General features: G+C 38.3%; 4 protein-coding genes across 13 annotated transcripts; 2 read left to right on the forward strand and 2 right to left on the reverse strand.

The window, feature by feature from the left end:
* Window positions 1–524: 524 nt before the first annotated feature.
* vwc2 (von Willebrand factor C domain containing 2) lies at window positions 525–26923 on the reverse strand. Of its 3 annotated transcripts, XM_043254547.1 has the most exons (5): window positions 26790–26923; window positions 26543–26721; window positions 21653–22403; window positions 18386–18515; window positions 525–1491 (listed from the first exon to the last, which is right to left on the reverse strand). In XM_043254547.1, the coding sequence occupies exons 3-5, from the start codon at window positions 22319–22321 to the stop codon at window positions 1340–1342; spliced, it is 951 nt and encodes a 316-aa protein (XP_043110482.1). In that variant the 5' UTR covers window positions 22322–22403; window positions 26543–26721; window positions 26790–26923; the 3' UTR covers window positions 525–1339. The 3 variants fall into 3 exon arrangements, with proteins under 3 accessions (XP_043110482.1, XP_043110483.1, XP_043110485.1); XM_043254548.1 differs by lacking the exon at window positions 26790–26923 and having other exon boundaries at window positions 26543–26763; XM_043254550.1 differs by lacking the exons at window positions 525–1491; window positions 18386–18515 and adding an exon at window positions 20334–21310.
* Window positions 26924–29256: 2333 nt separating this feature from the next.
* On the reverse strand, window positions 29257–46963 carry zgc:110045 (uncharacterized protein LOC664755 homolog). 5 transcript variants are annotated; one of them, XM_043254544.1, is made up of 14 exons: window positions 46789–46963; window positions 45585–45672; window positions 44759–44879; window positions 43891–43914; window positions 43705–43737; window positions 43176–43292; window positions 41387–41518; window positions 39231–39359; window positions 38799–38888; window positions 37476–37517; window positions 35517–35592; window positions 33863–33915; window positions 32481–32650; window positions 29257–29692 (listed from the first exon to the last, which is right to left on the reverse strand). In XM_043254544.1, exons 3-14 carry the CDS (start codon window positions 44840–44842, stop codon window positions 29656–29658), a joined length of 987 nt encoding a protein of 328 aa, XP_043110479.1. In that variant the 5' UTR covers window positions 44843–44879; window positions 45585–45672; window positions 46789–46963; the 3' UTR covers window positions 29257–29655. The 5 variants fall into 5 exon arrangements, with proteins under 5 accessions (XP_043110479.1, XP_043110477.1, XP_043110478.1 ...); XM_043254542.1 differs by lacking the exon at window positions 29257–29692 and adding an exon at window positions 31034–31714; XM_043254543.1 differs by lacking the exon at window positions 29257–29692 and adding an exon at window positions 31034–31714 and having other exon boundaries at window positions 46745–46963.
* Window positions 46964–49040: 2077 nt separating this feature from the next.
* mocos (molybdenum cofactor sulfurase) lies at window positions 49041–55347 on the forward strand. The gene is made up of 15 exons (XM_043256394.1): window positions 49041–49213; window positions 49449–49538; window positions 49619–49685; window positions 50451–51098; window positions 51179–51255; window positions 51333–51532; window positions 51672–51788; window positions 52580–52960; window positions 53067–53229; window positions 53574–53658; window positions 53820–53944; window positions 54238–54340; window positions 54544–54685; window positions 54773–54877; window positions 55001–55347. The coding sequence occupies exons 1-15, from the start codon at window positions 49084–49086 to the stop codon at window positions 55115–55117; spliced, it is 2550 nt and encodes an 849-aa protein (XP_043112329.1). The 5' UTR covers window positions 49041–49083; the 3' UTR covers window positions 55118–55347.
* A 1383-nt stretch (window positions 55348–56730) lies between these two features.
* On the forward strand, window positions 56731–70051 carry anxa11a (annexin A11a). 4 transcript variants are annotated; one of them, XM_043255418.1, is made up of 15 exons: window positions 56731–56865; window positions 59488–59715; window positions 61994–62076; window positions 63518–63856; window positions 64312–64399; window positions 64670–64764; window positions 65140–65253; window positions 65594–65684; window positions 65818–65897; window positions 65997–66053; window positions 66137–66230; window positions 67514–67609; window positions 68072–68130; window positions 69216–69338; window positions 69449–70051. In XM_043255418.1, the coding sequence occupies exons 2-15, from the start codon at window positions 59496–59498 to the stop codon at window positions 69506–69508; spliced, it is 1599 nt and encodes a 532-aa protein (XP_043111353.1). In that variant the 5' UTR covers window positions 56731–56865; window positions 59488–59495; the 3' UTR covers window positions 69509–70051. The 4 variants fall into 4 exon arrangements, with proteins under 4 accessions (XP_043111353.1, XP_043111352.1, XP_043111355.1 ...); XM_043255417.1 differs by lacking the exon at window positions 56731–56865 and adding an exon at window positions 57911–57929; XM_043255420.1 differs by lacking the exon at window positions 56731–56865 and adding an exon at window positions 57911–57929 and having other exon boundaries at window positions 63656–63856.
* The last annotated feature ends 1564 nt before the right edge of the window (window positions 70052–71615 follow it).

Below are 71615 nucleotides of genomic sequence, written 5' to 3' on the forward strand. Positions count from 1 at the left end.
TAAAAAAAACCTAAAGTGAAAATGTACAAAAATTCTCATTTTCGTTAGTGTACTAAAACAAGAAGAAGAAAAGAAATTCAAAATAGACACTTTGACACTTAAGATTAGAGAATGCGTATAATACAATAATAATTAATTTATAATAATTAATTAATAATACATTATTAACAGTTTTTAACTAAATTGAAAACGGAAAATACAAAAACAGCAACTATTTCAAAATATCAACAGTGTAAAATGACACTGCTTTTCACTAAGTGCTGGTTAAACTTGTTTAGCATACTAGTTTAGTATAAGATCAGAAGACCTGGGGTTAAGTGGCTTAAAAGCAAAATGCTAATAAGGAGCACTTTATTGACACGGCTAAATGTAACCATCGAGTTATCGGGTTGGCCACTCCTCCCGGTTCAATCGGTGCCTTTTTTCATGATTTTACTTGACATTTCAAATAAAAGGCCCGTGTTTAAAAACGCTAACTAACCTCAGTCGACCTCGAGTCAGCGTCTAACTCACAAACAAGCGTGCACAGTGTAACGATTTATTTGAAACATGAAAACACGTACACATAGAAACACGTCTTAGCAAAACGGACCTCAGATAAGAGCACAATAGAGACTTAACATAAATGCAAACATCTGCAAGCAGCTTCCCCCCCCCGTTTTTACTCCCTTGAATGGAGACCGAATCCATTCTGCTCTGTTGACTATCCCGACGTTGTGTTAGATGTTACGTGTCACTCCTGACAGTCCTTGACGAAACGTTTCCTCCAGACACATTGACAGCTGTAGGTGCGTTATACATTCTAATAAGACGGATTGAAGTCGATCCGGTATTAAAACGTTACAGCATATCAAAATACAGTGGCTATAAAAAATATCATTTCACTGTAAATCAGATATCTGAATCCAATCGCTGAACCGGCACATACATAAATAAATATCCTTTATATGGGTTATAAATCTCAATACAAACTCGAAGTATTAATATAGTTGAATTCGACCCCATGCCTCCTAAGACTATACATGTAACTCTAACGTATGAATCTCATCAGTCGTCATGACTCCATGCCAACTCAGAGGCTCCGTGGTAGCGAGAGGAAAGTAGCGTTTCGAGCTCTGGCCCTTGGCCTTGTTCCCAGGTTAATTGGGCCGACCGCTGCATGCTACAGGACACTCTGAGTTCACAGTCATGAACGGTCACAAATGAGCGGCGGATGTACCGGCACGCGATGCCGCTGCGCGTGAGGCTCGGGGCGGCAGTGCTGAGCCCATACGGATCACGGCTGGGACGGGCGATCCAGATCTCCGCAGCTGTCCGGGTGAAGGCTGAGGCTCTGGCCTTAGCTCGGCTGGCACTCGTTCTTGCTGCAGGTGGCCTGCCGCTCGATACGCCAGGTGCCCTCCTCGTAGGTGCAGTAGCAGATGGTACATTCGTCGATCTTAACCTCTCGGCCGGCCGGGATCACCGCTGTGTCGGCGTAGCAGTTTGGCCCTGTGCACAGACGGGGAGAGGTTGCATCAAATTGAGAGAAAGCCCGTTGAGATCTGCCAGCACAACCGCAAGCCCTGGTTTTGAGCGGCAGTAACTGTCACGGATCAAGCTGAAATGATGTCAACTGACCTCATGTAAGTTTCATGATGTTTTCACGTTTTGCAGTCAATCTAAGCGCAATACTATGACCCGAGTCAGTTTTTTTCAACAAAGAAATGATGAATTAAATATTTAAGAGGCAAATGATTTTTCAGTTGATATATTACAGAATCGCTTGACAGAGACGCTTCAGTACATTCTGCTCTAGCTGTGACAAAGGAGCAATTTCTAGGTGGTCTCATAAACCTACCTGGGCGCACTTTTTAGTACATATCACTGTGGTTTCCGAAAAAAATGAAGACTAGAGGCCGTAAAACAATAGCTTTTATTTCTTTTCACAGAGTTTTGATTAATAAAGTGTAATTTTTGCACTATTGCTAGAAGTTCATGTTATGAATTCAAAACAATATGAATGTGCTTGGAAATGTGATGCTTTTGAACGTTAGCATCACACATATCCAGCTTCATATCTATTTCTATTCAGGCTATTCAAAGACTACCACTATCTGGTAGGTTTGTGGTTGGATTTGGTGTAGAGCATATTTACAACATCATAGAGCATTAAGTTTTAGTAACAGTCCAGAGATATTTGATTTCTGAACCACAGCAATGTGTGACTAAAGCAACGTAATAAAAAAACAGCAATACTTACCTATGTCAACGTAATAAAAACGCGCCAGGATTAATGTATTGAACCTGTGTTTTTGAGACCAGGTTGCACAATTTTGCATAAAGATATCAAATCTAGGGTATTCTAGTTCTAGTTGTACTTAGATTAAATCTGCCAAATCTGATCAGAATATTTCTGGCACATAAACATCTCCCCCGCCCCACTAAAAATCAATAATCAATCGTTTAATTAATTAAGAAACTATTTAATCTAGGACACAACCAATTAAGTATTATTGGTATAATGTGCTCATTAACTTTAAGTTTATTCTCAATTGCCTGTGATATTTTTTAGCTATAGATGGACAGAATGTGCAAGCTAATTAAAAAATAGATTACAACTAGTCTTATTAAATTTTTTTTTTAATTACAATTGAAATGATTGATGTGATGAAGAGAAAACAATAATCTACAATCTATCTTTAAATCGCAACACTGTTGCAGAGATGATTGTAGTAAAAAAAAAAATAGTAGTAATTTTTTTTTGTTAGAACACCATTGTTAATCTATGCAACAAAACGCTGTTGTGAAACAATGATCAGTCAGTAAAGATACACATTTATGCCTGAAAAACCATATGCAGTACAGGTGTGATTCAATCTGTTTCATGACTCTTTATAAATTACTCATATCAAACAATCACTTCATGAGAGTCATTTTCATTGGTATTCAACACTGGTTGCACTAGATGGTATCTAATTAATTAAAAAAAGCCAATAAAGAGATATGCTACCTAGGTGCAGCTTCCAACTAATGATTCTTTCTTTTCATTTTGAATTGGACATGAAAAATGTCTGGCAGTTCAGTGAGGGAGCCACGTGTAAACCCAAGAACAGCTCTAAATGATTCACTGAATCTGATTCAAACTACAGATGAATCTTTCCTGGGCTCATGGCATAAACGTACTTGGTGCACTTTTTAGCGAGACACAAAATGCGTACCAACAAGAACATATCACTGCAGTTTGAGAGAAATGAAGACTAGAGGCAATCAAACTCTGACACCTTTTATTCCTTTTCACACAAATGTACAGAGTTTTGATTAATAAAGTGTAATTTTCACACAATCACTTGAAGAATATCATGTTATGACTTCAAAACAAAATATTAATATGCTGGGAGGTATTTTGTTAATATCTCTCTATATTTTGTTTTGCATTTGTTAATACTATAGGGCAGATTTAGGGTTTGATTTGGTGTAGGGCATATTTCCAACATAATAGAGCATTAGAGTAAGCAACACAGTTATTTCAATTCTGAACACTGCAATACATACATAAATCAACATAATAAAAATGGGCCAAGGTTCATATATTAAACCTGTGTTTCAGTTTTATATTTGAAACTGCAGCAAAATGTGCAGTAAATCACGTAAAAAAGGTGCTGCACAATAAAAGATTTATTACAAACTACAAACTAGTTCCTAACAGTATTTTTTTCATTCAGCACTAGCATGTACAAGATGATATCTGATTAATTTAAAAAAAAGCCAACAGAGAGATATGATGCCTAGACGTGGCTAATGATTGTTGGCTAATTTTGAATCTGACTTGAAAAAAGCTTGGCTGTTCGGTGAGGGAGCCACTGAACTCAGTACTACCTTTAAATGATTCGCTGAATCTGATTCATACTGTTGAATATGTTATTTCAAATCATTCATAACGAACAACCACTTTATAAGAGTCATTTTTCATTGGCATTCAACACAGGTATGCACAAGATGGTATCTGACAAAACGTAATATGGATGCACAAAAAGCTTTTCCACTTGTCACCAATTGTGGATAGATTATAAATTATTCCTGCACATTTTTTGCCACATTTGCGACAATTGTAGTTGCGGCATGGATCCCTGATGCATCTCATTTCATTGAGGAAGGGACATTTCGTCTTGGCGTCTTGACAGCATTCCTTACTAAACCCACAGATGGCAATCAGTCTTTATCACAATGGTGTTAAATGTTTCATAGGACAATAGTACCTCTAAAGATGTTCACACTGTAGAGCACAGTTCAATATCAGGCCTTCCATAAAACATGACTGTGCCATAACTTCATAGAGGAGTAATTGCTGAGCTCTCTGTGCACCATAAACATTTATCAAGCAGCAACTGCAGACTCAAACCTTTAGCGTGATAATCTATAAAGCGCTTCCATTGCATACATTTTTAACTACTCTTATGCAAGTGCTCTTTCAAAATGTAAAAATTTATATGAACGTATGTGTTTAAACCTGAATCCAGCTATAATGCTTTTGAGGACTTGCTAGAGCTGGTTTCTGCAAATAGATATTGATGAAACCAACACACTAGCAAATAGAATTTAAAAAGACATGGTATAAGGTGCTATAAGCAACAATATTGAAAGCCATGGTATAGGGTGTTGTGCACATGCATGTGCATGTGACACACAGAAAGCAGTTCATGCGGGATGCATCCCATGTCAGTAAACAGCCATCCATAGTCCTGTCTGGTCTTAACTGTGCTGTTATTACTGTAAAAGCAAAAAGACCCTGAACAAAAGCAAAAAAAGAAAATATAGCTACAGCCAGTGGATGATAGATTGGCACTGCTGTGCCCCATCATGCACTGGACCATGCAGGTCTAAAATGACTCATCAAGACAAACACTAAATGGCTTGTCGCATTCGGAGGCATACTTTATCTAGAAAAGGAGAATTTGTCAGAACAAACTCGGATACTGGCTAGACAAAACCTTGCTTGAAATGTTGGAATAGGATAAAGCTTGAATGAATGTATGGATGGAAGGCTTTTCACTACAGGACAATCAAATCTGATCAATTGGAAAAAATAAAGCCTACTAAGTCTGAACAGCCTGAAGTACTATGCTGAGTTTGGTGAACACAGCTTGAAAGCTCTAGCAGGAATTAATGGCGTTTTACACAGCACACGATGGGTAGCAAGCTTTGCATTCATTTGCCTTATAAATGATTGGGGGTGTGAAAGAGGGTATGATACTGCTTCAGCCCCAATATTTAAGTATTGCATTCTGTGCTGCATGTAAATGATAGCTAATAAAGCTAACGTTGAAGTTTATGTCAAAGTATATTCTCTTAACCTAGTTTATTGTTCATTGGCTTCTATAAGTAGGACATTCATGGGTTTATCTCCCCCAAAAGTGTAAACAAGCCTCCCCGGAACCATCAAAACATTTAGAGAGATCTGCTCATAGCTTTTTCCAGCACAACCAATAGCGAGAGTTTGGGGCATGGTAACAAGCTGAACAGAAGTAATTCATATTCTGATAAAGGTCTGCAAGCCGAGTTTTGAAGACTGGCCAAAATACGCCGAGACAAAGGAGTAAAACAAGAGTAAACATTAGCACTTTTGAGATTTGGCTTTCAATGGAGATGCCAAAATCGCAGATGTCCTTCTTAAGCAAAACTTTTGTCAGGTTATCTCTTCATTGACAAGCCCCACATAAAATAGTAAGAGACTTTAAGGATACGAATAATTGTAATGGCATGGTGAACGTAAGGGGAGTTTGCAAAGATTGTTTGAAAATATGTTTTATTTTTGTAATTGCGTGGTGGCACCGCTAGCTGTCACGCTAGTATCCATACCAATTGTAACACTGGACCACAAATACCGTAATATGCATCCAAACTTATATATATATTTGCTCCCTCATATTATCGAATAGCTGTATCTCAACCATATATTGTCCTACCCTACTATACCATCAGTGGGAAGCATATTTATTTAACTATCAAATGATGTATAAATCTCAATTTCAGAACAATAACCCTTGGTTTTGTGGTCTGGGGTCTCAATTTTCTCTAATGTCTCTATAAAATGTTTTCTCCATAAAACAAAATGCAATCTAAAAATATAGAATTTAGTTGTTATCTTGAATTTAGTTATAAAAGTCTTTATAGTTTCAAGATCTTACGTTTTGGGATGAAAAGACAAGAAGATATGTCATAATGTGAGGGCTAAAGTTCATTGTGATTTTATTGAGTAAATATAAGCTACATGTTTCGAAGACAAAAGATAGTCCAACTGTATTTAAATGAATGCACCTCTGAAGTGAACAGACTATCTTCAGAACATTTTCAATGGCACTTTCAGTTCATCTTATCTCTCCAGGACAGCGATGTTTCCATGTCTACTTAATCAAACACACCTGATTCAGAAATGGGTGTGTCAAACATCCTCATGGACGGGCCTTGGCCAATGAACACTACTTCAGCCGTCTGGAATACATGACCCATATTTTTAAGCAGCAAAAAAGTTGTAAATGTGAACCGGTGGATTGACCTGAAGCTATCCCTTCTAAAAATCGAAACAATAGCTTTTTTTATATAAAAAGTTAATGCCCAGTCCTGATTAGGTGTGACCTTTTGCTGTCCAAAATCACTCACTCATTCACTACTGCCTGTTATAGATTGCCACTATATAGAAAATCAAGGAATCAATTTTGCACATATATGGCTATTCTGCAGGGAGCTACTGTACATATAAGAGCTAAATGCATTATTAGTACGCAGCAGCCCTGAAAAGATGAAAAATATGATCATGTGCAGTGTGCACAACCAGCAGGATACGTGCGAATATGCTCGGAAAGCCCTGGCTGCCTCCATTCCATTGATAATAAACCGAGAACATGCTGTGTAAAATGGCTTTTATAGTCCGAATCTTTCAATGGAAGTTACAGTACTCTTCAGCTATGAGAAACTGCTGGAGGAGGCTAAAGGACTATACTGAATTTGCTTAGGACTAGGCTTAGAACATAAGTCTCAGGTTGGAAATGTCAAAAAAAAGATAATAACAGCTTTGTCAACCTAACAAAATTAATACAAAAACTATGCCATTAAAGAGAAACGCTGCCTAGGCGCAGCTTACATACACCCGTTTTACATCCCCCAAACAAGGAGGAATTGGTATTCAGCCTCCAAAAGACATTATCATAGAAGATGGAAGACTACATAAAAAGAATGCGGGCACATCAATCATCTTGAATATTTGGCCAATGCTGTCAAGACGTCATCCAATCCATATTTATAATCATTTCTGAGCAAACACTTCAGATTCCTGCCCCCAAATATCAAGACTGTGGAAGTAAAAGCAGCTGGCACAGCTGATTCATCGTGAAGGGTTATATCTCAGATCACCCTATGGCTCTGTACTGTATGTGCGTTAATACCGCTGCCATGTATGTTTAGCTGTTGCATAACAGAACGTGATTATGTATTGTCACATTAAATGTGATCATTGGTACACAGAGAGAGAGGGCGTAGAGAAAGTCGAAAAAAGAGCATGAAGAGGATCGGGAGAAAGATAAACGAGTTGGGTACACAGCAACAAACAAAACAGCAGTGGAGCAGTACGCATGCTGCATTTTTGGCAGCGGAGAAGAGTGTTTAATCACGCTGAGCAGACCCTTATCCTCGCCGCCTATCAAAGCGCTGCTGTAAAGGGCTAAATTCAAGAGAGAGCACCATTAAAGACTTTGGTCCATTCAGAGATGAATTGCATTCCCCATGGTACAGTGGTAATTGAGATAAAAAGCAAAGGAGGAGGAAAGGAAAGCTTGGATCCTGAAAATGACATGATCTTTTAAAGCTCATTAGAGCTGATGCTCTCTGAAAGAGCCGTGATCATAGCTCACACTGCTCTGAGAATAAGTAAAAGAAAAGCCCTCTAATGCAGTTCTTTAGTACGCATGCATTATAAATGCCACTAAATTTACTTACTTTTGTGGAAATGATGGCTGGGCTGGGGTGGATGGAAAAGGTGTAGGCAGATTTGCAGGGGTATATTTTATTCTGGAAGTGCCAGTGGATGGACTTCACTAAAACATTAATAAACGATTTCAACATGCTCATAAGAAGTATGGACCAGGATAGTGTTGCACCAGCCATTTGTTGGTTCTTACTTAAAATAGAACATAAAGTAAACACCAGGGGCTTAGCAACTACTTGATATGGTTGCACCGTTTGTTCTTAAGAAAGAATAGATCGCAGGAGTAACACTTTCTAAGAAGCCTGTATTTATAATACATCATAATATTTATGTATTTGTGATTATAACTATCAAGGGAATGATTGTTTATAACACACAATGAACACCATATTAAATCTACTATGTCTTTCAGAGTTACTTAACATCTGTCTAAAAGGTACCAAGAAAATAATCATACTGATATTATAAAAAAAACAAATGTTCTAAGCAAATGTAATCTGATTCAACACATTCTCACTCCCTATTGCCGCTTGGTCAGGACACTTTAGCATCACTTTTTGATGCCCGGTGCAATTTTTCGAAGTGCTTCCATTGCTTTAAATAAGAAATCACTGGCGTCAATATGCCAACACGAGATACTGGGAATTTTATCATCATGATTCAATTATATATTGGTTAATTATATTGCCATTATTGCATATATGTTGGAGTGTGATTTTTCAGTCACAAAGTTTTATATACATTACGTTATTTACACATTTACGAGCATGTAACCCAGCCCCTTCCCCTAAACCTACCATTTGTCAAAAAAAAAATTAAATTAGGATAAACTGCTTAAAACAATGGATGACCTTCCCGTTGAAAAATTATGCTAAATGGGAAGTGAGAATGTGTTGTCTGATTGTATTTTGAGAAAAAAAAAAAAAAAAGATTGATATTATTATAACTTATAAGTGGTATTTTTCTGCTTTAAGTAAAGTAACATGAGTAAAAAGGCAAAATATAAGACATGCATTATAACTATGAGTAATATAATCCATTGTAACTTAAGTGGATGAATTGTGTTTATTTTGTGTTATTGTGTGTAAATTATCATACTCTTAAAAGCTCTACCCACAAATAAGTAAATATCATAACACATTAAAACTGTTCATTCATGAGATGATGCAACAAATTATGAAGTTATTTATAAGGCTTTAATTATAATGCCTTAATGCCTTATAATAATACCCTTATAATGTATTACAAATACAAGTCACATGATCTGATCCTTTTGTTTGAGTTACAAAAATGGTAAAAATATTTTACCATTGAAATATGATGCTACTTTTAATGAATAGCTTATACGGCCTATATAGTATGGGTAATATAAAACCAATATTGATAAAATGCAACAAAAATGCTTTCTGAAAATGAAAATTTTCTCATTCTTGGCCTCAGGTCATCCAAGATGTAAATGAGTTTGTTGACACATTATTATGAATTATGGACTGGTATTTTGGCCAGAAGCAATGATTAAAGTTAAAACGCCTTAATGATGTTTGTGTTTCTTACAGACTCGTAGCTGTTCGCTTCACAAAATGATAATTGATTGACTGGAGTCGAGCTTAAACATCTTATACAACAATAACCACAACTAAACACTGTTCAAATTAAAGAGTAGAAATAGTATTGCTTTAACAACTGGAGTTGTTAAATATATTCATATTTTTCATGCCAGAGCTATTAAAAAATAACAGATTTTACAATCATTTAATAGCATTATACTGTTGATAAAATTGAAAATGAATCATAGTAGGCCTAAACATTGTGCAATAATAAAAACAATAACATTAAAAATAAAATGAGTGTTTATATTCTGAGTACTTCTCTAGTAGTAATGTGAGCACTCGCAGGCAGATTACTCATTAATTATCTCATGACTGTCGCAACACCAACAACGTTTACAACCGTTTTTTTCACATGTTTTACAGTAAAAGGCACATATGATACGGTATCATCTAATGTTAAATAAATGATTTTAACTCACAATGGCTGCCCGTGGCTGCTTATGTTACTGCTGAAGAAATAATCCGAATACAATGTTTTAATTTTATTTTTCATACAATGCTATTTTTATTGTTTTTAATATTGACTATTATCATAATAAACACTGATTTTATTGCTCTATAATATCATCCTTGCATTTGGATCGTGGATAGCGTATAAACGCAGCATGCCTTGTGCGTTTATGAAATGTATGTACGAAGTGTATCATGACAACATTTTTCCTCATTTCATCATACTCGATTAATGATGAGAAACTGTGGTTAACATGTTGTGATGAAACATCTGTGATAAATTGTTAATCACGAGAATCCAATCCGTGCTACGGGTATTCCCATTCATACAGGCAATAGCAGAAGTTTTTTGAAGTTTCCGTTTTTCAACGTGGAGCATGAAAAAGACCCATTAATGTATTATTCAAAAGCGCAGCGCTACTTTGTTTACTGTAGTAAGCAAAGAAATACTGTCGCTGCTGTCAGAGAGTGAATTAGCATTTTCATTCAGCCCATCTGCTGCTTGTTTCGTGCAGATGTTTTATGTAGTATACAGTAACTTGACAAAGCTAAGGTCAGAGTATTCTGTTTTTGCTTCAGATTTTGAAATTATACAATCTAGTTTACATCAAAACTTGCTCATACTATAATGCAGATTGTTTGTTTGGACTGGGATTAAAATTCCCTGTCCACTGTTCCCTAAATTAAAAAAAAAGCATGATAAAACACAAAACCATCAAAATCCCCAAAAAGATGTGATACAGATTTTTTGGTCAAACCACCTAGCACTACCTGTGGATTATTGTGATGTTTTTATCTCGCCTTTTCGACTCTCATTCTGACGGCACCCATTCACTTATTAATCCGTTATTTTCTCCAAATCTGTTCCATTGACAAAACAAAGTACAAACCCATTAAACCTTCATTTTTAGGGTAACCACTCCTTTAAAAATACCAGATATTTGATGGGAATACTTGTAAAAATGTACTTACTTTAAATGCTTTATTTTTCACGATGGATTTCAATCAGACATGCAAAACACAAACCAAGGTACACAGAGGAGTGCTTTTAAGGTCAGGTTTGTGTTGAAGAGCCACTAGCCAAGTAATTTATTCACATAATGTTGTTTGTCTTAATATGTTAATGAGCGTCAATGTCAACACTGTCATAAATAAGTACGCAATTAACTTATTAAGCTTATTTCATTCCAACCACTACTCCTTCTGTAAATATTTAGTTTATATAGCATTCACCATTTCAAGTTTAACGATGCAACGCAACAATATTTTATCAGTGTGCATGCTGCTACTTTGCATCAAACCTAGGCTTAGCTGTGACTTACACACAGCTGGTGCAACCTGCCCCAGGATTCTTTCTAATTTGTTGAGCTTTCATGTATGAGAAAGATGCCTTTAACATAAATGTGTGGAATTTTGATTTCAGACATCTGCTAAATACATACTTCTGTCTGTACGGTTTGCTTTTCAAATCCTGTTCTCCTACTTTACTCCATCTCCTGGGCATAAAAGACTGGAAAAATAGTGTTTCAGGAGAATGTACAGAGAGCTGGAGGTGCTGTGCATATAAAATCACTGTCCTCTACTTCTCCCCTTCAGTATCGCAGAGAATCAAGCCCCATTACAAACGGATAAAACCATCAGCGCAACAAATCCGGCCGAATATATTTCTCCAGAGGAAGAAAGAAAAAGAAGAAGTATTTGAGATGAGCTGAGGCCTGAAAGTGATTTCTAGGGCCTCTCTTAAGCCCCCATGAATATTTCTCCTTCCAATTTTTTTGGAAAATGCAAGTGATCCCTTTCTCCCCCCAGTAACGTGGATTTTCAGGGCTTTCGGCTCATGCTTGAAATGTTTATTGCAACCTCCTCAGATTAGCAGTGACCCCAGTGTCTGAGCCCTTCTAGAAGAGGGCTTGTTTCCCTGTGCGTTGCCAAGGCAATGGCCCACATGAGAGCAGGTCGACAAAAAGGAAAGGGCTGCAGGGAAATAAAAAGCATCTCTTCCTGTTTGTAACACATGCGAGGTATTAGTAGATACTTTGATTCACCTCAGTGACTCTCTTTTGAGTTCCCTAAAAATATTTGTTCAAATTCATTCAATGATTTTGTTCACAACTTTTTTCAGCTTTGTAAATCCATATACCAGAAGGTGTTAGTAAAATGCATGGTCATTGATCATTTATTTATTACAAATGTTTCCCTCCTTTCTGTCTTTGCTGTGAACTGATTCATATTCGCGGCTAAACGAACATGACCACCCTGTAACATGTTGCAGTTTGAACTTTTAATCAGAATTACTGCCTTGGGTGAGCTCTTAGAAAATACTAACTCACACAAAAAAAAAATCACCCTCGTGTCGCTCCAAATCCACAAAACCTTGGTTCATCTTCACAGATTCTGATCGTTTTGATGAAATATGAGAGATTTCTGATCCTGCATAGGCAGCGATGTAACTGAAACATTCAAGGCCCAGAAAGACAGTAAGGCCTTGTTAAAATAGTCCATCTGACGTCAACCATAATTTTATGAAGCAACAAGACAATTTTTTACAAGAACGCCACAAAGCATACCATGGCTTACACAGAAGAGAAATAGTTATTGAATAAAGTCATTATTTTTGCCTTCTTTGAAAATGAATTGCAAAACTATTCCCACAGCTTCATCTAAAATGGCTTTGTGTTTCAAAGATGAACGATGGTCTTACGGGTTTGGAGCGACACGAGGGTGAGTAATTAACGACGGAAATGTCATTTTTGGTGAACAATCCATTTAAAGTCAAACACAACTCTCCAGCCGTGACTCGTTCAGTACAGATTTTACAAAGAGATACAGCGAATGAGCCTGTATATAAAACGTGTGCCTTTATAGGGACTAATTACATATGGTTAAAGATTATATAACTAGTTGATGCTGTTTTAATTATCACAGACAAAAACCCCGATTAACCCCAAAAAAAAAAAAAAAACACACACACATTTATCCTTACATAAAAGAGGGTCTTGCATCTTTGGGAGTTTGTGATATTGGTGCAGCTTTCTCTATGCATCTTAAAGCAGCAAAAAGCACTCAAAAGAATCACTCAACGCCAAGTTTCTTATTTACTGACAGTCCCTCAGTGAGAGAAAAGAACGCGGGAGTGCTATGACTGAATCGGGATGGTTTTTTTCACCCCGTTCTTTTTGAGTCCCAACATTGCAGCTCCTCACAGATGTTCTTTGATATTCATGAACAACTGCCTGGGGTGGATATTAGCAATAGCGTTCACTTTCATCTCCCCCCATGGCACTTCCTCAAGTGTCTCCCAGCATACTCCTCCAACAACAGACCCAGGCAGCGCTCTGCACGCGAACATAATACTTCATTCAGCAGCTAAGAAAGAGGTGCTTACCTCTGCTCTTCATGAGCAACAAATAAAGATATCAGCCCTTGCGACTGCTTTATGCACCCTTTGTGCTTTTCACGTGTTAACAACCACTTAAAATTAATGAAACTGTGGCTAATAGGATGAAACGTGCACCACGGCCTTGAAGACGTAGGTGGCCTTGCGCTGTTTACCGCATTTTCTGCAAGCTGGCCACAGATGAATCAGCTCAATGATGAGGCGTTCTAATGACCGAACAAATTACAAGCATTTACGTCTTTTGAATTGTGTGCTTTCTGTGACCTGAGCTAAAACAGTGAGAGGGGGAGGCTTTTGTAGCCCCTGCTGGGTATGCCGTGGCGAGCGTGAACCGAGCACAAGATTATGATTATGAGAGAAATGCTTGCAACCCATTTAGAAATCGATTCTCTTCACTGCTTCCCCATTCAGTGTCAAGTCTGCCAACCGAAATGAAGACGACAGCCCCCATTTCTACCGCAGCTATTATCATTTCATCCCTTAGACACCACATTTTTCTCAAAGGGCCGGTCTTTCATACAAAGGCGCAGTCAATCAGATGGTAATTGACTCTTAATGGTACCAATTAAATAATCATTCTGCTTCTGATTTATTGGACGAGTCACTTACACGGAAAGTTGAAAAAGTTTAGTTTTGAGCAAGGGGTTAAGTTTTAGCTGGTTAGCGCCTGAATTTGTTTCATAATGACTGCCATCTGAAATCTGTTGTGCATTTTTATGAAAGAAACTTATATAACACTAATATTTCTGTATTTTATTGTGCCCTACTTATTTTTTGAAGGGCTCCTAAAAGTGTAAATTGGATTTATATCCATCTGTTACCTTTGACGTCACAGTTTCTATTGAACAGCCTATCCATCAAAAATGTGTGTTCAAGATGTTTACCAAGACTGCATTTATTTTAACAAAAATACAGTAAAAAAACTGTAATATTCTGAATTACTATTACAATTTAAAAGAATCGTTTACTATTTAAAGGTGCAGTGTGTAAATTTCAGCAGCATCTAGTGGTGAGATTGTGAATTGCAACCAACAGCTTGTTCCCCGCTCATCCCTCCCTTTAGAAAGGCTATGGGAGCCAGCAGTGAGGTTTCTTTACAAAAGTAAATTAAGGAATAATATTTACTTATTCAATAAATCGATATGTTATTGCAAATATTATTGTTACTTGTTCATCACTGTGTCATTGTTGCATTCGCATGAACAACATAGTTATAAAACGCACTCTTTTTATTCTTTTGACAATTACTGTACAAATGTAAGGAGACCCGTGATGTATGTAGATGTAAATAACTCATTCTAAGGTAATGTTACACACCGCACCTTTAATATACTTTAAAATGTCATTTATTTCTGACACGAGCCACGATTCTTCAGAAATCATTCTAAAACGCTCATTTTAGATTTCTTATTATGATGGAAATTGAAAACAGCTGAGCTGATGATTCTTTGATAAATAGAACGTTCAAATGAAAAACATTTATTTAAAATATAATTTTGCTTGAATCTTTCTGAACACAAACTTTTGTCTGCCTGTAAATCCTTAGTTTACAAAAAAAAATCTAACAAATTAATTCAAAACTGGACTTGATAATTATCACTGTTCTAGTCAAAACATACAATTATTTGAATTAGTTCATTATTAATTAGTTGTTTACCTAGTAGATCGATAAATGGAATGATTTGAAATGATTTAAATTCTGCTTCCTTGTATTCAAATTTAAAATAACATTCCGTTCGCTGTAACAACTGATTTGGAATTGTTCAGGAATTGATAACAGAGCACGGTGCCTTTTCCGGGTGCCATTAGCCCATCAACATTGGCATAATGTCATTTTGGCTCCAGACTGATCAATCATGACATTTCTGGCTCGAATGACAGGCCCTTCAGAAGTGACTCTATGTCCGATTTGAAATCATGTACTTCCGAGGGGTCCAGGCCTCCTTGGCGTTCTCCTGTCAAACGCTAAGTTTGTGCATGCGATTATTATCCTCATCAGATGCCATGTTAGAACTAGCTGTCACAGCCGGCACCCATCCTACGGTGTCACCGCGAGAAGCTTTGAAGTCTTACTTTTTGAAGAGTGCGGATCTCATGGGGTCAGAGCATCTGGCTGCTTCTTGCACTGCATCTGTGCAGGAGTCTTTGTACCTCAGACATTCGCAGCAAAAGCCTCAGAGGTGCCACCCATCGCACTCGTGTCTCTCTGTGATCCACCCCCGCAAGACACGCGGAGGAACCACAGGATGCACAAACAGAGCATTAGAGTGATTTTATCTATCGAAACAATTCCGAGATGAAATCAAATTGCAGACTACCTGGCAAGCGCGACGAAGCCGAGCGGAGCCGCGGTATTACGGCACGCCGTGAAATCACTAGGCGGCTCTAATCTCGTGCGTCGAGCAAAAATGTTTCCAATCCATCATAAAACCATACAGCTTGACTGCTTGAGTGTGCACATACATTTGTAAAACTGTTTGAATTCACCGCGGCACGGCTTGATGAAATTGGCCCGCTTTTGTTCCCTCTCGCAGCCAAACACCAACAGAGATATTGGATCAGGGAGGCTTGGCAGCATCTCGGCAAATGGCAAGATGATTCATTTAAACATGTGTGCTCTTTAAAATAATTGCCCCACATCACCCTTCCCCCCATTGTCCACACTACGCTGAGAGTTTAGCTGCCGAGTCAGAGATCCATTTACCAAGTCATCATTTCTTTTCTGCTGAAGGAGGCAGCGTGGCTGCCGGTGCCATATTAGATCAGGATCCAGGCGCACACAAGAAGCAACAGTCTTGGACATGCTGTCTAAAAGCATCTCAAACAGCTCTATATAACCCACACTGATTCAGAAAACTTCTCCCAAGACATTGTAATGTGTTCCAATCACAGAACACTCACACACTAACCCGAGGTCACCGCTTTTCCTTTCTCCCCCCCGCCTGAAAACCGTCCTCCGGCCAAAAAGAGAACAACAGCACGCACAAGGCAGACAAAAGGTCTGTTCAGAGACCTAGTGAGCTGCCTCGCTGTCTGCTGTCTACATCTAAACTGTCATCACAAAAATAGCTCTCCTCATTCGACTTTTAATTGATTTCATTAACACGTGCCACTGCAGAATGCTAACAGCACAACACTACAATGAAATAATTCTTTTTGAATTACACAGAACTATATTTTATCTATAAGACTTTACAATGGGGATCAATTCTTCCGTTTCAATCAAAGCGCTCAGGAGCTGAGAAAATTCCCTCGACGCTTTAACGTGTGAGCAATCACTGGGCTAGAAAAACATTCTGTAAGTTTCAGAACTTGTAACTTTCTTGTTAGCCTAATAAAGCTTATGTTGAAGGCAATCTGACGAAACGACAGCGTGTGTAATTCGCCGCTTTGTGACGTAACAGTGATGCTAAACATCGGCGTCAGTAAGAACTTGGTCCTTTGTTTACATACTTTTACTGCAGATTGATTGCAAACAAGGCACAGTTTGACACTAGATTTTCAGAAAGACTGAAACTGTTTTTATCACGTGATCACTAATGCTTATCATGTGATATGTACTGAGTGTTTATGCATTTTTAACCTACTATAAATCACTGCGGCTACCACCTGTCGAGGGTGTAGGCCAGGGGCCACCGAGTTCAGTCCTGGACGGCCGGTGTCCTGCAGAATTTATATTCAACCACTGTACTGATCAATACGATGATCAATACTATACAAAACTACCGTTTAAAAGTTTTGGGCAAGTGATATATTTATGTTTGTAAAAAGTTAATACTTTATTCAACAGGTAAAAGCAAAAGTGGCAGCAAAGACAAATTATAAATATGTTCTTTTCGAACTTTCTATTCATCAAATAATTTTAATCGGTTTCCTCAAATACATTAAGCAGCCCAAACAACAAGTAATATTTCACAATATTACTTATTTGACAGTATTTTTTGTATAGCATGTCAAATAAATACAGCTCATATAAAGCTATAACACTGTACCAACCAACCAGTTGTTCATTGTTAGTTGTTTGTGATAGTTGATATTAAAAAATCACATTTAGTGCAAAAAAGCGTTACCATTTCATAAATACCCTTTCCATACCGAATAAACATTTTGGTAAATATTATTCCATAATCAACACCTCGTCCACCATTTTGGATTTGTATTGTTGAGTTCAACACGTTGCCTTATAGGATAGCATTCACTGCAAAAAAAATACACGTAACGCACCGCCTAAAAATTCATCCAAAAGAAGGCATCTCAGATTCCTTGTGGAACAGCCTTCTTGTCGGGAATGCGCCGAACATCTCTTAAAATGCTGCTTCTGTAAGCAGCTCTCTAGATTTTGTAACAGCAAAAAAAAGCTACAGTGCAAGGGTGCTTTTCATGTAGAGTGGCTTTGAAAATACTTCCGTCTCGGCGCCGGGCGCTTTGACGAGGGAGTACATTTATGCACCTTATACTTCAGTATTTGCAGCCAAATGGAGGAAAAAAAACATGTGTAAAAGTTTAATCATCTGTGCCCTAGGGCTGGAGAAAGCAGACTGCAACTGAAACACCTGCCTGCGCTAATCACCTCACCTCCTGGAAACAAGCAGAGCAACTTTGCAGGTTCATTAGTGCTATTGCTGTCTGAATAATGCATGCCGGCAACTTAAACAAAGGCCCGAAGACAGATATGATCTCCTTGGGTTTGCATCACCTCACTGAAGTAAACTGTCTATTATAGAACAATAAGATGGATGCACACGTAGGCCGTACGAGAGGCGGCGGGTTCTGCGGCTCTGTGCATGCTTTCTGTGAATTTCCTTCATGGTATGGTAATTGAGTGAAGTGCACAGAAGTCTCTGTGGTCATTTTACAGAAGCGCTTCTAACCTACCTCTCCCTCGCTCCTGGGGGACACAGCGGGGTTCTGCGGTTTGAGAGGTATAACAGAGAAAGAGAGAAAGGCTGGAAGAACACGAACACTTACCGCTCTTACACACCGGGCAGCACTGGTCAGGCTCATATTCCGGATCAACACACTCGGTCTGTGGGCAAGCTGACACCGAACACAGGACCTCTCCACTGGGCTCACAACGGCACTTCTCGCACGGAGACACCTGGAAACACAGGCAGACGAGAAACAAATCCTTCTGTAGCGACCTTCCTTGTGCTATTACAATCAGAGGAGGAACGCGGAGCTCTGATTTGTGGCGTGCCTCTGTGAGGGAACTGATGAGTTTTTAGTTTAATTGATGAGCACGCTCATACAATCCTGCCAATCACAGCACTTGGAGTATATTAACAATGCTTACCTAATTCCCTCTGGCAATTCCTCTGGCATTGCTCATCTCCCTTCGTTTCTTTCCATATTCATGTCCGTGGGGAACTCTGAGTCGTGCTTTGTGCTCCAGTCCATTCATTATGGATGAATATCAATACCTGTCTACTTTTTTGAGTGATTCTTCAACTACAGGCACTTTTGGGTCCCAAGGGTGGATTTTCATTAAATCACGCGCTCCCAAAACTATCTTAGAAACTGTGCCTTAATTTATACTTGTTACTTATATATTATCTTAATATTAATATTTATATCTACATTATTAAAATCAAAAGCTATATCTGTTAATTGTATTTAAAGGATCTTAGTTAATATTAACAGTGTATTTCTGTCAGCTATTGTTAACAGGAAATATTAAATACTGCGACAAATATATTTTTATGTATATGGTTTATGTATATGTAAAATGATGATTTTTTCCTCACCAACAACAAATTTGCCACTAATAATTTACCCAGCTTTTGGAGAAAACCTTCAAAATCCAGGTAAATATCACTTGTCAACTGAGTATTTGACAACGCTTTACTTAAGGCCTTTATGTATAATGCATTATAAAAAGGGTACAACGCATTATAATTATTCATTATGTGTTTTGCAATTGTCTTCAATAATTAAAACTGAATTTGAAATGCATAGTGTAACAATGAATTGATAAGTGTTATTGGGACTGCATCCGAAAGCTGAAAAGTGCTGTCTTCAGAGGATACATTCCAAGGTAGGAAGGCATCAATGTGCGTCCAAATCCAAAGTTAGCTTCCTGTCTCGTGAGATACATTCATCTGATCGATTTTTGAAGGAAGGCTAGATGCACCTTTCGCTGCCTTTGATATCCCACAATCCTGACTTTTCCATTTAGTATCATAGTAATTCAATATCTGTTTTGTTATCACCAACACTTGCTTTATTTTGTTGTACATCATTAAACTGGGTTGCACTTTATTTTGATGGTCCACTTTAGACATTCTACCAAATTCTACCATTCTACCCAATTCTCATTCATTTGCAACTACATGTCTACTAACTAGTTAACCTAGTTAGTAGACATTTAGTTGCAGGTTTAGTAAAATAAGTTGACATGTATTGACAAAGTTTCTGATAGCCAGTATGTTGCGGACCCAACAAAATAAAGTGCTAGAAGATATTAAGCAGACTGTAATGACTTTAAGTTATTAAGTTACTTAAATTTAGTAGAATCTCCAAAGTGTTGCCTAGGTTTACAGATGCAGCCAAATTATTACAACGCACTACAAAGCATAATTAATGCATTACAACTCCTTTTATAATGCATTATACATCAAGGCTTTATGTAAAGTGTTACCCAATATTTTTAAACAACAGCAAAGTATGCAAAAAAATCTGGAAGTATTTTTAGATGTCTGCACCTACGATGTATAAAATGCTAGCTTTAAAATTACTCTTAGTAGGGAAAATAGTCTTCCATTTTATATCATAAATGTTTAAAGTGTCATTTCCACCACCACCACCGTTTTCTTAAATGGTGATTTTAGATGAACTTATGGTTTAGGGAATTTTGCCGTAATTCAGTGTTTAATTTTAAAAAGTCCACTACACCCAAAGTGCCCACAGCTGAGGAAACAGAAACATGCATTTTATGAACCTGAGCCGAACTGTATTCATGTGATAAATTCACAGTCTTTCTGTCACACAGTGGATTTCTGAAGCATTCATGTGACTCTACAGATGTCTCCGAAATCACACACTGTATATATGAACAAATGATCAGTTTTGCTCACTGCTTCTTCTCTGCTTTCAAGCATAAAACACAAAAGACTTTTCTGGCATTAGCATTTCAGAAAAAAAAGAACCTTCTGCACACAGTATCTCCAGAGACAATCTTCAACGAATCAAACAGAGGACAATGTGTCACCTCCAATTGTGATGGAAAATAAAATAAAAATTCACAGGGGGTTTCTAAAATTGAAAAGTTCAACAGAGGCGAGCACGGATTCATTCGGCAGCTCCCTCTGAGAGGCAAGCATTGTGGGACTAAACAGATATGATACCGGGACTCATTTCGTTCTGCCGAGGGTTTAATTGTTACCTTTGCAGTCTGCATATGCATTAGATGCGGCTGAGCAGAACCAATAAATTCAGCGCTTGGTCATTACCACTCTTTGTGAAAAACGCTTATGCTGACTTCTGCATTAATAAATCTCACCGCTCGCCATAAAGCTCAGGTGTTTTGGATAAGGACTCCAATGACACAGGAGGAGGAACCAATGAAAAGTGAATCAAGAGCATAAGCTGTAGAAGCAGCTAATGGCTTTGGCTACACTGTGGGGTGAGACACGCAGTTCAAAAAGAGTCTTTTGTGCACCTGCTGCTAACTCTGAAACTGATGACACGCGTTTTTCACCAAAGGCGAAATTAGAGAGCATCATAATAGGGCCTTATAGTGAAAAAAAAGGCCTGTCGTCTACGCTTACATAACAGCATAAGCAAGATAAGTCACCATTAGTTTCGCATAATAATTGAACTCTTCACACTTTCAGAGCAGAAAATGCAGGAAAAACAATATTTTATCTTGTTGCGAGGCTCCTCCCTGGGGAAAGACTGGGGTTGGGGAAGAGTGATGGATTAAAAATGAAAAAATGTGCAATTTTGAAATCTCATTTTTGGCCTGCTGGAATCAATATATAATCAAGACATGATGTGCACACATTATATTTCTTCAACTGGACAGAAAACTCCACTGGACCACAAAAATTCAATTCCACTCAATAATAAACAGAGATTCATAGGAGTAAAGATCTAAATGCAAGGACTTCACATAATCTGCTGTAAAATAAAGGTCACTCTGGCGCTTCTGACATAGTTAAAAACAGATAAAAGAGAGGAATACACCTAGTTAAAGCTGGCATATGGATAATGAAGCACTTAATGTGTTGGGCTAACCTTAAACTCCTCCAGAGACGAGTAGGTCTTTCCTCGAAACTCACAGTAGTTCTTCTTCTCTTTGCACTGCGGGCAGCACTGGCTGGTGTCGACGCGCAGGCAACGAGGGTGAAGTTTTGGACACTCTGGTTGGGCACACAGAGGACCCTCGTCTGTGCACAAGCATGGGCAGGTGGAGGGTCCCGGGGTGAATTTCTCCCCAATGGCGAACACAAACCCCGTTTCGTCCATGCATCCTTTCCCCCTATAATCGGGGTACGCGTACTCATCGATCGCATCCAGAGAGATGTTGGCCTCTTCCGTTGGCGCCTCTTCGGTTTGCTTGAGCAATTCTTGCTCGCCCCAGGCTTCCAGGGTCTTGCCTTGCAGTTTGGACCCTCGTCTTAAAGAACTCATGTTGGGTCTGGTCCTGCTAGAACTGGATTTGTTCCCACCCTTGATCCCCTCCAGTTCAAGGTTACTCAGCTCCTCCAGACGCTGCTTTGCGCCGGGGCTCAGCGCGCCCTCCTTGGCCTGGGTCAGAACGCGCTCCAAGCGCTCTTTCTCCCCACCCTCTGGCACCGACACAATGGGATTGCCCCGTGCGCTCGTATACAAGAGCCAGCTAACAAAGATAAGTCCTGTTGTCATGGCAGCCGAGTGAAGCATCTCGCTCCTCTCCACCAGCATAAAATTACGGGACTGCACCTGGACTCACATTACAATCCTCACATCGCAGGTAGGGTCTAGTACAGCAGAAGCATCGTCACATCTGTAAAAGAAACAAACTGCAGAGTTCAGCACCATGGACAGGGGCATTCAGGTTTGTATTTATTATTTGGGAATTATGACATGTTCAAGTCACTTTAGTTGGATCACTCCAGTTTTACGAAGCTGCAGAGTTGCAATTGAATTGATATATATATATATATATATATATATATATATATATATATATATATATATACATACATACACAAGCTGGTCTCAGAAATATAGAATATATTTACGTGCCTCACTGCACATTTTGCCACAGTTTCAATGAGAAGTGTGGCACTAAAACACAGGTGCACGTGTTTATTACATTGATTTGGATATGTATTACAGTGGTTCAGAATTAAAATATCCATATACTATTGCTAAAAGTTAAAGTGAAATACTGAACAAACCTATTATCTTTGAAAACCCATAGATATGAAGCTGGATACGTATGATGCAAAATAACGTTCAAAAGCATCAGTTTTTAAATATCCCAGCATATTAATATTGTTTAACATTGTAAACAAACATAAAACAAGTAATTGTCTGAAAATTCTGCTTTATTAATCTAAACGCTGTAAACTTGTGTGACAAAGAACAAAAGGTATCAATGTTTTACTGCCTCTGGTGTCCATTTCTTTTGGAAACTGCAGCGATATGTACTTGATATGTATGATATGCCATGAGACCAGGTATTATATATCCTAATGTAATCATACAATAATTATATATATTGTACGAACAAATTTCCAACAGTTTCCATCAATACAGATGCTGCACCCTTTGCATCTAACATATATTCTCAGTGACATGTCCCCAACATCAAAATTGAGGGCTTCAAGAAAGATCAGAGTCTTCCACACGTAATGGTCGTTCATCTCATAAATACCATCTTTCAGACACGACTTGAATGCATCGTAAGTCAGAAAAGTTGGCTTACAGCAGCTATCAAACAACTGACCCAAAATCAATTCTCTTAAGGAGTTCTACACTAGAAACAGTGATCTACAGCGCTCCTTTAAAAACCACTTCGATGATTCAAGCTGCAATCGTGCAGGCTGTAACTGATCCTAGGCTTATGCCTAGATTTTAAGAAAATATAATGAGTAAATTGACAGAATTATAAGAAAGTCCTGTTTGGATTAACTGAAGTTGAACAGAATAAAAAAAACTGAAATAATAGCTACTAATTTTTACTGAAGGCTAATGAGAATAATAATTCACTCATTGTTATAAATTAAGCAAATTTGAATAAGCCATCTTGAATTTGCAAGCATTGCCTGTCTAAATGTTCGTTCTGCTCACAATCCAGTTTTAAACAATATTTTTGTGGTTCAGACCCATTTGCCGTCCTTCCAGCGTGCAGTAGAGTATGAATAATTATGATTGCATTGTCTGACTGTTTAAATTTCTGATTAGTTTTTTCTTTTTTTGTTTAGCAATCCCTTGCCAGGACAGATTTTTTTTTTCCGCTAATGAACAAATCTTTGACTGTAACCCTTGTCATGTTTCATGTAGCAAGTATCGTCGACTTTTAATGAGTATCTGTGTTTTTTGATGTCGTCAACAGACAGCAAAGAGCCACTCAAACATTTCTCGTGAACAAACGGGATGGATAATTTATTAAAAGTATAAAGAAATGTAAATGTAAATAAATTATGGTTAAAATTACAAATTGCTATTTAGTACTAATAACACTGATATTTGTTTTAATTCCAATGAACCGTATTTGTTACCGTATTAATATTATGTAGACTGTACAGAATCTCGCTTAAAATAGAAATGAACCAAAAATATATATAATTAATTAAAGTAATTTTTTAAATCTTTTTTTGGAGAGATAGCCAACTTTCCCGTGCTGGAAACGTGTGAAGGCTGACTGCCTCGGGTGTAATCACACATAGCGACAGCAATCTTCCAATCACACCTCCACGCATCAATTTTCACGGGGGTGATGGACACGAAAGTAAATTGCCTCAAGGGAACTTGAGTCACAAGCACTTCAATAACTCCTCTATTCTCCGTCCAGCTAAGCGCAATCAATTCACTTCAATTGAATCTGTTAAATGACATGAAGAGGTTAATCGTGAAATAGATTTAGATGCGGGGGGGAAGAGAGCGACAGAAAAATTATTTAAGCAACGTCGCACAAGTGTGATGGATATCGACGCGGCTTTAGTTACGCCATAGGCACGAGGCTTCGGGTTATCACAGCTATGCTAATACTAAAGTGACAATGAAGCGGAAGTGCACTGCGTGTAGAGGACTGTCAAAAAACACGCAAAAAAAGTAGGGCGGAGTCTAGAGTCTATACGCCAGTTCTTGATTGGATGCTCAAAAGTGGAGCTGAATTATTATATACTCTATAAGGAAATAACTAGAAGTAAAAGTGCAGTAAACTGTAAAGCTACACGTTTGTTCATATTCATGATCGTAAATAATACGATTAAGACACCAGTCTGCAGTATCAAGCCGCAAAACAAGCTATTTAGTATAACTAAAAAAAAAAAAAGCTGGAAGCCAAACCCATTAAAATTAACATGCTTTTAGAATTTTAATCACATTTACTTTAACAACAACAGCCTGTCTGAACCACAGAAATTATATAATGCTACATTTACATTGTGCTTATACTCTTCTACAGTTCAGTTAGCCTATACACTTCATACTATCCTAGGTTTCAGTCAAAAAATTGGTCAGTTGTTTCTTATATTACTTCTCTGTCAACTAGAATAAAAGCTTCCACGATTTACGCCACAGAGCACCTTACAAACTGACAACCTGGCAAGAACCAGACTGTGAAGTGGATCAGAGAGGTCAAGGCTTTAGTTGGCCCCGGCTCTAACCCGGGTTTCTCGTCGCAAGGGAAAGCCGTTCCAGAGCGAAAAACACCAAAACCTAACTTTGGAAAAAACCTGATCCCTGCTACAGGTAAAACGACACAACCGTGCCTCGACGGGAGAAATACAGAGGCTTGGATTTATTTATGCAAAACCGCCAGCCGCTCACTCCTTGTTTCACTTCGGCCACCAAACATGTGAGGCCAAATATTAAGTTGCACAGGTATATCTGTAGTAACAGGCAAAAATACACTGTATGGCTCAAAAATGGTTATTTTTCTTCACTAGGATATGAATTAAAGATCATGTTCCATTACGATATCTTGTATATTTCCTACCTTGGATATATCACAACCTGCGCAACTTAATTTCTGATTAGTAATGTGCATTGCTAAGTAGTGCTTCGTTTTGGACAACATCAAAGGTGATGACTGTCAAATAGATGTGTCTCAGCCAAAGATTGTCTTAACCTAACAAGCAATACATCAAATATTTATTTAGTTGAAATTCAAAACTGCCCCTCCTCGTGCCTGGTGGTCCAGGGTCACGTAAGGCCGTGAGCACAGACAGGTTTAGAGATCCCACTTCTTTAATACGACGCTCGGCCACGCATTTTAAAAGCTGAGTGCTACTGTTAAACAACGAACAGCTTAATAGAGGGGGAAATAGAGGAGGGGGAAAAGACTGAGGGGGAGGGGGAAACATGACATCAATAAGGTGTACAATAACTCATTAAATGCGAAACACACAATACGTGACTTCATTAACTGTTAATCTAAAGTCGCGCCTGAGCGTAAAGAGCCACGCATGCAGCAATCTCAACTCCGGTGACTGTGGGCTGTGGAGCCTGTTGATGCAATGCACAGGTGCTCTTCACGGCATCGTTCACGAAACAAAATCACATCTCCAGCCTCAGAGAGCCACGGAAAGTCTGACATCTCAGGTGCACAATCACTTCAGCGACTGAGGCGGTCATTAGGAGTTGAAGCCGATAATGAGAACAAGGCGTAGATAACGATGCGACACAAAGCGGGACGCAAAACCTCCCGTCCGCGCTGTGACAGAAGCTATTATCCTTAACGTTCGCATCACCCACGTTAAGTTAACCGACGCGACGCGACCCGAAGAAAAGCCTTTACGCAAACCAAACGCAAGCCCGTCCGTTTCGCAGCCTACTTAATATCAGTTGTGTCCGCGCCGGGCACGTTTAAGCGCATCGCTCGCGCACAACAGTAGACGGACTCTTCTTAAACGTTTGACTTTAACTTTGCAGCGCCGTTCAGAGGCGTCAAAGCGGACCGGGCGTCCATACCTGCATCTCTCCGTCGGCCGCGGACGATGTTTTGCGCGGATAGTTGTCACACAGTTGCTCGCGAGGCTCGGTCCTCGGTCTCCGCGCGCTCCACATCACCCCGCGCTCGGGAAAGGAGGAATTGAGTTTTAACGAGGGCGTCGGGGGCTGTCGGTGCCTCCTCAGCTCTTGCCGGGAAACTGAAAGAAAGGAGTGGACTCTTCAGCATCACTGAAGAAAAAAAAAAAACATAAACCGGCAGACTTACGTCACATGGTGAGGAGTTTAATGAGAAGAGCGCGCGGCACCTTTCTGACCACCAGGTGGCACGTTCCCTCACCGGACTCTCGCGAGTCGCCGTGTGATTAATCCGTCGCTCGCGTTGTTTTGACAGAGCCTATCCGTTCTCAGATTCGTCTTGAGATGTGCGGCGAGCGTGGCTGTTTTCCTGATGGCCGTGCTGGCCTTGCTCACGAGATTGTGAGGATCAGACGCGTCTGAACGCGCAGGTGTTACACCGGTGGAAATGCACACGACGATTGAACTTTTCTGCCACGGTTTGTACTGAATGCAGCACTTGATTTGGTCAGTTATGAATAGTGAAACACACACACACACACACACGCACACAGTATTTATGTGTATGTCATGATGTCTGTTAAGCCTTTATCTTAGTTTAAACTAATACTTAGGCTACAAAATCCTGGGAGTTGATTAAAGCTTTTTTTTATTTATCTCAAGCTCATAGTAAGTTCCGGGTATAGTAATATATGTTGTTACAAATTATGTTATTAATCCTGATTATTATATCATATTTAATTAATTACACAAGTTCTTTTATTTCTGAAATATCCATTCAAAATGTTCAGGTCAGTAAGTTTTTATTAGGATTATTATTAGTAGTAATAGTAGTAGTATTTATTCATTTATTATTCAGCTAAGATGCCATAAATTGAGCAGAAAATTTGAATGATTTCAGAAGGATTGCGTGGCACTGAAGACTGGAAAATCAGTCTTGAACCACAGCAATAAACTACATTTTAAAAGATATTAAAATAGTAAGTGTTACTTTAAAGCTGTAATATTTTTAGCTGTATTTTCGATCAAATAAATGCAGCACTGGTGACTTTAAGAGACGTCTTTCTAAAATAAAATACTGACCCCAAACTTTTGAACCACATCTAATTTAATCATTGCATCGTTTTTTCCCCCCAAACTATAGCTAAACAGACACTCGCAGATCTATTATGTTTTCGTACAACGTTAATAATAAGGATCACAAACGAACCCTGACCCTCACAAGGACTCTTTTCTGCACGTTTAGTATTCTTTATGAATTTTATCTATGAATTGCTTTTTTTTTTTCTTTCTTTGTTTTTTCTCAAATGAGAATGTCCCCAGATGTCCCCAAAAGGACGCTGTCACATTTAGCCGACTTCTGGGGACAGTTTTGTAAACACATGCGCACAGAACGACAGCGGCGCTCGAGGCCAGATGATTACGTCCTTTTAAAGAAACACTCTTCATATCCAGCACAGGGCCGCATTAATACAATTGATTATTCAGGGTCGGTCGAAGCCATTTCCATCATCATCTTTTGATGGGGCGAGAGGGGAAAATCATTAATTCAACATTAACAAAGAGGCAGGGATAAATGTCCGCAACGCTACATTTCACAACAGAGAGCACGACCCACCCGTACAGAAGACAGGAGGTCCTCTCCTAACACTACATTTCCATGCACATTAACAATTGATCCAGTCCAGCCTCACTATTTGGCATACAAACGCGACTCGGATCCTCCGGCAGACAGGTTTAAGGTCAAATTCTCACAGCTTGGCCAAGCGTCTCGGCGCGAGAGTGTTTTTCTAAAAGCAGAAGTTATTTTATTAAAGTTGAATGGTGCCTCCGCTGCTGGAGAACAGGACGAGGGCTCTCTGAGTGACAGTGTGGTAATGGTTCGCTCAGACCACATGCATGATTGAGCAACCCGTCCCGGCAGTACCTGCGAAAAGGTAGTTTCTAAAACAAGGGTGACGAAAAGTTCATTCCCATTTTTTTTTTTTTTTTTTTGCCAGGCGAAGTTTGCTGTTGTCCGATGTCTCGGTGGACGTTTCTGCTAAAGGGTAAGAAGTTCAGACTTGCGTTGTTAATATTCATGGAGGCCTTTCTTGGATGGACCCCCCCCCCGAAAAGATGGCTGTCGAAACATCCACGACAAAGGTGAGGCATTCACGTGTCTGAGGAAACAATTAGAGAAAACGCGTGAAAGCGGATGCTGAGTGCATGACAACGAGAGGCTTTGATGCGCTGCTTGTTCAGGCAGTATCCCCAGATCCGATGGGAATGCTATGTTCTGCGTCTGACTGAGATGAATAGCGTTCGGCCTGTCATTGTGTCTGTTCTCCAGTAAACCAGTGACGTAATGATGACATTTACAAAACGGCAAACATCCATCACAAACAAACGGTTGATAAGGAGGACGAAATCAGCTCTCTGCAAGACAAATGTGAATCACGTGCGGCGCGGGAAAACTGTTTTGCCCCGGCGCTTTCTGGTTCTCGGAGACCAGCTTGCTTTAACCAAAATAACCCTGTTTTAAGCGCTGCATGTATTATTGAAAGACTGGAGGCAGCGGATATACGCATCTGGAGCACCATGAAATCTCTTAGCTTTTACCTTTTAACTTCAATTACAACAGGTCAGGCAGTGAAATGCAATGAAGTAGGAAATGTTTAATTTTTATTAAAGGTTCGTAAATGCATTGCCAAGGCTGAGCGTGTCTGTTTCCGGACATCGCGGAACTACAAAACCGCGTGTGCTAATAAAAAAAAAAAGCCGTCGTTTAATTAAAGAACGACTTTTAAATTCCCGCTCTTAACGCCGAATGGACATTGATTTGTCGTACGCAGAATTTCGAAATGCAGCCTAGAAACAAACACGAATGCATGTCTTACAAAAAAACAAAACAAACAAAAAAAAAACTACAGTTACAGCGCTTCTGTTTAATACATGTTTTTCAAATTAGAAAACAGTTTTCATCATGTAGCCAGGATTTCTTGAGTCCGTAAGAGTCCGCTATGGCTTTAGGGTAATCCAATCACAGATTAATGATAAGAGCTGTAAATGTTGCACTACAGTGGCCTCAGACTTGCTATCACTGAGGACAGCCTAGGAGGAAAACACACAATCAGATACAGAAGAACAGATCAAATTATTGTTAAAAACAGTTACTTCTGATAATTAGCCCTGCTGGGCATGAGGAGCACGGGTCGGTGTCACAGTTTCATAGCGTCGTCGGTTATCTTAGCCGAGCGAACAAAAGCATTACATTTTATTGGATATTGTTTAACATCAACACAAAGTGTAGGCTTTATTTTCAAGCTGGTGTCCTGGGACCCCCACAGGCTGGAAGCAAGTGCTTGTGGCCCACAGAAATTAGAGAGAGGAAAAAAAAAAAAGGTTTAAAACACATACACCACTATTCAGAAGTATACTTTTTTCATGCTTGCCATCGTTGCAGTTATTTGATCAAAAGTAGAGTATGAACTGTAATATTGTGAAATGTGTTTACAATGTAAAAACTATTTATTTCCGTGATTTGCAATTTTTAGCATCACTCCAGCTTCAAATAATGGTTCAGAAATAATTCTATTAAACTGATTTGGTCAAAAAATATTTTTCATTATTATTATATGTTGAAAATGCCATTAAACCATTTTTTTTCCCAGAAATCTTTGATGAAAAGAAAGTTCAAAAGAACAGCATTTGTTTACTTTTGATCAATTTAATGCATCTGTGTTAAATAAAATTATTTATTTATGTATTTATTTATTTTACTGAAACTTTTGAAAAGGAAAAGTGTTAACGTAAAATGTTAAATAAATATTTTTAATTGCTCTCGTAATAATATTCATAGCGAAAATCATTTTACACATCTAACAGTAATAGAGTAGTTGGTAGGAGACGATTCAGTGTGATCTTAATTCAAAATAAATATTTTCCAGAATTTGCTGTTAATACGATGACAATATAAAAGTCAATTATTTAATTTTGGAAACAATGCAATGTCATACATTTTCAAATTCGTGATTTTTTAATAAATATAGAGCTACTAAATATAATTAAATATGAGGGTCCCTCATCATATTATTAAGGACCTGACCGGCCCCCTTATTACAGGGCAAGGACCCCTAGGCTGTGGCTTGTGTCTCTGCTGTATTCATTAAAATGTGTATTTGCAGGGGAAAAAAAAGTTCTGATATAATGTCATATTACTAAAGTAGGTCAAAGTCTGAATAACAACATCAGCATGAGAGGCAGAGCATGACACTCTCTTTTAAATGACTTTGTATATTGTGTTTTGATACAATAACAACGATGACAGCCGTTCTAATCAGCACATTAAAGATCACTCCAAGATATATATATATATATATATATATATATATATATATATATATATATATATATATATATATATATATATATATATATATACATACAAAAAACACTGTGAGATGCATAGTACCAATAAATCAAGTTCTTGCTGGCTTTGGCTTTTCTTTAAAAAAAACAGGTGCCGTGTCAGATAAATTATATGGTGCGAGATGGATATCTCAAACACTTCCGAATGAAACGCCACACAAAAATGGAAGACAATAGAAGGAGCAATTAATCTTGTCATGCACTCACTATTTCTCGCTTGTGTGATATTGCACAGAAACATACAAAAAAAAATGGGGTGGGGTGAAACACGTTCAATCTACTTAATATTCATGACTGAATAATATACAAGCACAACGTTACTGATGTTTAAAGACCACGGCCGCTCAGTATGGAGCAAACTTCTGCCGCTCAGATTTTTTGATGCCGGACGAGGTGGGGATCTTTGTGGTGTAGGGGGTGAGGCCGGCCGGGAGGCCTGCGGAGGTGGCTGTGTGCACTGCCAGCAGGGGGACGGTTTTCATGCCAAGCAGGCTGGAAACAGGCAATGCGTAGTGGGCGCTGGGGATGGAGGGGACGGACGGGGGGGAGTGGACGTTAATAGCAGAGGGGGGAGCAGCCAGGACGGCCATGGAAGAGGCGGCGGAGACGGAGGGGGTGGACTGGGAGAAGCCCAGGCTGAGGTCGATAGGTGTGCTGGAAGAGGAAGACGACGCAGCCTGGATGCTCAGTTTAGCCATCTCTAAACTGCAAACACACATTCAGATGCACGAGGACAAGTGTGGGGTTAATAGAGAGGTTACGGGGTGCACACAAGAGGAGAGAGGGGGTGAGAGAAATAGAGAAAAGAATAATCAATTTGGGGAATGTTATGTGTTACAAGAAGGAATAATAACATGCCTGGATGAGAATTAATAAAGGAGTGCTGAATGGGTGAGATGACTGCTGTCTAATTCCTTAGTATTACACCATTACGTAAAACAGATTGAGGGAAAGGAATAGTTCATCCAAAAATGAAGGTTTTGTCATCATGGTTAGTTTCTTTCCTCTGTTAAAACAAAACACTGTCGTAGAATGTTCCGGCTGCTCTTTTCCAGCTTGCACTGTATTGCAAGAAAGATATTTAATATTTAGGAAGTTTCATGTTAAGGTGCAACTCACTCAATTTAATTTTAACTCTTAAATCAAATACAGGTTTGATGTATATTTAAACGTTAATTACATGATTTATTGGGTTTTTTTTTGGTATATCTCTTTACTGCCACTATAAATGGTTTCTTTTACTGTGCATGTGGGATAGTTTTATGCCGCTTTTATCCTTTTCTGAAGTTTGACAGAAGGGATCACAAACTGCATGGAAAAGAGCTGCATGAACATTCTTCCAAAATTCACCCTTCAATTTCCACCGAAGAAACAGCATATGGTTTTGGAATGACATGAGGGAGGGTAAATGATGACAGAATTTCATTTTTGGCTGAACCACGCTTTGACATGTGAGAGGGAAAAGTCTTACCTCGCGCTGATGAGGTACTGAGCCACGCTGATATTGGCTGGGGACCCTGTGATGGTGACGTGGCGCACTGCCGAACCGTCTGTGGCCCCGGCAATTTTGATCTGGGCACCAGACATCTGGCGAATCTCATTGATCTTACTGCCCTGTCTGCCAATGATGCAGCCTATGAGCTGAGAGAAAGAGAGACAGACGGGTGAGGGGCAAACAACATCTGGACATTAAAAGTCTGAGGAGGCTGAGAGTAAACCTCTGGGACATGGAAGTTGTTCTTCTCTACTGTATGGCATGCCTTAAATGTTACTAAATAGACTCTACAAGTGGGTGCGGAATAACAGGATTACTTTAGTACATGATCAGAGTAACAGTGTCAGTGTAATGATAACAAAAAAAAAAAAAAAAAAAAAAAAGATTATACTTAAGATACACCTAAAGCTATATGAATGTCATAGCAATACATCAAAAATATCAATCCAATTGGCATGCGTTTTAATGTAAGATGAGGGGAGCAAAAATATGGTTTAAAATGATTTATTCCAATTATTTAAAAAAATAAAATAAATGCAAATTAAAGTCTAAACTGACTGGAAAAACTAAGTGAAATATAAACAAATGCGTACATAATTGTTTAGAATTGTTTGAATGATGTGGTTTTTGGAACGATTCACATCTCAGACTATTTTTATGTTACTGTTAGCAAAAGCAAGTAAACATTGTAAACGTTTTTCTGCTGCACCTTTGGTTCTTTATAAATAAAATGTCGTCTCGGTGCCTCAAACTAAGAATCAGTATGCATCTTGTGAGCTCTGCATGAGAATCAACAAGCGGCAGATATAATAAGCAGATATGTTTCTCTATTATTCTTGTATAGATATAGATGCAGCATTGTTATTTTAGATGGAAATCCAAACTCTGGTTATTACTTGCATTCAGCAAGGATGCATTAAAATGACAAAGGTGACGGTATAGATTTCATTTTTAGAAAAATAAATAGTTTCAAATAAATGCACTTTTGAACTTTCAATTCATCTGGGGAAAAAATCACATTTTCCGCACTGATAATAAAAAATGTTTCTTGAGCAGCGAATCAGCATATCGGAAAGATTTCTAAAGGATCATGTAACTGTACAGACTGCAGTAAGGAATAAATTACATTTTAAAATATATATATTATAGTCATTTTAAATTGTAGTAATATTTCACAGTATTGCTATTTTTTGTATCTCTGTATCAGATAAATGGAGACTTGGTGAAAATCACAAGATGGATGACATCCATATAGTTCACGTGTGTCAGTGTACACACCAATAACATAATTTACTTTAACTAAAAGTTAATTGTAATTTTAAATGAAATAAATGATTATGACATATAATATAACTTACATCATTAGGAATGCTCAGCTCATGAGAACTGGTTGCAATAGAGGCCTCCAGACCTATGGAGGGAAACAGGAAGGTAAGCAATACAAAAAAAAAGAAGAAACTTTTCTGCCATTGCTACACTGCCACTGAGTGCTCTCAGATAAAACTGAAAACTATCATATTAAAATTACACAATGTACGGAAGCATTAAGACTGCTATGCGGGTGAGTCATGAATGAATTCCTGTTTAATTCATGTCTGCCTGAGATTCAAAAACACCCATAAAAGCATTTCCAAATAGCGCACATTATCGGAAAACGTCTGTGGAGAGGCTGTCTCTCTTCAATCCCCTATTTCCATGGTAATAATTATGGGCTGGCACTTGCAGTGTGCGGACTCTGTTTTTCATGATAAATGTGGGCTGCTGTGAGTGGGCTTCAGGTTTGCTTAGGAAAATGCTGCCGGTTTGAACAGGTCAGGGGGCTTTGTGGAGGACACGAGGGGGGAAGAATGTTAAACGAGTGAAAGCCTTTGTGATGAGTTCACATATAAGGAGAGACCGAGGGGTGACACATATGCATCACATAGCCATCATGATGCTGTTGTTATGGTGACATGACACATTTGGAGATTTCAATGACAGCTCAAAGGAGCCGCCGGCTGGCATCCGAGCGCAGACTATATCTAGAGCTATCAGGACTGGTTAGTAGTTGTATCATGCCACAGCATGCGCAGCATTATGTTACTACCTGGTCTCATGGCATAAACCTACCTGGGCGCACTTTTTAGCGAGACGCGAAATACGTACCAGTAAGTACATATCACTGCAGTTTCCTGAAGAAGTGAACACTAGAGGCAGTAAAACCTTGACACTTTTTATTCCTTTTCACACAAATTTACAGAGTTTCGATTAATAAGGTGTAATTTTCGCACAATTACGCACAAGTTCATGTTATGACTTCAAAACAATATTAATATGCTGGGAGATTTTAATCGTTAGCATCACGGGTATCCAGCTTCATATCTATGAGTTTTCATAGATGGTGGGTTTGTTCGTTGGCTCACATGATATAGTGTTGCACTTGGGAGATGGAAAGCTCCGGTTTGTATCCCGTGTAAATATAGTTTAGCAAAACGGATCAAATCTGCATAAAAGGAAGTTAAAATGGCACAGTTGCATAAACAAATGCCTCTTTTGCATTTGTTAACACTATCTAGTAGGTTTAGTGTTGCACTTGGACAGTCGCAATGCCTAAAGCAACGTAAAAAACACAGCAATACTTACCTATGTAAACGCAATAAAAATGTGCCAGGATTTACGTATTAAACCTGTGTTTTAGCGCCACTCAGTGGGCATTTACTTTGAAACCGAGGTCAAAGGTGCAGCAAGGTACGTAAAAACGGTGTTGCACAAAAAGTGCACCGAGGTACATATTTTTATGAGACCAGGTTGATTATGTTGGCAGTGTTATGATATTTATTACCTTACCACAAAAACGGCTTCGCCATCATTTTCTTCAGAGTGGAAAACATGCGGTGGTGAACGCATGAGACGGAGGTGGTCAGACACGACGGACGAAAGAGTGGAGAGGGAAAGAGACAGATCGAGAGAAAGACAGGCAGAGAGACAGACAAAGGGAGAGACAGACTTCCCTGGGGAGCTCTGGGTACGTACCAGGGAAGGTGGGGTTGCTCTGCCCAAGGGAGGTAAGGGGGATATGCTGCATAGCCAACTGGTGAAGCTTGGTCAACTGCGGGGGCAGGAAGGGAGGTTAGAACTAGCCAATCAAAATGGAATTATTTCAGAGGACACTCACACCTACAGACAGAACAGCACCCATATCAAGTCTCAAATTCAGATTAGTTATCAGGTCCCCCTTTGGACTTACCGTCCACTCTAAGGTGATCGAAAAACTACATTTGCATTCCCTTAAGGGAATTCGAGTGCTTGCGAGGCAGGAAAAGAATCGTATTTAAGCCAGAGATGTGTTTCGGTTCTTAGCATGTGGAATGAATCGTCCGATCTGCAGTAATCATGACACTTCAGCTGTCTGTGAGAATTAACAGACACCGTGACAGCGCCTTTGCAGAGCCGAGGTAGAGATACATGTGTTACACGCAAGACCAATCACAATTCAGAGTGCAAGTCGACGGAAGGAAGAACAGCGATCATAATTCGCTATTGTTTGGAAATATTATCGTATTGTTACGTCATCACATTTGCTTATCATTTTAATACTGAACCTTCTATCATTTATATTTTTTATACCTGCGGCTTAACTGCATATAAGGCACTGGCTTCAGAGGGATACTTCACGCGAAAATAAAAATTCTCACCCTCATTTTGTTTCAAACCTCATAAGGCCTCTGTTCATCCTCAAAACACAAATTAAGATATTTTTGATGAAATCTGAGCGCTTTTTGACCCTGCATCGACAGTAATGTAACTAGCATGTTCGAGGCCTATAAAGGCAGTAAGGACATCGTTAAAACAGTCAACGTGACATCAGTGTTCGATCAAAATGAAGCTACGAGAACTGTTTTGGTGCACAAAGAAAGGTGGTAGTTGTGTTGCTTTCAGCAGTAGCCTTGTAATGCCTGACACATCGCTCCTTTGCGCTATCACTAGGACCTTTTTCTGATCTCGCTCCTCTACACATAATACAGTCAAAAATGGCAAAAATAAAACATTAATAATAAGAAAAAAGGCAAGAAAGATCTCAGATTTCTTCATAAATGTCATAATTTGTGTTAGAAAGATGATCAAAGGTCTTAGAAGCACATTAGGGCGCGCAATTGCATTTTTCATTTTTGGGTGAGCTATCCCTTTAAATCTCACAGTTAAGTGCAATTTTATCACAATGTGTTAAATCTCAGTGACTTCATATATCACAATAGCGACTTTATCACACGACTTAACTGTATATCTCGCATCAACCTTACATTACTGGATATGTCACAATGTGACTAATTTGAAATTTGGCTATATATCACTGCCATGACTTTGTCTTTCGTACTCGAGCTATTGCATTATATCTCTCATTGACATTAAATCTAGCAATTGACATTTTACTGCAATTGAGACTATCTTGCAAAGAGACTTAATATATCACAATTGCAGCTTGCTCCGGCTTCCGACTTTACTGTTAATTTTGTTTTCACTCGCAATCTCAATTTTATGTGCAACAATATCACATGTCTAGCGGTGCGATTTTGCTATATATCGGCACGGACGTGATTCGGCCGCGGGGATCAGGCTAAATCAGAAATCGGAGTCTATATGGAGAAGGGTTTAACAGAGATTGTCCTTAATGTTCAGGGTTTGGTCAATACGGTGCTGCCTTGCAACCTTTGTAATTAGAGCGTTTTGGTTTGAATGATTCTGCAAACTAATACTGTTCACTTGTGTCATGACCGAGGACTAACAAGTGTTAGTGATGCTAGATATTAAAGAAGCGATCAGAGAGCAGAGACCATATCGGGGGTATCGGCGCTCATGTGTGTGTGTGTGTGTGTGAGGAATGCAGTGGGAGAATTGTGATTGTGTAAGGGGTGGGATGTGGCTGGGGGACTGCAGTGGTGTTGTGAAGTGTGCTGTGAATGATACTGATCAGCCAGTACGACTAACACTCACGTCTTGGGGTGGAATGGCAAATTGTCCAGGAATAGCAAATGCCTGTGGAACAGATAGCATGTTTAGATTAGAACGAATAACAAGCGCTTATTTGCAGCTTGCTCATTAGATGACATGACACGCCCATGGACCGCCCACAGTCCGTGCTTATTCATATTTCATAACCTAGAAAGCTTTTATGAAAACAGCAAGCTCTAAATAGATAGCTAAAATGCAAGGCAAATTGTAACAACTGGGGTTAGCAGAATTTTATCCAAAAAAAAAATTGTGTTGACGATACACTTCTGAGGTTTTGCCGAGTTAGTGGTTTTAAATGTTGTTAGGAATGCTTAGTAGGTAGTTACTAGTTATCCACAAGCAAAATTATATTTTGCATGTGAAATAATCAATAAATCGCTCATGTCGGTTATGTCTATGTGGTGAGTTTTCTGTGCCAATTCGAGTCAGTAGTTATAATGTTTAATTTCGCATAAAATTCACCAAAAAAAGAACGCTTTAAACAAAACATAGAGCGTTTGTCCGCTTTGTTCATGTTAAAGTGGGTGGCCCTCAGCCAGAATAAGCTGCAAAGTGGACCAGACTTTACACCACAAGTCAAAATGTGTCTATTTGAGAGTGCTTTGTCGTTAACATGTTTAAGAGTGCCATGTGGAATTATGACAGAAATATGTCAAGCTCTTCTTAATACAACCACAAGGGGGCAACACATGAACATTCCATGCTATCTTCAAACATGGCCAAAAAATACAGAACTAAACTGCTTCTTAGCATTTTAAATTCTCCAGAGAGCTTGCAGCTGACATGACTTTTCATTATAATGACAACTAGCCTTTTCTTTAATGTCATGATCACTCAAATAAGCAACAGAGACCCTTTGGACAACATACCAAGAGTATATATCAAAATTAATGGGTCAAAGCTTTGATTACACAAGCTTATGAGTAAGTATGCGTTTTATAAGGTCAGAACAATAGAATGTAATACATATGAATGAATTGTTTGGCTATATACAGCTGCATTTATGATTAGCTACAAGCTTTCCAATTCAAACACCTACATATCTAAATTAGTGATTCAAAGTGAGTCTGATCTGCATGTTTAAGAGCACTTGGCATGGTCCAATGGCCCAATTGGTGACTATATTACTGATTGGATCTGGGGGTGAGATTTATTCCAGCAGCTGATCTCACTCTATCCATTAGCGCCAATATCCACACTGAGAGCATCCCACTGGGACCGCAGGGAGCTATGGAATCGTTAATGCCCATGAAGCGCTGCTTCGATTGTATGGTTTCTACATTAAGAGATAGATGAAGGACTCACCGACGCAGCATGGGGTTGCGCCAACACTGTGTGGCTGCCACCCGTGGTGGGTTTGGGGCGGTACGGAATGGTGGCTCCTTTAGGTGGCGACTAAATGAGGGAGACAAGCACAGTCAGGACAAAAACAAAGGCGTTTAGGCAGTTTTTGTCTAGATCTCTGTTAAGCCCCACTGGATTTTACTGTTCAAAGCCCAAAGTTAATGCAGGCCAGGGAAAATCCTGCAAAACAAAGGCATCCAAGGTTGGATGCTGAGAACTAATGAAGCAAACAGGAACATTTAACATGTAGACCATGCGCTGAGAGTGAATGCAAATGAAGCGTGAAGGTGAAAAAGACCCGGAAAATATTCCCCACTTGAAATAACATTTAAGCACGAGGGAAATTGCGCATGATTGCGCGCATTTTCAGTTGAAAAGCATACGCTCACGAACCTCCAGCATGACGGTGCAGATGTGTTTCACGCATTGTGTGATGGCGTGAGGTGTGCCGGAGATGGTCACGGCTCTCTCGGTCGAGTCAGGCAGTAGGTCTCCTGCCACCTGGACCTGGGCACCTGTGCTCTGACATACAGCCATGATTTTAGTCAGCACGCGCTGGACAGGATGATTAGAAAAGCCACACATGACATCATTCATATTTCTTTCGGTAGTGACATTTAAAAGGAGAAGGTCAGCCCACATCCGCATTTCTGGTCAGCCTGTATGCCTGGCTTTATTTTGTAATAATGAGCAAATGACTGTGCATTATAGTGCTTCTTACACAGCTACTCGCCAGTTAAATGAATGCGCAGACATGAATTATTGATTTGAATTCTAATTATTACCTGCACTCTTAAAACGAAGCGTTCCAAAAGGCCACACTGACCAATCACATTCACTCGTTCCAGACAGCTATGCAATGATTTCTTTAATGATCGCTTTTTATCACGTACATTAAAGGATTGGTTCACTTCTAGAATGAAAAAAAATCCTGATAATTCAAGGTGTCATCCGAGACGTTCACGTCTTTCTTTCTTCATTTGAAAAGAAATTAAGGTCTTGAGGAAAATGTTGCAGGATTTTTCTCCGTATAGAGGACTTTAATGGAGGCCAGTGGGTTGAAGGTCCAAATGGTAGTTTCAGTGCAGCTTCAAAGGCCTCGAAGGGTCTTATCTAGCCAAAACGATTGGCCATTTTCTAAAAAAAAAAAAATCTAATTTAAATATTTTTTTTAACACAAAGACTTGTCTTGCACTAGCTTGACCTCAGGCAATTTTGTAATCATGTCGGAAAGGTCATGTGTGACGTAGGTGTTTATAAAGCAAGCGTGGAAAGAAAATCAGACGCCCTTTATGAAGAAAAAACAACAATGTCAGACGATTTTGCGTTTTTAGCCCTACCCTTGAACGAAGTACACAGATGAAGAACAAGCTATGTCGCAGAGCTACAAGACAAGCATTTGTGGTTAAAAGGTATATATAATTTTTTTCGTGACTGAATTTTTCTCTAGATAAGATAACTCTTATTCCTCAGCTGGGATTGTGTAGAGCCCTTTGAAGCTGTATTGAATTATTTGTAATTTGGACCTTCAGCTCCCATTGAAGTCAATTTTATAAAGAAAAATCCTTGACTGTTTTCCTCAAAAAATCCGACGTCATTTGTTTTCGAATAAAGGAAGAAAGACACATATGGTCTTGGACGACATCGGGGGTGAGTAAATTATCAAGAATTTTTTTTTCCTGGAAGTGAAGAAATCTTTTAACGATCGGAAAGTATCATTTTATATGTAAATGTCTTTATCGTGCATATTAACTGCAATACGGCCACTGATCACCAGTTAATATTCTTCATGAAGTTTGAAAGGTTTCCCAGCTCAGCACTGAGGAGATTGTAAGATTACAAATTCTGATTTCTTTCCAAGCGGCTAGCAAAAAGTGTGCCATACAGTCCCTTTTGGTGTTACAGCTATTCTCATGTCTAGAACTGACATTGTTATCGTCTGGCCAGTTATTTAGGTCAAGCTATTTGGATACCGTATATAAATATTAGTCTATTTAGGCCTTGGTGGGCCGTCCTGTCCTAGACATTCATAGCAACTGGGAATAAAAGCAGCCAGTTCACCCCTCACAGCCCTCAGCGGCGAGGACAGCTATATTTATTCAATGTGATCCACCAGCCGAATGAAAAAACAAAGCCTTCAAGCAAAAGTCACTGTCCTCATGTCAATTTCAACAGCTAAACGACAACGAATGGTTCCGCTTTTGAGATGGATCGCTTTTGTTTTTTCATCAGCGAAAGCCATGAATAGATAAGTTTGAGGAAAAGTGAGTTCAAGAGTTGAGGAAATTACAGCTCAGGGGTGCTGCCGTCTCATAACGTGTGGATTTAGCGGAAGCCCGAGTCGAGCGGCCCCCTGTGCTCAGGAATAAAAAGTTCTGTCTTGATGAGGACAATCAATCATGCTGATGTTAAGTGTTTCTGCCTGCCGCTGAGACGACGGAAACTAATTGTTTAACGGATCATTCCGTGCATCATCTGGGAGCCGCTGTGACCTGCATTACAAACCCTGCGCATTCGCCAACAATTAAACTTCTGCATAGAATGTCTACCTCTCTGATCTCTTTGATCTTCGAGCCTCCTTTGCCAATGAGTGAACCGCACTGACTGGCGGGGAAGACGAGGCGCAGTGTCACGGGAGGCCTGCTTGTCACGGTGCTGTTTATCATAGATGCCAGGATGTCCTGAAAGAGGTGCATATGCATCAGAAAGAAGCTCGATTCAGCTCTTGTCAAGACATTGTGTCAGTTTTTCATAAATACAAGTTTATAAGGGAGCAAAAAAAAAAACAGGAAGGCAGGTTGACAGGTCTTGAAAATACTGACTAGGTAATGCTGCGTTATATAAAAATGTTAAATAAATATAAATATATATATATATATATATATATATATATATATATATATATATATATATATATATACCAGCTCAAATGTTTGGGATCAGTAAGACTTATAACTCTCTCATGAATTTATTTGATCAAAAATACATAAAAAAAAAACCCATAATACTTTAGGATATAATTTATTCCTGTGATGCCAAGCTGCATTGCTAGTCTCAGATGTCACACGGTTCTTTAGAAATCATTCTAATGTGCTGATTTATTATTATCGGTTTTGAACCTGTGCTTTTTTTCTGGATTTTTTGATGAATACAAGTTAAAAAGAACAGCACTTATTCAAACTATAAATATTTTCTAACTATGTAAATCTATGCTATCACTTTTTATTAATTCAACTCATCCTTGGTGAATGAAAGTATTCATTTCTTTCTAAAAAGGAAGGAATAAAAATGTACTCTCTCCCAAAATTTTTAAACAGTTTGTATTGTTAATAAATGTTAGATAAATGTTTCAAATAAATGCTTTTCTTTTCATTGACTAAAGAATCCTGAAATAAAGCATCACAGGTTCTTAAAAATTATTAAGCAGCACAGCTGTTTACGATATTGATAATAAATCAGCATATTAGAATGATTTCTGAAGGATCATGTGACACTGTCCACTGAAGTAATACGCTGAAAATGTAGCTTTGTATCACAGGAATAAATTGCATTTTAAAATATATTCACATATAAAACAGTCATTTTAAATTGAAATACTATTTGACAATGTTAGAGTTTTTTTTTACTGTACATCTGTTCAAATAAATGCCTTGATGAATATAAGAAACGTCTTTAAAAAAACATTTAAAACCTTACAGATCCCAAACATTTGAGTTGTAGTGTATAAATGGAAAATAATACAAAATAGCAAAGTGTTAATAGTTTTTAATAGTTAAGTCACGATCAGGCTGGGACCTAATTTACTTCTAATTAATTTCATTAAAAGCCAATGTAATGGTGCTACAGAAGAGAATTGGTTTCACTGTGAGACATGGAGAAAATAAAGCAAATATTATAATGTAATAAACAATTAAGGGAGGAGGGGTTTGCAGTACTGTTATGATGAGGTCAGTGATTATTGTGCATTACAAATATTAAATTTTTTTGTATGATCTCCTGGGCCATTAACTCTGCTAATTAACAAGTATTAAAAATAAACACGATTAATATGAACAAGTACCTAAATAATCAACCATCAAACAGTAAAAAAATGCAACCACAATAAATACATATGCATGCATTCAAGGCATATTTCTGTGGATGTCAAACTAATACAATTCATGTCTAAATAAAAAAGATGGCCGTAATGCAGACACAGACAGTGGTGACTGAACTGTGATCAGCCAGTTCAATGTAACTGTAATAAATTATAAAACCTTTTGCTGCATAATGTGAACGTATGGTAAAATAAATCCCTAGCGTGAATCCACTTTAATATTTTTACAGTGTACTACCCACCTCCTCAAATTTCTCTGCGATCATAGCGAAGGCTTTGAAGATGACCTCAGACTGTCCGGTAATGGTGACAATGCGCTCTGGACTGGAACCGTCAGATATATTAATCCTGGCTCCGCTCTGAGTCCACAGAGAAAAGCAGAGTTTTTGTGCTGCATTACGTTTAATTGATCAGTCTCGCTTCTAGGCTGACATTTGCACTCTGGCATTGAAATACCATCAAACTGATTGTGAAGATAATAAGATGATTTTGCTCAAACTGCAAATGATTCCAGATGGTTTTCTGCAGTCTAATTTTTGGTATAGCCTACATGTGGCCACCCACATGAGCTCTTTAAATCTTTACACAGCTAGCCGGCATTAATAGCATGTAAAATGAAAGGAACACTCCATATAGTTAATAAGAAAAAACTTAAAAATAACCCTACTATATAAAATGAGGTATTAATATTTCCAAATAAATTAAAATGATTATGTATGCAAATATATGCAATGCTTAGTCCTATTCGATCAAGATCAATGTAGCACTTACTTCCTCTCTCATTTTTTTGACAGTCTCTCCTTTCTGAAACAGAAAAGACATAATTATATCAGAATGTGTATATTATGATTAGGTTGCAAGCCATGTTTAAACACGGTATAATGTGCTTGGGAACACCAAAGAATAAACGCTCATAATTCAATAATGCAATTATCAGGATAATACTAAATTGTTTACCTTCCCAATGATACTTCCAACTTCCTAGAAACGCACAAAACAGACAAAATCTCAGTTAATCCTAAATGATTGCATGATAAACTGGAGATTATCGGTGCTCTCTGTTAGATGACATAATCAAAAATAGTGTCGACAGCATGAAATAGCAAGAAGTGTAGCTGTTGACGCCGCATTTCTCATGATCAGTGTTGAGAACAGTGTTTGCCGCTTAATAATGTAAGGGAAATAAATACACTTCTTCATTATTTGATGGATAGGAAGTTCAAAAGAACATTTATTTTAATTAGAAATCTTTTGTACCATTTAAAATGTCTTCATCGTCACATTTGATGAACTTTTGTACCCCCAAATTTCGGTTGGTATTGTGTCTAGAGCTGTCAAACGATCAATGGTGATGAATCCCATCTAAAATAACGCACTGTGTACATGTGAAGGATCATGTGACATTCTGAATGATTCTGAAATAATCGCGTGACAATAAAGACTGGCCTCAATATGCTTTAAATGGTTAAAACAGAAACGGCAAAATTTAAATGGTAAAAATATTTCATAATACGACAGTTGTTACTGTATTTTCAATTGCATACATGCAGCCTCATTTCAGCACTTCATCACGTCACATCCACCATTTCGGACATCATCTCAGACCCAGTTTACTACAGGTGCCTTGACGATGCAGAAATATCGTCCCTTTATCGCTGTATGCTCTCAATACTATGTTATCCAAAAGAAAGCATTTTAGAATCAATTAGATTGGCGGTCTAGAATCTGAAACGATCACCTATACACTCATAAATCTTCCCCAAGTGCTGTTTCGTGGCTTTCGACTGGCTGCCGGAAACAAAACGAGCACAGCTCTGTGTCTTACCTTGCCGTGCATTAGTAGGCGGATGGTGAGGGTGACATTTAGCCCCCCCTCGCACACTCCTCCCTCCTTCTCATTCATATTCATTCTTCTCTTGGGTCTAGATGCTTCAAACAGACTGTCTCTGTGCACACAAACAGACAAATTTACAAGTTGAGTCCAAAGAGATATGAGATGAATTTGAGCGAGCAAACATTGCAGTCTTTACAACTCATAATTCCTTGCTATTATCTTTCTAAGCCCGAAATGTCTATAAGGCCATGCGTTCATTCAGTGTTTTCTGCGCTCTGACATTAAGGCGGGCGTTATTTCCCGGGGCCCTGCCTCTAACCTCTCTAATGGCTCTGCTTTAATAGAAATGGTGTGACCGTGTTTGATAAGACTCAAAAAAAGAGCCACTTGTGTCCTTTGGATCAAATGATGTTTGTGTGACCATGTCTAACAAGGCCCATTAATTTATCAGAGAGTCGTCTGTTCCCACATTCCTCACATCTCCGCGACGGCGAGCCCTTTAAAACCGAGCTTATCGCCACCCGAATCGATTCAAAGCCAGATATAAGGTCGCAGAGCGCATTCATGGGCCGAACTGAAAAAATGAGGCAGCGTTAGATCAGAGGAAGTGTAAGGAGATCGTCTTAAATTTCCCTTTAATAATGCCTTATCCATTCCTCATATTCCTCTAATGAGGCCCCGCAGCTAGGAGCAATAAATGAGTGCATTTTCTTTATTTAAGCGAGAACATGAAGACATCTATTCTAATTGAGTCCCAGCGCTTTCATTTGCTAGGCCTCTTTGAAAACTACCGCTTTTGAAATGTTTTCAGACTTACATAAGCCGTTAAATGAAAAGTGGTCCCTTTTTCCATGACACTCCAGCAGCAGAGGAACTTGCTAAAGAGACGGGAACTGCTGAATAGACTAAAAGAGAAACAAATGTTATATATTTATAATTAGTTTTTGTGTGTGTGTGTGTGTGTGCTTCTGTTTAATATCGAAGCCAGTAAAAGGGTTATTTGTTAAAGACAGAGAATTCAATTTTAATCATGAACTAGACTCCTAATGTGGAAGTTACGAAATGAGTTATAGATTCGGCATTCTTAATATGAGACACGATGACTGGGTTTAATAACAAACGGTGTAAAAAGCCTGCTTCTTTTGTGTGGCTATTAGTTCTGTGCTGTTTCATCAGGTAAATGCATCAAACGCACTGCTGCCATCCTGTCTAATCCTATAGGCCCGGATTTGTTTGGCTAATGCTAAAACCCATTTGACCCATTTCTGTCCTTCCAAAGCTTGTCAACAGGCATCTGAAAACATTCTGCCATCGTATAGCGCAGCGCTAATAAGCCCGAATATAGATATCACACTCGCTGTTTTTCAAATGTCAAATGTGTTTATGGATCGGGAATTTAAATAATTTATGCGTCTGCCGGTGAAACGTTGACGTGCGAAGTAAACGGCGGGTCAGATTAGACTTCAGAAATGATCGCGGTCTGTTTTAAAGACGTAATCCTAATGGCCAGACATTTGTTGTCGTTAGCTAAACTTATCTTTGAATAGATCCATTCAGTAATAACATGTAATATTCGTATTTTTGAAACGTGACATTTATTTGCATTAAACAAGCATTAGTGTTTAGAGCTAGAGTTAGAACTAGAATATGGCTTTTATGTATATTAACATCAACATCATTTATAAATTACATTTGTTATTACATATATATGCATTTACATTTATTAACATTAACATAATTTATGAATGGTATCTGTTCAGATCTATATTGTGTTATACAAATAAGTCTATATAGTCATATAGTGTATATACAGTCACATGAATATATATGAAGGATATAGACAACAGTTTTCCTTTTGTCAAAGATGAAACAAAAGCGCTGTTGCTGGCAGAAAAGCATTAATACGCCTATTTGTTCCTGTCCTCTGGAAGTCCCTGAGCGTGACGAGCGGCTTCGGGTTGAAGTTAGCAAACTGACCTGAGAAGTGATGGAGGTTGAGACAGCTCGGAGATGCCACTTACTTTCTTCTCCAACTGTTCTTGCCTTGTCAGTCCAGGATGAGTTAACGCTCGAGGTTTTCAGAGTGTGTATGATTCCCTGAGTGCGGAGTTGCCCTCTTTTGTTGTCAGTTGTATTCAGAGAACGGACAGATGGCCTTGTGCCCGTACCTCTGGTCGACTGAGACTAGCTTTACTGTTCCCCCCCCCCTCAGGCTTAGCCTCTGATAAGCCTTTAGCCCAGGCTACGTGAGCCCGCAGGCTCTCTCAGTTCTTAATACTCACGTAGTTGATGGCGCAGCTCCTTCGTCCTGGGAACGGATGCATTAGGGAATCCCAAGAAGACGAGAAGGCAACAGGTTTTCCATGCTTTGGCGAAGCCGCCCGGCAAAATATTCACATAAAAGCTAGACACAGTTGTCTAACTGCGAGACTTGAATCTCGAGATACTTTGGCAGGGAAGACCTAGATAGGGCATATGCATGGATAATGACATTTTGAAGGACACATAAGACAGAAAATGCCAAAATGCCGGCACCCCCAATCAACATAAGCATCTCCAAATTGACTGTGTCACATCATTACGGACAGAAAGACACAATGTCTCTTTGGCCGGTGTCCCCTCCCCCCACGCCGAGCATCTACTCCTGCTAATGAGGCCAAAGTCCTGCGAAAACAATGTGGCCCTTTAACAGGAAAAGATGCACTCTGTTCGGCAGCTGAATTTCAAAGCGAATGAATTAGTGGAGCAGAAGTGGCATATTTAATCACTGCCTGCTGTCTGGGATGGAAATGAACAACGTCTCTGTGGATCTCCCTTCCCTCCCTGCATATGTGTTGATAAATAGTGTAAAATCAAGTTCTGTGACAAACAGTCGGGTTGTTATTGTTGGCTAAAAATATCACAAGGTTTCGTTTTTTTTAAAACACAAATTTTAATGCTACATGAAAAGCTAAACGAGAAAGAGAAGCGTCCACCTGGCGAGCAAAAGTACTAAAATACTAAAATGAATACTGCTCAACTAAAAATAATTAAAGTTATTAAAAATAAAATAGCAAAGGCACACACAATAAAAAAAATACATACAAATATATTACTTCAAAGTATTAATAAAAACACATATGTGACTCTGAACCACACACAGTGTTAAGTCACGCAGGTTTAATTGTAGCAACAGCAAAAAATACATTGAATGGGTCAAAATGATCCATTTTTCTTTTGTTTGCCAAAATCATTAGGATTTTAAGTAAAGATATTTTGGATATTTTGTATAAAATATATTTTGTAAATTACCTACCATAAATATATATATAACTTAATTTTTGATTAGTAATATGCATTGCTAAGAACATTATTTGGACAGCTGTAAAGGTGATTTTCTTAGTTTTATTATTTTTTTTTGCATTCCAGATTTTCACATAGTTGTACCTCTATGCCAGATATTGTCTGATACACCATTCATCAACGGAAAGCTTATTTATATTTAGCTTTTACGTGTTGCAGGATTGAAACGTATGACTGGTTTTGTGGTCACACACAGCACTAAATATCGAAAGCAAAACCCAGACAATCACAGTCACAGACTTTCTCTACATGTCTACCCGTGTGTATGTAAATCCCCGGATTGCTAATAGAAAAAGCACACTAGAGAGTGAATTGAGTGTGACCGTTTTATCTATTTTCTCACTCCGTGATATGCCCTTGTGTCTCAGTAATATATTTTTCTCAGTATCTGTTCATAGTTGCAGACGCTCTCCAATATATAACGTCCCACTGGTCTCATTCTGAGTGGCTTCATATCAAAACTATTGACCTGAATTAATTTTTGTACATACCAGTCATAGCGATGTGAAGTTAACCTTAAGGAACCGCAGGAAAATACGTGACAAAAGTTAGTAAGATTTATCTTGGGGGCACTGGTGATATTGTGGTTCTTTTGGTAGTATCAGACAGAAATATGCTAACGGTTACCATGGTGACAAATTCTAGGTAACGATGCTAGCGCTTAATTGTCTGCTGAATTTTCAGCATTATTACTATTACTTTATTATTTTAGTGTGCTGATTTGCTGCTCGAGAAACATGTCTTTGATTAACTAATCCAAGATAACGGCAGGTGGTCAGTTGCGGCATTTATGTCCATTTTGAGGTCGCTAATTTGCACTAGCCGTGCTTCAGAAACGACACGAGGTTTTGACGAAACTCCACTACATTTGTCCTGCAGAGAGACTCTCTTAGACTTTGGTCGATTAGACATGCCTAGAGTTGCATAAATTCGCGAAAGAGGGAGCTCTTGTGTCTGTGTAAAACTCTGCAGACATGGAGAGTGGGTCTTTACGGGACTTTCGGGACTTGTGCACGTTTGATAGTTTTAAGGGTTTCTGGCGCTATTACGGATACGGCGTCGATCAACAAGAGCTGATCGATCGGGAGTTTAAGCGGATTAAAGGTGAAACGGCGTCCCTGGCCTCCTTCGCGTTCAGTAACTTGTCGAACTCTGTCCTTCTGCTAGTTAACTTGCTAGCTAACTTGTAGAGAGTGCGTGTGGGGGTCAGTAACGCTGCGAGCGTTTACTTTCGCTTCATTTGGTCTGAATGCATGCAGCGCCCTCTGTTGACCTCAGTGTGAAGTACATATAGCGGCTGAGCAGTGGACGCTGACAGCTCCTCTCTCTCTTCTTTAAGGTGTCACATACCTGGATCATGCTGGGACAACGCTGTTTCCTGAATCCCAGATTAAAGGATTTCATGACGATATATCTAGGAATGTTTATGGTGAGTACCTTTACATGCACAACTTAATAATGCTAATATCAACATTTTCCTGTAGATCGTAACACGCTTTTCTTTGTCAGGCAACCCTCACAGTCATAACCCTAGCAGTAGACTAACACACGACACTGTGGAAAGCGTCAGATACAGGTAAGCAATCGGAATAGTCATTGCATATTAGTATTTAATACAATTATTAGTGCTTTCTAGCGCTCAGCCTAATCGTGATTTAATCGCATGCAAAATAAATGTTTTTGTTTGTGTACTCTGTATATTTATCAATTTTATTTTATTCATAAATATACTGAACGTGTAAACATTACATATGTGTATGCATGTGTTTATGCATGCATAATAAATATAAACATTATGCACACACATTTTATGTAAACAAAACTTTATTTTGGATGCGATTAATTGCGATTAATCATTTATGCAATTATAATAGAAATTGGAAACACACACGCAAAAAATTGTTTTTGGTCATTAAATAATAAAAAAGAGATCAACACAAACTTTAAAATGTAACACAAATGTAAAACTAATTAAGTTATAACTAAATTATAAATTATTTAATTTAAGAAATGATCTAAATTTAGAAGCAAAATAAAAATATATATTAAAAAAAAACAAAAAAAACAATGGCAAGCAAAAACTGCTAAAAATGCAAACAGAAAATCTAAAAATAAAAGCTATTTTGAAATATGAAGGAATAGTGTACTAGTACATAAATAACACTGAAACAACATTGCAAACTAAACATAAACAGAGGAAACAAAAAGACTTCAGCCTAGTGATAGTTTAAGTATTACAATAAGATTTTGTTCAAGATCTGATGATAAGATACGGGTATGTTATAATATATATTCGAAGATAAGACAAGATAAGACAGCTCATTGTTTTGAACCTCTGCAGGATACTGGAACATTTTAACACATGTCCTGAAGAGTACTCAGTGATTTTCACATCAGGATGTACTGCAGCACTGAAATTAGTGGCTGACACTTTCCCCTGGAAGGCCGCGTCCAACGAGGGCCAAGGAAGTCAGTTCTGTTATCTCACTGACAACCACACCTCTGTGGTGGGCATTCGCGGTGTGACCGCGCTCCAGGGAGTCGGCACGGTTTCTGTTCTACCTCACGAAGTGGAGAGAAGAGCGAGAAAACCCCCGACACAGACAAACGGAGAGGAGCGCTCAGCACCTCATCTTTTCTGTTATCCTGCCCAGAGCAACTTCTCAGGCAGAAAGTATCCCCTGAGCTATGTGAAGGGAATTCAGTCTGGGCGGCTCTATCCAGCATGCGAGCGCCGCGGTCGATGGTTTGTTCTCCTGGACGCTGCCTGTTTTGTAAGCTGCTCACCTCTGGATCTAAGCCAGTGTCCTGCTGATTTTGTGCCAATATCTTTCTACAAAATGTTTGGCTTCCCGACCGGACTCGGAGCCTTGCTGGTGAGGAACGAAGCTGCTGAGGTCTTGAGAAAAACCTACTTTGGAGGAGGCACAGCATCGGCTTATCTCGTGGCGGATAACTTTTTTGTACCGAAGCCAAATGTAGTCAGCAGGTAGGATGTTAGACCTTTGATTGCTGGCAACCTGTCGTAATTTGTTTAATGCATAATTGCTTTCCCCACAACTTCATCAGGTTTGAGGATGGCACAATCTCCTTCCTCGACATCATTTCTCTCCATCATGGCTTTGAAGCGCTCCAGAAGCTTACAGGTGAACGTGATTCTTGAACGCGGTTTTGATTCACGTTGCTGCGACTTGCTTTAAAAGTGGATGTTTTTGTATTTCAGGCAGTATGCTTAACGTTCAGCTTCACGCGTTTGGCTTGGCTCGCTACACCTACGTTGTCCTCTCGTGTCTGCGTCATAGCAATGGAAAACCTGTGGCACGGATCCACTGCGATAATGACTTTCAGAATATTGATGAACAGGGTGCAGTCCTCAACTTTAACCTGCTGGACTGTCATGGACAAACAGTAGGATATTCTCAGGTCGGTCAGGAAAAACCTGTGAACAAAAATTGCAAATATAAAACATGTCAGTATAAAGTCAGTCCAAAGTGTAGGAAATGGAAAATGTTCATTACTTTGTGTCTGTGCACGCTGCTATTTGTTTGTTTGTTTTTGACAGGTGGACAAAATGGCCAGCCTCTTCAATATTCATGTTCGCACGGGCTGTTTCTGCAACACGGGAGCCTGCCAACATTATCTGGATATCAGCAACCAAAACGTGAAGAGCAATTTGCATGTAAGTGGATTTTCGCCAATACAAACTTTGATGTTTGCTTAGAACGACAGATGGATAGAGGGATGGACAAAAAGACAGACACATAAAAAGATCGATATAAACAGCCAGACAGATAAACAAATAAACAAATAGATAACATGTATAGATAGATAGATAGATAGATAGATAGATAGATAACAGACAGAGAGACAGACAGACAGACAGACAGGTAGAGATAGATAGATAGATAGATAGATAGATAGATAGACAGATAGATAGATAGATAGACAGACAGACAGACAGACAGACAGACAGGTAGATAGATAGATAGATAGATAGAAAGATAGATAGATAGATAGATAGATAGATGGAGAGATAGATAGATAGATAGATAGATGGATAGACAGATAGATAGATAGATAGATAGATAGATAGATAGATAGATAGATAGATAGATAGATAGATAGATAGATAGATAGATAGATAGATAGATAGATAGATAGATAGATAGATAGATAGATAGACAGACAGACAGATAGATAGATAGATAGATAGATAGATAGATAGATAGATAGATAGATAGATAGATGGTGGACAGATAGATAGATAGATAGATAGACAGACAGACAGACAGACAGACAGACAGACAGACAGATAGATAGATAGATAGATAGATAGATAGATAGATAGATAGATAGATAGATAGATAGATAGATTCATACATACATAGGTAGATAGATGGGCAGAAACTGAAAGAAAGAAAGAAATAACAGGATCTTTGAAATAATTGTTAATAAACGTTTTCTTTCAAGGCCGGTCACATCTGTGGAGACAACATCGATCTGATCGAGGGGCATCCCACAGGATCCGTCCGCGTGTCTTTTGGCTACATGTCTAGCTTTGAGGACTGTCAAAACTTTCTTCGGTTTGTTGTGAATTGTTTCGTGCACAAACCTCTCATATTGGACAAGAAGAGGCTGGCCGAGCTCAAGTCAGCTGAACCGATGGAGTCGGCGGCCTCTCGTGACCTAGCATCAATACCAAACGGCCAACTAGGGCAAACTATCAGTCCTTCACCTGAGAGAATAACACCATCTGAAGACACCGTGTCTCAAGAAGGGAAGAACAATGGCAGTAGCCATACACTAACCAATCTCTTCATCTATCCTGTCAAATCATGCGCATCGTTCGAGGTAGAGAAAGCTGTTTGTTATCCCTCCGTGTTGACAATGAAAGCAGGTTGATAAAATGGTATCAGTTTTCATGGCAAGTGCTCTGTTGTTCTTATTGACCTAACAGGTGACAGAGTGGCCACTGGGACCCCAGGGGTTGTTGTATGACCGTTTTTGGATGGTTGTGAATGAGAACGGAGTTTGTCTGAGCCAGAAAAGAGAGCCAAAGCTGTGTCTCATCCATCCTATCATCTGTCTGGCCTCTAACACACTGCAGCTGCAGGTCTCAGGTCAGAGCGTGCATCGCTTCAGCAACTGCACACATCTCATGAGATACACTGATTTATGTAAATAAAATACACTTTTAAAAGCTTATATTGTCATCAGGCAGGGCCTTTTCAAGTGGTTCTGTGATACGGGATTATATGAAAAATGCAAAACAAACCACATTGTTATTTTACAAGAGTAATGCTCGAAAAACTGAGCTTTGTTTTTTTAATTTTGTTTATATGGTTAAAGTTCAGATTTTTAATGATACCCATTCTTTAGTAATGTATTCTAATGTATTCGATGATCAGCTCAAATAATGTATTCTTTCCGATAATAAGCTAAAATGTATTCTTTCCTTTCTCAGGCACGGAGCCCGTCACTGTTCCCTTGGAGACCGGTCTTATGAATTCAGATCTAAGGACATCCCAGAGCAAAGTTTGCGGTGACAGGTATGAAGATAAAACACAAGCCCACCAAAATATATATATATATATTTGAAATATGCAATACATTTGGTGTGCTCAAAATTTATAAAGACTTTCATGGGTTTGAGCCTTCAATGGTTGTGTGGCTTAATATGCATATGGCCTCATATCTGTCTTTGATGAAGGGTGCAGACAGTGGATTGTGGGGAGGAAGTGTCAGCCTGGCTTTCTGAGTTTCTGGGAAAACCTTGTCATCTAGTAAGGCAGAGACCTAAATTCATGCGTGATATGAAATTTAAATCGGAAAAAGGTAAAATACAGCCTTTGTTTGTTTTTTTATGTAATGTTTTAATGACTATTAGCCTCGTTAATGCTTTTTGTTTATGATTAATATTAGTTTCGCTGCATCACAAATAGACACGTTCAAATAAAATATGTAAAATGCGTTCAATAATAATATTCCTTTGAGACCAAATGATCTTAGCTGTGAAATACATATTCATTATGTGGCTCTGCTCTTGCGCTATATGTCAATTATTTCATTTGTTCCTATGCGTCCCTATAATGAGAAGCAATTTACCTTAATGATGTCTTCCTGTCCAGCGGAGAATTTCGGTCCCAGCGCTCTCTCTCTGGTGAATGAGGCTCAGTTTCTGCTTATTAACAGAGCCAGTGTGTCTTTTCTGCAAGAACGCATTGCCAACAGGTATAGTCACGCCAGCTGCGAATGAACACAGCGCCTTCGTATTCAAGAAAGTGCTGCTTATTTAGTAGTTTAACGTTTAATGATAACGAAATGCGATTAGCTATTAGATGCATATTTGATGACTTTCATATGGTCTTTTTCAAAGGATGTCAGCAAATACTCCGCGTACTTCATTATTTCGTAATGTTTTTGGCATGTTTAAGACACGACAGTGAGAATGAGGGAACGTGGCACGACACAGAGCGGCTCATTCAGCGTTTCAGGGCTAATCTGGTCGTGTCAGGACAAGAGGCGTTTGCTGAAGACGGCTGGTCTCACTTAACAGTAGGAGACACAGTGTTTCAGGTTAGAAGGAAACGCTGACACGCCATCATCGGCCGGAGTTGAAATTTGATGTTCAAGGTCTTTCCTTTTGTTGATGTTTCGTTTAAGGCGATTGGGAGATGTGGCCGCTGTCAGATGATTGGGGTTGATCAGAAATCAGCCACTAGAAGCCAGGAACCCCTTCGCTCGCTTTCTGAATGCAGAAGTGGAAAGGTCTGTGAAAACAAAACTTCTCATTTGCGTTTTCTACCTTTTACAGGAAGACAGAAATGACTTTCCAGTGTACGATTTATTGATTACATAACGTCTCTTTTCTCATCTGCTCTTTGCTCTCAGGTGACGTTTGGTGTTTACTTGGCTCATCGGTCAGCAAGGAACAGCACTGCTGTCCCCGTCTTATCCGTAGGGGCCCGTGTTATTCCCCGAATATCAGAATCTACTGATAAACCCTAAAAATGTTTTGTAATTTTAGTCTGATTAAACTAAACGGTCACATTTAATTTGGATTAATGTGTGTGTTTGATATAAGTGTATTAATAATATATAAATGTACTGTAAATATTTTATACACTTTGAACAGGCTTTATAAATTCTGCATATTCAATGTGAAATATATTACATTTTTGTGCTATTTAACTACAAGAGCAGAAATAAAACTCCACAGTATATAGCCTTTTCTTAGATATTGGTCTTGCATCACTGCAGTGATTACTTGAGGAAGTACATATTTTCTTTTATAGAACATTTCCTCTATATAATTATCATGCAATCTCCTTGCAGAGGATGCAGCAATTATTGCTTATTTAGAATAGGCCCGCAAAGGATGTGGTATGTCAAATTCTGGTAATTATTTTAACTGATTAATCAGCGCCATAGGATAAATGCAGGAAGCAGGTTTAGTGTGAGTTAAACCAAAGACGGTGTACATCACAGGCTCTAAAAGTGAACTGATGTGCGACAGTGAGGAAATAACAACGGCACATAGTCAAAGAAATACTGAGCTCATATTGAAAAAAAAAGTTCTCAGCCTCTAATAACTGGGCTTAATCATTCGGTTGATAAATGGTACAATAAGGTCAAAGTCTGGGATGCCATATTCTGTGCTCTGTTCACGTTAGGCACCTATCTTCTAGATTTGAGTAAGACAAGAATGGCTATACTAAAAAAAACTACTTACACTAGGATAACTGTGAAATAAAGTGTCATTGTTAGCACTAATCAAGAGCATCAGACCGTCAAAGTACAATAAAATAATACCAAACGTCAGAAATGTAAGTTTTATCAATTTCAGAAGCATTGGGTATCTATAAAATTGTACGAACAAACTTATACTTAACTTATACTGCCACAGAACCACCTTATTAAAGAGTACAAAACATCATATAAAATAATTATCAGCTAAATACAACATAATTCTAGATTTGATATCTTATATTTTTGACAGAGCTTTTATACATTGTACCAAATAATTCTTAAAGATTTCAGACAGGGGAAAATAATGACTTAACTTATTTCTAAAATAATAATAATAATAATACAACAATATGAATAATCATTATTATTAATAATATTTAATAATATGTATCTGCTAATTCTGGGTAGAAGAGTTATCAAATCTGCATAGCGCGCGTTCAAATCAAATCTGTCGCTCACGAGCACGTCTGCGCGAGAGCGTGTTCCTAAAAAACGTAAACACACGTCGTACGTCATACGCACGCACGGATGGGCGTTAACTGACGTTAGGGCGTCTTTAGTGTTTCTCTCGGGCAAACTTCCATATTTAGACCCACCCAGTCTTTTGTGACCTGAGCTAGATTGTCACTCATACACTGTAAAAAAAAAAAAACATTTTAACAACAACAAGAAAAACGCGCAGGCTACAGGAAACGGAGAGTTAGCTCTCGAGCTCTTAAAGAGACTACACCGCTTTTCGTACAAACAAACTACATACTCCACGCTGGGCCAGGTCATTTTTGACAGGCTCATGGAAAGATCGCAACAGTCATTCCTTTATTACCAAAGAGCGTGAGTCATGTTGTACGGGAGAGTCACATGTTTTGTGTTTAGTTAAAGATTGTCTGCTGTGACAGTCATGGAAAGAATGAGTCCCGCCCCCCTCATTAAATATTACGCTGCGTGTCTTTTCCCCTCCAGCATAGAGCTACTCTGTACATAGGAAGTCACGGGCCGCCGCTTGAACTGTAAGTAATAATCTTTTACACTTTAAAGGCTATCCCTTTAACGTTTTAAACTGTTAAAATAGCAATAAAGACCTCTGGTGCGCTGCCGCGTGTACGTGCACGCGCGTTCTGCTATGTACTTCCCGCAAGAACACGACCGCCTTATTTTTAGCCTTCCTCCAGCTTAGATTTTTAAGAGATCCACCCAGAAAGTTGTGCATTAAACACCCGTTTCACTTGTGTCGCACGTTTGAGGATCCCCTTAGTTCAGATCTGTTTTGGGTAGATAGACTGCAGGCGTGAATCAACGTTTAGTTTTACAACTGATACGGGAGTCTGAATGTTTGTTGATCTCTTAAATGCACTAGGAAGTATATCAGGTTCTTTAGTTTTACATATGATATATTATAAGCTATTAAACTATTATGCTAATTTAATGTTAACTATATTGTGGTGTACAGTTCCGTTTACAGTTGCATAATATTGTGTTTTGCGTAATATATTTTTTTCTCTCTTTATATATACATTATATATATATATATATATATATATATATATATATATATATATATATATATATATATATATATACACACATTTATTTATATATATATATATATATATATATATATATACACATTTATTTATATATATATATATATATATATATATATATATATATATATATATATATATATATATATATATATATAAAATAAATAAAATTATGTATTATTTAAATTTTTCCACATTAATGTGAAAACAATAACTGATTTAAAGTGTGAAAGCAAGGCCTGTTGAGAAAGAGATAGAGTTGTAGATAGAGCTGTTTTGACATTTTAACGGAGGACATTCACATTCTTAAAAATTAGTCCAAACAAAAGTCATTGTTCTGCCATGGGCAATGCATGATTATATAGGCTCACCTGAACTGCATGTTTGTAAGTCTGACTGTTTAGATTGCGTCATATGTTGAGGTCTGGTGCTTTTTAATCAATAGTTCATCTCTACACGTCCCTTCCCTATTATGATGTGTTTTATGGCAGTTGAGGAGCTCTGGCAAACCGCTCCCACACCAAGTGAAGGTGATAAGACTGTATTTTACTTTCGATGCAGAGCATGATGCTAAATAATGTCATATAGCTAGTTATTAACTTGTGTGTGAGGATCTCTATGAGGCAATGCACCAAGGGTTAATACAAATTTTTTTTTTTCATATCTTATCTACTCCTATCATGTCATCCATATATTTTATGCTCTGTGTGCTGCTCAAGCCCTTTATTTTCTTAACCCTGCTACAGATAATAGTGCCTTTCTGCACGGCCTCAATAATCAGTTATTTAGCATAGGCAAAAGAGCATGATACCTCCTACTAAAAGAGCTCAACATTGGCTGCCAGCTGTCCATCGATTAGAAGGCTTTGTGGGAAAAGGGAAAGAGTTTAAACAGACTAATCATCATAGACGCCTGGCGTTTGTCAACAGATAGAAGTCTTTTGTTTCACTTGAAGATCCAGTCATGTCGATAAAAGGTTGAAGATAGAAAACACGTTTATTTGTTACCATTTAGCAACCTCGGAGCTCAAGGTAGGTCAGTCTTACATTAGTTTAATGCGTTCACTGAAAATCAGGGGGGAGAAAATGAACGGGAGATTTACTTCCCGAACATGACTGTAGTTTGCTGCAGCAGCTGTCTTGAGTTTGTTTTATGTAATCTGTTTCCATGGTTTGTAGCACATGGGAACTCTTTAGTGAGACATACTGACTGCTGTTATTGGTGGGATAAAAAAAGAAGAAAAAAAAGAAAGAAACGGGGCCATGATTTTAAGAGCATAGCCGCTACTTTCCATTCAGAGTTATGTTTAGATGCATTTCAAAGGAAAGGGTGTGAAGTCTGAGCAGTCAGTTCCCTACTGATAGATAATATTTATTTAATTTTAAACGCAAATAAATGCAAACTTAAGTTTCGCTATCTTGTTTAATTCGTTGACCTGTGCTATGCAAGACGACATCTCACGCTCAAGTCAGGTGTTAAACACAGAAGCAAGGTGTCAGTTTTGACTTTTGTCACCGATCTGAACTGAAAGGAAAGGGACGATAAAACATGCTCCCACTAACTAATTCACTGAAACTAAATCAGCCCAGAAATATCAGTATACTGACCGTCCACCCAGATCTATGATGATTTATCAAACACACCTTTTTGCATTTATTACAGAATGATTTACAGCTATAAATAGATATTATTTAGCCATGCTTTTAGATGCGCAACGGTCTCTGCTCTCTGCGATCTCACTGACATTGTCAGCGGCACAAGAGCAGGTGTAGGGGCCTAACGGATCAACCCTATCGAGTACTACAGACATGACATACTTTTATAAGCCCACCCAGAAATGGGTTATTGCCGAAAACAAGCTCTGTGACCAGTTTATAATTCTTGCACAAAGCCCAGGAGTAAAAGCAAAGGTTACAAACAAGTTACACAACATGACTTCTACAGCATCGTCTTTAATTAAATCTACAAGTTGGAAAGAGTTAGAACAGTACATTGAGTACAATGATTTTTTTTACGTTTCTGATGCTTGTGAGGGTTTACGTCATACACATTGTTGCTAATTACAACCCTTATTTTTTTCAATTTCAGGCACGACAATGAGTTATCCAGGCTATCCTCCCCAGTCCGGCTATCCTCCTCAGGCGGGTGGATATCCACCCCAACCAGGCGCGTACCCTCCTGCTGCAGGAGGTTACCCCCCTCAGCCTGGGATGTACCCCCCGCAGGCGGGTGGATACCCTCCCCAACCCGGAGCTTACCCTCCCCAGCCGGGCGCCTATCCCGGCCAGCCTGGGCCGTATCCTGCTGTGCCTTCAGGTGAGGAGCTACATCCGCCGGATGACTTCCATATGTGTGCATTGCCTCAAATACAACAGTTCGTATTTGAAATAGTTATGAAGGTTTTATTTTAAACACAAACACGGTGGACAAACCAACTTGAACTGAACGGTGATGAATAGTGACGTTGACACGGTTATGTGGAATTTTTAGGTGGAGCCGGTGGAAAAAAGTGTGTATTAAGGTAGAAACGCTAGCTAGCTAGTTTCTAGTAGCATTGTCTCGCGCTGACAGACGTTCGTTTGGAGGCTCCTCTGTCGGGAGGCCTAGTGATACGCATTTTTGCGCTAGAGGTCACATGGATTACATTACTGAGTAAACACATGAACGTTCTGTTGGAAGGAAACTGTTGTTTTGTTGACTAGTTGGTCATACGTTTTCCATAGTCTGGTCACCTAAGCTATTTTTCCACATCAAAATAAGCTTTGTTTGGTGTGTATACATGCTAGCACTTTTGACCCTGCTATATTTTTTGTTTACCTGCTTTATTTTATTCATCAAATTGTTAAAAAAAAATCTGAGGCTTTGTTCAAACTTTACTTCTCGCCAATCTGATGTGGCTTTCAGATCTGATCTGTAGCACTGTCTGTCCACACTTATTTGTTCTGGCGGCGAAGCAAATATCCGGTGTATCTACATCAGTTTCGCTTGTAGTTATATAAGCATCAGCACGGTGCCTAGACATCATCTCGTACAAAAACTGTCAGTGTGGAAATTTTGCTTCTGTTCGTGTCGATCATGATGTTCGCACATGAGAGGACATAAACACCAGAGACATTGTACACACATTGGTGTAGTGCATTGAAAAACAGCTCGTTCACTCATTCACTCTGTATTAATTAGTGGATGTCACGTTGTTTTCTGAAAGCGTTGGGTTAGCGGACATGCATGTATTCTTTGATGATCAAACACATTGCATATTATATAAAAGTACTACTAATATCCAATTTGACGTTTCCAAATATCAGATATCCACAAAAAAAGATATCCCGCATATACAAAAACAGCCGTTTTGTTCCTAGAAATGGATTGTGTTGTTGTAGACACGTGTGATGATGAAATTCAGTGGGATTTTAAGTAATGAATACAAAAGATTTCTTTTTCTTATGAAAGATCTGTTAGAATAGTCACAATTTCCACAAAATTATTAAGGAACACATGATTTTTAACCATGATTGCAATAAGAAATGTTTTGGACAGCAAATCAGTATAAAGAAGAAAGTTTTGGTGATCATTAGAGACTTACTGACTTAAGAAGTGTGTGTGTGTGTGTGTATTTATGCTTTCACTAGTTTATATTTGTGGCATTTTACATGGATTTGCAGTGTGGCAAATATATTTTAAAATACTTGTCAAATATAATCAACTATAAAATAATTATTAAAGGTATCGTAACAACGAATATAGCAAAACTGCAAAAACTATTGTTATTATATATTCATAATAGTTTTAGGTAGAGTTTAGCATGTCACATGTCAGGTCAGCTTTCCCATGTCAACTAACCAATTATACAAGTTATTAGATATAAAAACTAGAGGAAACACCCTGCAGAAAGAGCTTAATAATTAATGTGCGTTGTCAGTGCAGTGTTACCTGCCTCTTCTTATTACCACAACAAAACCTGCTACTCTGGATTCAACAGAGTGCTTCTGTCTCGTCTTATCACATCGAAACAGAACTGGAAATACGCTTTTTTTATTAATATAGAAGAGGACGCAGGGCCCTCGGGATTCTGCACAGAACAGTGATCAAAAGTTGATGTCTAGATTATTATTAGCCTGTCATTTGATACACAATGTCTTCTGATTTCCCCTATACGAGCCGCGCTTTTAAACCAACACGAAATGATGCTCACAGCCCATTTTATTTCTGTAATCTGACATGTGAGACAAGATAGTCAATAAGAGCACAGCAGTAATTGTCTGGATTGTGAAAAATAGGCCAGAGTGGTTAAGATATATTATATAGCAGAATGGAGATTATATACCAGGTGATTGGAAGAGAGCATTGAAAAGGATCCGAGACTGAAAAGCCATTTTCACAAGGCGGACAATGTTATTACATTTTTTTCTTTGGAATAAGATGTAGCAGTGCATCATGCACTATAAGGCCAGGAACACGCTTTAATGACTTGAATAAGGTTGGTTTGGATTTCATTTCGACTGTGAAGCGCACTGATATTGTTTAGTCATAATTATTGCGGGTCTTTTAGGTTTTGGTTTACGTGCTTGCTTGTATTAAATGCATGTGTTTGCAGGAGGTTGGGGTGCTCCCGGTGCTCCTATTGGCCTGGATAATTTACCGAATCCTGGATTCAACGCATCAAATCTCCCGGCAATGGTAAGTTCTATAATAAATTGATAGATCGTGTGAGCAGAAATGACATTGGTCTCCATTCTCAACGGATGCGGGTAATTTAATTCCAGTCAGCATGAAATGCACAACCTTGGCTAAAACTGCATCGAATCCTTCCTTTATCAGCCTTGTACAAAACTGTGATCTTGTGATAATTGATACCTTATAATTTATCTGTTATCAGAATGTGCTTTGACCAACAAATTTGACCCTATTCAATCTACTGATGCGCAGGCTGCTTTAGAGTTTGCTCTGTAATCAGGTTTACACATCAGAGGAAATCTGAACAAATGTGGATCCATTGAACTGCTGCAGCAAGGACAACATTTCACACTAAATATTCTATTACGTATGAAAAAAAGCATAGGCCTACACGTTGATGATTTAGTTATAGTGCTGCATCAATGAGAAATATCATTTTGAGGAATATTTTACAGTAAGGTTAGCACATTAGTAAACATGAACTAAGAATGAACAATACTTCTACAGCATTTATTAATCTTAGTTAAAGTTATTTTCAGCATTTACTAATGCATTATTAAAAAATAAGCTGTGTTTGTTAACATTAGTTAATGCACTATGAGCTAACATGACAATGAATAAAAAAATACCTATATATATATATATATATATATATATATATATATATATATATATATATATATATATATATATATATAATGTTATTTTTACACATTTGTTGATTAAACTACAATTTAGTTCATTTAAAATATACAAACGTAAATGTAATATGCAATAACATGCCACAGTTTATATTATAATCAAGAACTTTGTTAACTTTAGCGTTAACAAATGTACATTACAGTAAAACACTGATATGATTTTAAAGTGCATTTATGCCATTTATGCTGCACTCGGCTATGACATTTATGCTGCACTCGGCTATATAAAAGTTCAAAAGATTGGAAAAATGATCAGTTAAGCACCTTGCTTTTTGGTGTTTGTGTCAACCCTTTAAAAAAAACTACATACACACAGACACACACACTGGTTGACCACTACTTTTCTTGGAAATATTTTTGCAGGGTGATGCTTTAGCTTGAATAAAAGGATTGGTTTCATTACTCCGCAGTACTTCTGCATTTTGGGAAAATTTGTGTATGTGGAAACTGTTTCAGTGTTACAGAACAGTGTCTGTAACACTTGTGTGCAATATGATGCGAGTAAGCTTAAGTCAACAGAAACGTTTTAGTGCAAAGCCACACTATCTAAACAAAGTTCTCCATGAATGCACACTTGTTCACCATCCTCCTTATCTCCCTGCCTTGACCTTAATCATCTCTTTGTCCTTCAGTATTGTCATTTCATGGCTGTATATGTTACATTTCCTGCAAAGTCTGCTCTACTGTCCTAACTGTCGTGCTTGCTGTCTTGCTTTTTTCCCCTCAAAATTTTCCCAACGCAGGCAAATCAGTTCGCTGCCAATAGTGGATTTAACCCAAACCCATCCATGTTCTCTCAAGTGCCTGGTGGCTATCCTGGTCCCCAACCTGGGGGCCCACCAGCCCCCTCCCCTAACCAGCCCTATGGCATGTACCCTCAGCCAGGAGGAGGTATGCCCCAAGGTCCGGGAATGGGATACCCTGGCGGGCCACCCCCGGGTCAGCAGATGCCGGGGTACCCAAATGCCCCAGCACCCACTCCGTCCATGCCAAGCTATCCCAAAGTTCCCTCACCCAACCCGTCCATGCCCGCATATGGAGGAGGCTATGGAGGAGGTGCACCAGCCGTTCCAGCTGTCAATGTAATTAACATTTCTCTTTATAATTCATCTTCCCACAAATGAAGGCCTTAAAAGGTCTTAAACTGGTGCATGAAGTACAGTATTCAATGTCGCATGTACTGCAATGCATGAGTTTTTGACCTTTTCCAATACAGTTATAGTAATATCAGGATACTTGACATGTAAAATGTCAATTTAAGAGATTTCAGAAAAATTTAACAAAGTTACAGTTTATGATTAAAAACATCTGTCAATGTTGTATTAATTAAGTTGGTTCTTTTACTAACCATACTAGTCTATATGAGATATATGCTTATTCTAGTTAAGCTAAAGAGAACATATTGATGTATTGTGTTCCCTTCAGTTTATTTCTTAAATCCTTTCTTGGTCTGTGGACTTTAAAAAGTCTTATATTTACTTTCAAAAAGCCATTGTATATATTATGTCCTAACTTGTTGTCTTTCTTTTATTTGTAGCGTGGATTCAGAGGCTCCATTCAGGACTTCCCCGGAGCTGATCCTCTAAAAGATGCGGAAGTCCTCAGGAAAGCCATGAAGGGCTTTGGTGAGTTTATTTTCCACTTACTCCATTTCTTAGAAAGCAGCGTCGCTCATTCACCCACGGTTTTGTTCTTTCTTTTTGTTCTTTGATGTTTGTCTATTAATCGTTTAATCAAGTTTGACCCCTTTGTGATGCGGGCGATGGATGTTTAAATACTGAGAGCTTTTTTTAGACTGACATAAAATACAACGAGAGCTTTCCAGAAAATGACTGGGTTTGCTGTACGTGCAGCTGTATAACAGGCTGCTAAAGTGCATGAACATGTTTCAACAGGCACTGATGAACAAGCCATCATTAATTTGCTCGGCAGCCGCTCCAGCAAGCAGCGTGTTCCCCTCTTGGTGTCATTCAAGACTGCCTATGGAAAGGTAATGGAGAGCATAGGAGCTTTTTAGATATTTGCTGTGCAGTGGATACAGCAGCTGCCCTTCAGACTCAGTCTAGGATTTATTTTAAAAGCTAATGAACCATGATGTGCCGCATGCTGTTAATTAAAGACGGAGGCTGGTGTTGCTAGTGGGAGGAAAAACGGTCTCATTCTGGAGAGCATTTGATTGGGCAGATATTTCCATGCCCCTAAGTACTAGGCATTGATGTTAATATTTTTACCAAAGGAGGAGGACAAAAGGATAAATATGCTAAGCTAATTTTGTCAACACTTAGCATATAGATCATTAAAGGGACAGTCTTATGGGTTAAGAAAAGCATCATTAATAATTCTCATGTAAACCCAATGCTTACAGGATTTGATTAAGGACCTGAAGTCTGAGCTTTCAGGAAACTTTGAGAAACTGGTGCTGGCCATGATGAAGAGTCCAGCGCAATATGATGCATATGAGTTGAAAGAGGCCATCAAGGTTTGTAAAAGTAATTTATTAATGGAATGAATACAATTGAATCAAGAAAAACTAAAACGTATTTCATCACACATTGTGCAGCTTAGCACCCTCACATGGATAACTGATCTCTCTCTCTCTCTCTTTCTCTCTCTCTCTCTCTCTCTCTTTCTCTCTCTCTCTCTCTCTCTCTCTCTCTCTCTCTCTCTCTCTGTCTCTCTCATTCATATATATACGTTGTTTAAAATATTTCATAGCATAGTGAGTGAACTGTTCCTTTATAGGTCACAGATACCGGAATATTTGATTAATTTTTTTTCTATGCTATTAATACAAATGTAACCTGCTGATTACTTCACAGGGAGCAGGGACAGATGAGGCCTGTCTTATTGAAATCTTGGCCTCTCGCTCTAATGCAGAGATCCGAGAAATCAATCAAATCTTCAAAGCCGGTGCGTACCCGAGTCCTATTCCTTCCGTCTGCAATTAAAGATTTGATTACTTCCCAATCAAGCATTTGTACCGCACGTTTTAATCTAAAGCTCGGTGAGTTGTGATGGATGACGCTCAGTGTTTCTGTTCTAGAAAACAAGAAATCACTGGAGGACGCCATCAGTGGAGACACATCCGGACATTTCCGCAGACTTCTGGTCTCTCTCGCTCAGGTACACAGAAGATGTGAATGTTATGACGTGAAACTTTCATCTTTCGTGGGTCTAAAACTTGGTCAATGACATGACGTTTCTTTGTAAATTATCTCGAAGGGTAACCGTGATGAGAATGAGAATGTGGACATATCTTTAGCCAAACAGGATGCTCAGGTAATTATTGAAATGTTTCTAAAAATATATGTAGCTCGTTCTTTGAAGGGTCTATATTACGCTCTGTTTGTGTTCTGCTGCAGGCTCTTTATCAAGCAGGGGAAAATAAACTTGGCACGGACGAGTCTAAGTTCAATGCCATCCTGTGTGCTCGGAGCAAAGCTCACCTCAGAGCAGGTACGTCACGGCCCTTTTTGCTCGTCAAAGTCGAAAGTCCTTTTTAGGTAGGACGGTTCACTCGGCGCCTCCTCCAGGCTCCTTCTAGGAAGTAGTAACACTAGTGAAGCTCATGCCTGCTTGAATAGGGAAATCTTTAAATCTCCAAACCTGTTTGTCAAGATTACTGCACCGTGACGTAAATCAAAAGAGAAAGAATCGTGTCGTTTTATTCAGTTTCTGCTTGATTAGCTAAATCCAGGCAAAAGTACTGCATTTTCCTGGCTGGTCAAGCTAAAGTGAAACAAAAATGAAAAAAACAAGGCTTCTGTTAAAAAGGTGATTGGCTTTTCCATTGCCCCGCTACTATATTGAGCATAGTGACTATCATTTGTATGCCTACAAACTGAGAATCTAGAGTATAATGGTTTTTGAGTTCTCCTACATAAAGAATATGTAAAGGGTGAAAATGTGTGGCGTTGCAGTCAACACACTCTTGCAGAGGCTGAGAATTATGAGTCATAACTGGACATGGTTTTCAGTGGAAAGCACCTCTGAGTCTAACCACTGTTCTTCTATAGGACACAGTAGTCTTTCATCCAGTTATGTCCAATGCTGGTCATCTATATATATATCCTTAACACATCCGCTGTGACTATTTATTTGATTTAACATCCAAAATTAAAGACTCTAAACAAATAATAATGGAAAAATAATAACAAGATTGAGTACGAACAAAAGTATTGTTAAATAGAATTACAGTTTAAAAGATCTGTTCTGTTTTAATATATATTTTAAATTGTAATTTATTCCTGTGATGAATTCTCAGCTTCATTAGGAGTCTTCAGTGCAACATTATCCTTGAGAAATTATTCAATATGCTGATTGCTGTTCCAAAAAATATTTCTAATAAAAAAGTAAACATTTTCCAGGTTTCTTTGATGAATAGAACGGTCAAAAGGACAAAAAAAGAGAAATTGGTTCATAACAAATATCTTTACTCACATTTTGACCCAATTACATTTCATTACATTCTTGTCATTTTATTTTAAAATTAAAATTATTAAAATTATTTTTAATATTTTATTGTAAATAATAAACACCAATTCTAAAATGTGTTCCGCACACTATTTTTTTAAAATGCTAATCTAGTGGCCATTTGTTTTGGGGTTTTTTTCATTAAAAATATCGGTCGCTTTAAAGCTCATTAGCGTGCTCTCACATTCTCATTAGCAGCTATTTGTTTGTGATTTCAGTGTTTGCGGAAACACTGTTTATATTAAGAAGTGTTTTTGTGTTGGCAGTGTTTAATGAGTACCAGCACATGTGTGGAAGAGACATTGAGAAGAGTATTGAGAGGGAGATGTCTGGAGACCTGGAGAGCGGCATGCTGGCTGTCGGTGAGCTGCGTCATCTGCCTTCTAGAACCATCTCATGATATCTAATATTAAACACAGACAATATTAAGAAACTGTATGTCTTAACTTGCTCTTCATCATGCCGGCCCCTTTAAGAGTAAAGCTGTTATAGGGTAAATATGGGGTAATATATTTTTCACACAACGAGATTCATAACACATAACGTAGCTGACATACGTGCTTGCTGTGTCATAGTGCATGACTTCCTCTCAGTCTGTGACATGTTCATGATGAGGTGTGTGTAGTGTGTCATTTTCGGTTTGCTGTTGTGAACAGTCAGGTTTTCCTTTTTTTGTAATGACTTTCACTTTCAGACGAATGCCTGGTCTGTCTTCATTCTGTTATACTTTTCCGTTTAAGTTTGAAGATCATCTTGCTTGCTCTGTTGTTAGCTGCAGGGTGATTTGCGTGTGTGGAGTCTAAACATGTTTTTTCTGTATGCAGTGAAATGCATCAAGAACACACCGGCCTACTTTGCTGAGAGACTCTACAAGGCCATGAAGGTGAGACTCATTCTTCTCCGTGTGAATGAGCTGTACTGACTACTCAGAAACAGAGATGGCAAATTAATGATTAATTACATGGTTTACAGTCATTTTATTATTGTACAGCGGTGGTTCTCAAACTGTGTGCCCCCAAGTGGTATGCCAGAAGAATGTCCTAATTTTATATATATATATATGTATGTGTGTGTGTGTGTGTGTGTGTGTGTGTGTATATATATATATATATATATATATGTGTGTGTGTGTGTGTATATATATATATGTGTGTGTGTATATATATATATATATATATATATATATATATATATATATATATATATATATTTATTTGAAAAAAATACATTTATGTTTTGAATTACTTGTTAAATTTTATTTATAATTAATAATTATTAATTCACAGAAATAAAGGAAAATATGTTACTTTCAAAATTCCAGTCATAATAATTTTTGGCATGTCGAAAAGTATGTAAAGAAATCAAAATAAAGGGGAAAACTAATAGAAAAAAATATAACAATAGGCTAATAATTATGATGATCATGATGATGATATACAAATATTTTGAAAAAGATATTTAATGGTCACACATAGTTAGCAAGACTGTGGGATGGATATAAATATTTTCTTGTAGGCCTATTTTATTTACTTTATGAATGCTGTTTACATATCATTCAGTAGCCTATGGATATATTTATTTATATAATAAAACAATAAAAAAAATTGTAATAATTTCTATAATAATTAATATAACAATTTATCAATTCAAAACAAAATTCAAACATAGCATCTCAAGGGGATATAAATAAATCTTACTTTTAAAAAAATCATGAAAAAAAGTAAATGGCAATTTTAATAATGAATATCAATTAGTGTGCTTGTGCTTAAATCTAAAAAATTTACAGCAAAAGAAAATCGTATTTATTTAAATTGGACCGCAATAACTTGTAATGTTATGGTATTAATATGATTATTAAATATAAATTTGAGGAAAAATAAGTTATCTGGATTCTGATTTAATTTAAAGTTTGGAGAACCACTGCTCTAGTGTAGAAAAACCAAGAACAACGCTGTCTGAATTCCGCAGGGAGCAGGAACCAAGGACCGCACTTTGATCCGCATCATGGTGACCCGCTCCGAGGTGGACATGCTGGACATCCGTCAGGAATACATGAAGAATTATGGGAAATCTTTATACACGGCCATATCTGTGAGTAGCAGTGCAGTCGACAGCCCCCTCGAACCGCGCTTTACGGTTTTCAGAAATGAAAATTACAGCGCTGTGATCATAATCGTGATCGAAGTAATCTACGTTTACAGGGAGACACTTCAGGGGATTATAAGAAACTGCTGCTGAAGCTCTGCGGAGGAAGTGATTAGAGGATACAGAGGACGCCTTCCTTTCATTCGCACTCTTACATACTTGCATGTTTTACCCTATTCAGTGCAAATGAACTTGTGTGCGTATATGCTGCACGTTACATTTCAGGCTCTTTTACTAATGTATTTTTATTTTGAGAGTAGCCAGCTATCTCTTCATGTGCCTTCTAGCAGTGGCTTAGCGTTTCCTCCAAGTATGCTCTGTTTGCAGGTTGATTTAAGAAAATCCTGGGTGAGGTATTGTGCACAGATCTGAATGCCAAAAAAATGTTTTTACACACGAAATATATACATATATTATTGAAAATGTGCCATAAATGTTTGGTTTAGTCATCAAAACGGACATTTTATAGTAAAGAAATTATATTTACTGCATCTTAGGCATAATGCACTGTTTTTTTTTACTATACGCACTTCTTTTGTAACCTTTACGATTGTCGGCAAAGTGGTAATGATGGTGCTGTCTTTGTGTTTTTTATTTGTTTACTCTGTACAGAATCAAACACACATGCAAAATGCTAAGTAAACTCTGCCTGAAAGAGATAACGAGTCAAGCATTCAGCTTGAATTAAGTTGGCATTTCTTCAGTGGGCCCTTTGACACTATCGGTGATGACTTCTGCAGCTAATTCAGCTGTGACCTCAAAGCACCCTGATAAATATTAACAGCGTTCATCTAATTATTCCTGCTGGATCAGGCATGACTCAAACTGCAATTCAAATCTACAGAATGAAGATAGGAGACTTCATATTTGGAGAGTTTACCTAAGCAAAAATAATAATCATTATCTGAATTAGACATCTGGAACGCATAATTAAATGACATGATGGGGGAAAAATGTGTGTGTGTGTACATATATATACATATATATATATATATATATATATATATATATATATATATATATATATTTTTTTAAATATATAATACTTCAATACTTCTACTTAGCCATATAATAAATAATATACACATAGAGAGAAAAAGAACACCGATCTGAATGCATGAAATGGGTTAACATTAATATAATATTTGTATTAAATACTTTTTATATTTATATATATATATAGAGAGAGAGAGAGAGAGAGTCATGCTTTGCTTCAAAGATATTTTACTCAAGAATTTCTAGGGGTACCAATAATTATGATTAATGTGTATTTGAGGAAAACATTTATTTCATAATTATATCTCCCCCTGAAAGATTAGATTTTTGTGATTTCTTTTTAGAAAAGATCAAAAGGATTAACAATGAAGATGAATTTTTCACACACACACACACACACACACATATATTAGTGAAAATGTATGCGTGTCTGTGTGTTCTAAACTAGAATAATATGAGATTATGATTTATACTATGTATTTCCATTTACAAAGCTCAAAGATGAACTCATTTCACATAAATATTACTGTTTCAATAGCAAAACAAGTAGTCAGTAAAACTGAACGTCTTGCATACCCTCTTAGTATTTGTGTCACTTGTAATTAGCCGTGTTTAAAAAAGGTCTAATAGCCACGGAGGCGCTCGTCTCACAGTGTCTGAATCCCGGGGTCCGTCCATCATCGGGAGCTCCCCGCAGTGCAGACCGAGCCTGAAGAGTCCCTGCTCCCAGACCAGCTCCAGTCTAATGCCATCGGGCAGCCTGGTTACTTCTTCATACCGAGGACAAACTGCTGAGGACGGCAAGTCACATGAGCGTTATTTAGTTAGACAAGTCCACCGAGAACGCAACGTGACGGTCGGGTTTTAAATAATGGCGGGGATATTTTCGAATCATTCCAGGATGGTTTTGGCGGGGATGTCAGGGGGACTCTTATTCTGTAACGCGTAGTTCATAAACGTTAACGCGTGAAAGCAAATATCTCGGATGGATGTTAAAACACAATTAAATATGTGAATAAAAATATTATGAGTCAGTGACAGCGAAAGCTGCCTGCTCATACGTTATGACTCAGGATTTATATTCATGATATCCTTATTTACACCAGTAGATGGCAGAATAGCCCTGAGCATTTTAAATACAACTATGCAAAAAAAAAAAAAAAAAAGATATTTGTTAACTGTCAGTCTTTTATGGTATTATTAAAAAAATAAATGCATAAACAGAAA

This window comes from Puntigrus tetrazona, chromosome 13, assembly GCF_018831695.1.
Source record: "Puntigrus tetrazona isolate hp1 chromosome 13, ASM1883169v1, whole genome shotgun sequence".
Lineage (NCBI taxonomy): Eukaryota > Metazoa > Chordata > Actinopteri > Cypriniformes > Cyprinidae > Puntigrus > Puntigrus tetrazona.

What these genes read in the sequence shown, in the direction of transcription:
- mocos (XM_043256394.1), top strand. Translation starts at nt 49,084, where the DNA reads ATGGAGAGTGGGTCTTTACGGGACTTTCGGGACTTGTGCACGTTTGAT. An exon ending in AATCATGCGCATCGTTCGAG is followed by an intron (nt 52,961 to 53,066) that starts GTAGAGAAAGCT and finishes TTGACCTAACAG; the next exon opens with GTGACAGAGTGGCCACTGGG. An exon ending in GAAATTTAAATCGGAAAAAG is followed by an intron (nt 53,945 to 54,237) that starts GTAAAATACAGC and finishes CTTCCTGTCCAG; the next exon opens with CGGAGAATTTCGGTCCCAGC.
- anxa11a (XM_043255418.1), top strand. Translation starts at nt 59,496, where the DNA reads ATGAGTTATCCAGGCTATCCTCCCCAGTCCGGCTATCCTCCTCAGGCG. An exon ending in GTATCCTGCTGTGCCTTCAG is followed by an intron (nt 59,716 to 61,993) that starts GTGAGGAGCTAC and finishes ATGTGTTTGCAG; the next exon opens with GAGGTTGGGGTGCTCCCGGT. An exon ending in GAGCGGCATGCTGGCTGTCG is followed by an intron (nt 67,610 to 68,071) that starts GTGAGCTGCGTC and finishes TTCTGTATGCAG; the next exon opens with TGAAATGCATCAAGAACACA.
- zgc:110045 (XM_043254542.1), bottom strand. Translation starts at nt 44,842, where the DNA reads ATGAATATGAATGAGAAGGAGGGAGGAGTGTGCGAGGGGGGGCTAAAT. An exon ending in TCAAAAAAATGAGAGAGGAA is followed by an intron (nt 43,293 to 43,704) that starts GTAAGTGCTACA and finishes CTGTGGACTCAG; the next exon opens with AGCGGAGCCAGGATTAATAT. An exon ending in TCGCAGAGAAATTTGAGGAG is followed by an intron (nt 41,519 to 43,175) that starts GTGGGTAGTACA and finishes CACCTCTTTCAG; the next exon opens with GACATCCTGGCATCTATGAT.
- vwc2 (XM_043254547.1), bottom strand. Translation starts at nt 22,321, where the DNA reads ATGCTGGTGGAGAGGAGCGAGATGCTTCACTCGGCTGCCATGACAACA. An exon ending in CGTCTCTGGAGGAGTTTAAG is followed by an intron (nt 18,516 to 21,652) that starts GTTAGCCCAACA and finishes CTGTGTTTCCAG; the next exon opens with GTGTCTCCGTGCGAGAAGTG. An exon ending in CTGCCCGGTGTGTAAGAGCG is followed by an intron (nt 1,492 to 18,385) that starts GTAAGTGTTCGT and finishes GTCTGTGCACAG; the next exon opens with GGCCAAACTGCTACGCCGAC.